This window comes from Phocoena sinus, chromosome 9 (genome assembly GCF_008692025.1).
Source record: "Phocoena sinus isolate mPhoSin1 chromosome 9, mPhoSin1.pri, whole genome shotgun sequence".
Taxonomy (NCBI): Eukaryota; Metazoa; Chordata; class Mammalia; order Artiodactyla; family Phocoenidae; genus Phocoena; species Phocoena sinus.
In genome coordinates this window covers 49,284,729-49,353,453 of record NC_045771.1, presented here as the reverse complement: position 1 = coordinate 49,353,453, position 68,725 = coordinate 49,284,729, and the positions used below count along the sequence as shown (strand labels likewise).

Sequence of the window (68,725 nt, the reverse complement as noted above, 5' to 3'; positions counted from 1 at the left end):
AGCCCAGAATTCCTACCACGCCCCTGGCGTCCGCGAAGGAGCAGCTAACCTGCCCGTACCTGCTCCGGGCCAGGTGGGGGCGGGGGGGTTGAGGCCAGCAGCCTGGCAGAGCGCTGAGGAGGCAGCGTCGAGGCTCCTGCGCGGGATAAGCCGAGGTTGCCACCGCAGGCCTGGCACGACCAGGGCCCGGATGCCCCGCCCGGCCCGGCCCCCGCGCGCACAGGTACCTGAGACGATTTCAACTGAAGTAATGAAGGCAGTGTCGTGCTGTCGAGAGAAAGGTGGATCCCAACAACAGGAAACTACCTAAATCACCGACCAGTTCTGGTGCTGCCCGCTTGGAGCTTGCCTCGCCCGCCGCCGCCGCCGTTACTGCCGCCGCCGCCGCCAAAGGAGAACCCTGTGATCGCGCCCGGCCCCTCGCCAACCTGCGCCCGCCGCTGTCACTGTGTGTTCCGGGCTGCCGCTAAGGCATCACGGAGGGAGAAGCCACCGGCCCCGGTAAGGTAAACCTGGGAGAAGAAGGGAAGGGAGGTAAAGGAGAGAGGAAAATGGAAGGAGGGGAGAAAGCGAGAAGAGAGGAGGGAACGAGCAGTGTGCGGGCTGGTTTCCCAAATCTTGCAGCTCAGCGACCCGGCGCGGCGCCGAGCGGCGGCAGCCCTGGGTGATTCGAAAGCGCAAGGGACAGCAAGGAGTCCGGCTCCCTGTCTGGCCTCGGCCTCCCGTGCTCGCTCCCTGCCACTCGCTCTCCCCCTCTCTCCCTCCCCGCCAGCCAGCCAGCCAGCCGGGGCGCGCGCTCCTGCGCCCCCTCCCCCCTGCTGTCGCCCCCCCCCCACCTCCCGCGAGCAGGAAACGCGTGGCCCCGCCGAGGGCTACCAGGTCGGGGAGGCCTGCTGGGGGAGGGAGGACCCATGCAGCCCCGCCGCGGTCTACCTAACCGCTGCTGCGGACGCTAGTGACGCGCTGTGGGCCCAGCCTGCTCCCCGGAGTCCTAGGCTGGGGGTCATTTAGCACCCGGAGACCCACGAAATAAGCAGCCTCTGCGAACCTCCCGGGGGTCTCCCGAAAGAAATCCTGTTTGGCTTCCTCTGTCTATGCAGCTCCCCTCTCAACTGAAACCACTGGTCCAAGACAGCCACAATCCAGATATACTATCAAGTCATAAAACTGAACAAAAGCCGACAAACCTTACGGCACCAGGGCTATAGGGCCCAGACAAATTACGACCGTCTAGGTAATATTTAAATAGATGCCTAAAGTAATTGCAGGGGGCGCGGGCTAGTCCTCCTGTTGTAAAAGTGGTGGACGGGATAAAGTGGAAGGTGAAGATAAGAAGTCAAAAAAAAAAAGAGGTAAAATTAAAAAGCTTCATTCCACAGCTTTTATTCTATAAGAACATAAACATCGTCTTTTTCCACGCACAGCAGCATTACAATATTAATTTATTCTGATTTAAGATTAGAAGTAAATAGAGCTAGAACTAACATTTATAATAACGATAGAATGCATTTGCATAAAACAAGATTGGCAATTTTTCATAATAATAGACATTTATACAGATTTGTATTTTATAGTTTTTTCTTTTTCTGCACCTACAGGTTTGACCCTTTTATGCATGTAACTTCACAGTATAAAGGAAACCCAACAGTGTCTCCCTTCTCTAGTCTATTCCGCTTGCCCCAGCCCTCCTTGGCTTCTGTGAATTTTAGAAAGAAAAAAAAAAGAAAAGAAAAGAAAAAAGGGAAAAACGAGGAAAAAAACCTCCACAAGATAGAAAGAATTATGGTGTGCTTGTTGTGTTACCAGTGGTAACAATTATTTAATGACCAAAAAATCCACTAAATCTGCAGGTATAAACAAAACAACATATGATTATTTATCTACAGCCAGAAGGGCATGGAAATTCAGAGTGAAGTAATTTAGTCCCACAATGCGAGACCTTACACAAACTGGAAGAGAAGTTTCCTTCTCCTGGTCATTCTTTTCTTCTTTTAAAGCTGGGATATCTTACAGAGGAAGGAAAAATTAATCTTTTTGACTTTCTCAGTTTTGCCAATCAGCCCAAGTCAAGCCCTTTTGCCAACCTGCGTGTCCATGCCTGCAAGCCCTTCTCTTTGCCAAGGAAGAAAGGAAGAAAGAAAAAAGAGACCCAGGGGCCTGTATCCCCTGATTAAACACAGCCCAGCACTCCAGGCAGGCAAGCCCGGTGGCAGCTCCTTGCACCATTGACCTCAGGCCAGACACCTCAGCTGCCTACAACGCGACCTCCGCCTTCTGGCTAGGTTTGCCGGCCCTGCAGGAAACCAGCTCGACCAGGAGGACAGAGGCCATTTCAAGCAGTGGAACCCCCAAGACAGCAAACCATCCCTGTCACCGCTTTACATTTAGGACAATATCTCTGTATATAGAATTTTAGCGCTATATGGCTTTTTCCCCCAGAAAACAACAAATAAACCAGCACCAAGCAAACAGAAAAAGAAACAAAAAGTCAGAACAAACCAGCCCTGCACAGATGTAACAGCCAGCGAGATGGTGAGTGTGGGAGGGAGGAATGTGGCTCCGGCACAGGTGCGAGTTCCTGGGCAGAGCCGAAGACAGAGGGGGCAGAATGGCCCTCTGGAAGTGAAAAGAACCGCACTGCCTGGAGCTTCATCAGGAAAAATTAAAGTTGGCTGTGAGCTCCCGGATCCGGTTTTCTCGGTTCATTTTCTTCAGTTTCATCCTGCGGTTCTGAAACCAGATTTTAACTTGTCTGTCCGTGAGGTGGACGCTGCGGCTGATCTCTAGGCGCCGCTCTCGAGTAAGGTACATGTTGAACAGAAACTCCTTTTCCAGCTCCAGCGTCTGGTGCTTGGTGTAGGGGCAGCGTTTCTTCCGGCCGCTCTTTGCAGTGAGCCAGTTGGCTGCGTTTTCGCCTTTGGAATTGCCTGGCGTTTAAGAGAATAAAGAGGGGAAGGTTAAATCGAGGCCACGCGGGCTGCACACAGGGGTGAATTCGGATCGTGCCTACCGTAAGAGGGATGCCCTGAGTCACACGGAGAGAGTTATGCCCCCCTTTAGCTTGCCCAGGGAGAGCAGCTCCTCCAAAAGTCATGTGCAAAATCGAGTGGACCTCCAATCTACACCTACTCTCCCAATTTACATTTTCCTCCGCTTTTTTTCCGAACACCTGTTTTAACACAAAACTGCCAGGTGCCTGCAGAAGGAACGGCCTGGGAGGGCAGGCTGTATATCTTGAACTTAACGCCTTTCTGTGCTTCTCGCCCCGAGGCAGACTAGCATTTCCTGCAGCCCCCAGGCTGGGGGCGCAGACTGGTTACTTGGAAGGGGGGGCGGGCCACGTGGCTGTGTCTCACTCCAGTTCCCTGGTTGCCCAAGGCCTGACGAGGAGAGGAAGAAGGACATGGATGGGACATAGGGAAGGCACGAAAAACTGATTGGGGGGTCAAGGGCCCTGCCTCACGTCTCTCCAGGAGTCAGGGACGTGCAATCTGGGCGATTTTGAGTTCCAGGGGAAGCGAAATGGCCCCTTTCTGACTCTCAGAGCAGGGCCCAGGCATCCGGGCTGCATATGCCTTTTCTTCTCCCCGCAACGAGGATTCCCATCCCTCCGGCAACTTTGAGAAAAGCAAGGGGGATCGTAAACTCGAACTTCGCCGGTTAATGGGCTTATTTATTGGTGCTGGCGGCTGCTTATTTTGGACGCCTTACAAACATCCGCGCTATCTACGGGCGAGACACTTTCCCTCCCTCCTCCTCCCCCCCCGCGTGGGCCGCGCCTGTCAGGCTGGGCCCATACCAGCGCTTAGGGTGCTCCGGGGCTCGGAGAAGGGCACGCACAAGAGGGGAGTTGCTTGCCGGTGTCCTCGCCCCCAGCCGGAGGACGTCTTGGTGTGGGGCGCTAAGCCTGACATGAATTTTTACTGCGTCCCCACGCCCAAATATTAAAAAGCAAGTTCACAAGGTCAGCCTGCCTGCAGTTCGGGCCAAGGCCGACCGGCTGCCGTGCGGACTCCTGGCTTTCTGCTCCTTCCCTTCTCTGGGTCTGCCTGTCTGCTTGCCCGCCTGACTGAGGCCCTTCAGCGCGCCCTGCTTACCCAGGGAGTCCTTCTCGGGCGAGGCTTTGCTGCTCTCGGAAGGGGCGGGGGAGAGCTCCTCCGCAGCCGAAGACGACGCGTGCGCCTCCTCGTCGCCCTGCGAGCCCCCGCCGCCGCCACCGCAGGCCAGCGTGGGGGGCGGCGGCGAATCGAGGGCTCGCTCCTTCCGGGCTGCATCCGCAGAACCGGAGGCGAGCGCGGGTGGCGGGTTGAAGCCGCGCCCCGGGGGCTGAGCAGGGAACGGGCTGGCGCCGAGCTGCTGCGCGCCGCCGCCGCTGCCGTAGCCCTTGGCGGTGCCATAGGCCTGAGAGAGGCGGAAGTAGCCAGGCACTGGCACCCCGCTGGAGGTGCCCAGGGCGCAGCCGTCAGGCGGCGGGCCCCGCGGGAAGGGGCCCATCTCGGCAGCGGCGGACGAGCCTTTGGGGCATTTGTCAGCAGAGTCGTAGAGGCAGTAGGAGCTCTCCTCTTTGATGTTCTGCGCGAAAGAGCACGAGGTGGCCTGCGGCGGGGGCTGGGGTGGTTGCGGCGGGGGCGGCGGCTGCTGCTGGGGCTGCGGCGGCGGCGGCCCTTCGGGCGGCTCCATCCGGCATGACCGGGGCGCTTCCAGCCACAGATCTATAGGCGCGGGCGCGTAGCCGTGAGCCCCGGGACCCAGGCCCCCGCTGCCACCACCGCCGCCCGGCGACGCCGCCTCATTGCGCTTGCCTCCCAGAGCCGGGAAGAGCCCGCAGCTCTGCAGCCCGTAGGGCAGGTCAGCAGCCGACGGCAGGTAGACTCCGCCGTGGGCATAGTAGCCGCCGCCGCCGCCGCCGCCGCCGCCCCCCGCGCCGCTGCCACCACCGCCAGCCTCGCTTCTGCCGGAGCTGATGAGCGAGTCGACCAAAAAAGAGTTCGCGGCGGGGCTCTCCGAGCATGACATTGTTGTGGGATAATTTGGCGAAGGAAGCAGATAGCCCTTTCTGGCTGACATTTCTTGTGCAAAACATGCTGAATACGATTAGCAATCCCCCCGCACCGCGGCGAGCGCCCGCAGCCAATCCTGAGCCAGAGTTTCCGCGCGACCACTCCCAGTTTGATTTCGTAGGCGCGGGGCCGCTCTCCGAGGGCGCCCTCCGAGCCCGCGATTGATATAAATATGTAATCTGTATTGATGGGCCGCGAGACGCACACCCAATACCTCAGCCCAAAGGCCAGGAGCTGCGGGGGCAACCCCAACGTGGCTGGTGGGGGCCCTGGCCCCTGGGCTCGCTCCGCCCATGCCCAGACGCGCGCCCTCCTTTGGGGCCTGTTTGAAGGGCCCCTGGGCCCCGCGCAGTTAACAAGTGGGGTGTTTACGGTGCGCACCCCGGCCCGCCTTGGGTGCTCCCCATTTTAATTTCGGAATCAGCCACCAGACCTCGGTGCACTCTAGACACTAAGGGGGGCCGTCAGGGCCTCAAGCTCTTCCCATTCAGCCCTGGACCTGGAGCTGTCTCCCCAAGGTGGTGGACCTATTCCTAAGGTCACCAGGATCCTCAGAGTGTCCGAAATCCAGAGCAGACTGGAAGCCGGCCGTTGCTGCTTCTTTCTTGCATCCCTCACAGAACTCTCCCCAAAATGCAACGCCCTGGCCTCTCAACCCCGTACGCGCTCCGCTCCTCCTCCGCCCGTGGGTTGATCCAGTTAGGAAGTTTACCTATGGCGTGCTCACCTGGCTTGCCGTCTCTGCAGCTCCTGTCGGTGAACCTTCGCGGGCTGCCACGAGTGGGGGGTCGAGGCGACTGACCGCTTTGACTGAGAGACTTCCCCACCCTTTTACTCCAAGGCCAGAGCGAGGTCCAGCCACCCCGCAGCCACATGGCCCTGGCAGCCTCCAAGCTCATACGCCTTTGGGGGAAGTGAAAGAAAACATTGATCTTCAGGGCTTTTGGCTTACCAGGAGGCGAAGACTTGGAGGGGGGTGGCAAACGGACACCTTTGCCACACAATCCTCCTGGAACTCTCCCTTTAGCCTTGGCATTCGCACGCTGCCGGAGGCTACGACAAGAACGAGTGTCACCACACTCCTGCCTCTCGGTCCCCTCCCCTCTTCCTCCCTCCCCTCCAAACCCACGGCTGGGGCATCCCTCACTCCCGCAGTGTGCGCATTTTAACGAGGCCCGCGGTGAGGAAATCCGTTCTCTGTGAGGCCTGGCTGGGCTCGTGGCCCAGTTATAGGCGCGTTCGGAGGCCAGGCCCTTTGCTCAACAGACACCGGGGCCTCCTTCTTCCCTGGCCGTAGGGACGGCGCTCTCAGTCAACTGGAAACGGCAGGCCCAGGGCGCTAGCCCCCAAGTGTGGGCCTCATACATGTCTCAGGAAATGCGACCTTTTCCGGCCGGATCCAGGGAGCCCAGGAGGCCGCTGCCTTGCCCCTGGCCTACGGGCTAGAGCTCTCCAGGATGCCCCAGGCCTGCCCACTCCGCCAGCTCCGGTCCCTGCAGAGGGCTTGGCTGGAGCTGCTGAACGCCGGGATCCCGCTGCGGGCGGCGGCGGGGAAAGACCCTTGCCTTCCGGGTGACTTGCCAGGCACTTGGCCTTGTTCCTCCCCATATGAACTCAGTCGGAGGAGGAAGCCGAGCCTGAGAGGACACAGAGAGCGCGTATGGGAGAGCTGGCGGCAGAGCCCTCGTGCTGGCTTCTGAGATGCAAGTAAGCAGTTGTGGTCTCTGCCGGCAGCGGCTGCTCGGCGCGCAGCACCCGGAGGCCGTGCCACCGCTTGCGCTGCGCTCCAGCCACTTACACCTCTGCGCCCTGTGGTGACCAGCTCTGCGGACTGGACGTCTGGGGTGGAGAAGAGAGGGATAGAGAGAGAAAGACAGGAACAGAAGGAAAGAAGGACAGAGGGAGAGAAAAGAGAGGGAGAAAAGGAGAGAGAGAGCATGAGAGTCAGCTCTCTCCAATCCGACAGGGTCTTGAGGCTGCAGTAGCGACGCAGCCGAATCAAGTGAGGGGTCTGTGGCGAGAGATCAGGATCTGTCCTTCACTCTCCATATCGCGCAAACGCCCAAGGCCAATGGAGATTTTAATCGGGCTAGGCCCACGAGGTCAACGAACTTGAGTACCAAAAGCTTCAGACCACGCAGCCCAGGATCCTTCCCCGGATGGGCTTGGTCCTTACCCACCTTGTAAGGAGAGTGAAACTGACTGGAACTCTTGTGCTCAGCAGTGCTACTGGGAAATGCCACAAAGCTGAGAACTGCCTGAGAAGGGGGTTTTGCCCCTCAGCACTGTCCATACCTCTCAGGAAATCTCTGCCCAGTGGGAAGTAGGTTCCAAGTACAAGAGAGGGTCCCTTGAGGAGAAGGAGCTCCAGCAGGCCAGTGAGCCAGGACTTGGTGCCTTTTCAGACAAAATGCAGAAAGCAACTTCCCAGCCCACAGGTTAGGAAAGACCAGTGGCCACAGCAGAGAATGCTTGAGATGGTGAAGGCTAAAAAAATTAAGTGAAAGACAACGCTCTAAAGGATCTAAACCTGTCTTTCTTAACCTTTTTGGAAGTTAAAGCCCCCTTTGGTAAATCTAAGGCCACGTTCTGACTCTTATCCTGTGAAAAATGCACATCTGTGCATTCCCACAATTTGACCCGTTATTTTCAGGGAGTTCACAGACCCCTCAAAGCCTTTTCCTTGGGGTCTCCAGAATGTTCCAGGACTCTCCGGGAAATCAGCAGCCCTGCCAGTTTGACTAGTAAGACAAGCTGGGTACCCGGCTGTAGGCAGCTCAGGCCCAATCTAGTTAGAGCTCTGTAGGGTGGCCAAATGGGCTTCTAGGCTGAATGGGATCCAAGAGCAGGCACGCTCCAACCAAGGTTACAAATAGTTTGGTACTGCATCTGCTACGAGAAGGCCACCTCAGCTGTGGAGTAGAGGAGGTGGAAGGCCCGCTGAGGGCTCACACACCATGGCATTGGCACTTGGGTCCTCATGGGCCTTTGGGGAAAGCTGGATGTTTCTCTCCAATGTCTTTTCCCCCCTTCTAATAAACCAAACGGGATGTTGAGTTTGTGCTGTTTCTTGCTTGGAAAAAAAAAAAAAAGAATATGTAAGCCTGTGTGGGATCCCCTCTCTGGCCCAGACTACCACTCCACCTCCACCGCTGAGCGGAGAGTGTGTGGAGAGCCCGCAGATGCGCCTGGGAAGCAGACTGGCCTGCCCGGCTGGCTGGTTCGAACAAGAAGATATCCACACAGCAGAAGCTCAAGTAAAACGCCTGCTGCCTTCTCAGTCTGTCTCAGAGCTCCCAGCATCCCCGACCGCCCCCAAGCCTCCACGTTCCCCAGACTGTAACACCGAGGTGTTAGCTTCCTCAATAAAATATTCCATTTATCGATCATCTCAGCTTTCCGGGGGTTCCCCACCCCCAAGAGATTAAGAAAAACAATTCAATTGCAGCATGGGTTGGCTTCTGGACACTCTCTCTCCCTCTTGACCATTTACCTTCTTTTTTTCTCTTTCACCCTCTTTCCCAGCTGCCGAATTTCTCTCTTGTTGGTCAGGATGCCTTTGACCTAAAACTCTCTGGTGTCTACTTGCTTCAACCAGGCCTGTGCAGCTGCCAGGGCCCACGTTTTATTTAGGAGTAAATATTGCTCATTTCTACCTGGTTAATTACATGCCCCTTCAGCTATGGAGCCGAAGTAAATGCCAGGCTGGTGAAATAAGCCCTTTGGCAAGGATTACCATGCAGTTCACCAGATAGCGGATTGCTTCTCCTGAGTAGGCCCTTGCAAACCACGAGAAACAATAAACTGTTATTACCAAAAAATATTCTTATAAAAAATACCAGGTACTGAGATTGAGATAGCCAGTAAACAATTTGTATCTGGAGGTCACTCTTGATGCTTTCTGGGCTCAGAATTATCTGATCAGCTGTGGAGTTGAGGTGCAGCCCCAGAGAGGAAAAATAAATGCTACTTCCACAAATCCAGCTTTAACAAAAATTCTGGACTTTTTTGATTCACGCATTTACTGCATATTTAAAATTTGGGGGGTGAGCAGTAAACTTCTTCTCCTGTTCATCTTTTAAGAATGTCAGCCTTTTCAGGGATACAGTATTTGTTGTGTCTGCTTAGAATCAATCAGGTGCAATGTGTCCCTAAATTTTTTTTCTATATCCAACCACTGAACTGGCCCTTCTCTCCTGATGGGGGGAGTGTTGGGGCCTTTTCATTCACCCCTCACATACACCCCTCAATTGCAATATCCTTAGTTTCGTCCATCATAAGCTGCCTCTGGCCTTGAAACTAGAGGCAGCTTTGGGATTTTAGGGAAGGCTCAGGCGGCAGAGAGCACCGTGTGGGCGCCCACTCCTTGCTTTATTCTGGCAGAGTTTGGGAGACCACGCTCAACAAAGACTAGTGACTGTGATCGGCAAAATTATACATGCACACACAGGCGGCACCTACTTTCTCTGAGACTTCCCCCCCGCCACTCACCCATGCTCAGTATATTTGTGAAAAGAAAATAGCCATTTCGAGAAACGAATGAAAACATACTGGAATAAAAAATTTTAAACTAGGAAAAAAGGAAATTTGAAGCTGGCCTCTGAAATGTAAGTGATATGATTATTTTAAACTTGTTTTATGACAACTCTGATGGAGAAATTGTTTGATCAGAGTTTATCCTCGGTGCCAGCCTTTGAAAATGTATAGGTATTTACCAAGACATTTTTTTGCTCATTTGCAAAATGTGCAAAAGATCTCATTTTTTGCGTCTAAGAAATTGCTGCAAAACTCCAGCCAGGTTTATAGCGGTACATTCCAAATAAGCAACACAGAATTCCCTGGCAGCCTCAAAAATATAATGCTACTTTTCTGAATTGACCTTTTCTGGAACAAATGTTACCCCCAATCTGCTGGGCAAACCTAGAGATCACACATAGTAGGAAACCAGCTACCTCCCAGACTTCTGCCCCAGGGAATAAGCCTGCCCCAGCGGCTACGGTCGCTGACCACATCATTGTTTCGAGTAGAAACTTTCAGTTTTCCCCAGTCCCGCCATCTCCCCCCACCCTTTTTTTTTTTTTTTAACCACCACAGTCCCGTATCCCAGCACAGCCGGGACCCTTTTGCTTGGATGCTTCCCACCCCAGGCTCATCCCATTCTGAATATTTCTACAAAATCTAAAGATCTCCTTAGGTGAAATGCTGGTGCATAGAGTTAAAATCGTCAGCTTTTCCACTGAGGCCTCCCCCTGCTTTCCAACCTTAGGGGGTGACGAGAGAAGGGGGGTCGAGTGGGCTGAGCGCCTATAGCGTCACCCCCCAGCTCACAAACCCAGCCACTTTCCCAGCCCTGCTCAGACACCGGCCCCACTCCCGCCCCAGCCAGATTGAAATTGCTAAACTTGTGGCCTCTTACCTTGACACATTTCCGAAATCACTGCCAAGGGAAAGCTGGCTTCTCCGCGCCGCGACGCCTGCAAGGCCTAGAGAAGACGCATTGCTTTAAATTACAGCACCAACCGCTACTTGACGGTGAGCCCCCCTTTTTTTGATACGAAGGAGAGCGGGACAAGTGAAATAACGTAACGTGCCGCTCTTAGTATCAGAAGCGAACAAAGGCCAAGAAATGCGCTGGGGTTCCCGGCTCCCCGGCGGCTTTGACATTGATCGGAAGTGCGCCATCTCGTGGCGGCTGAGCGCCTAGGCCGGGCCCGAACTCCAGCCCGGAGCCGGGAAAGGAGAGCAGACTCAAGGCAGAGACAGAGCGAGAGTGTGCCCAGCCCGCTGCTAAAGAGATCTCATTTTTACATCTAAGAAATTGCTGCAAAATCCCAGCCGGGTTTATAGCAGCGCATTCCAAATATGCAAATTGGCCGGCCCCGGACGGGTTTACGACCACATTGTCACAGCCATCGGAGGATAGGCTTTTATAGGGCTCAGAAATCAAACCCGCGCCCGCTTGCCGCCCGCCCTCGAACAGTCCTCCTGGCTAGACTCTCTGTAGCAACTTGTGAGACTTGGTTAATCTTTAACCGTCCCAAAGGAAGTCTCCTTAAATCCTAGGCTTCCCTGCCCACTCCTTCCCTGCCCCCAGGAGAGTCCTTGTTCACCTCTGTGTGTCTATCAACCTAGGCATTCATCTCCGGGGTCCGTCCCATTCCCCTTTGAGTTTGATTTCCCCAGTCGCGTAAGTTAGACAAACACGCAAACAAATAAACAGAGCGGGGCTATGGGGTCTGGGGCCTCTCTCCAAATTCCATCCTCTCTGCTGCTCTGATCCTGCCTGAGTGGCTAGGGAGAGAGTGGGGATGGGGGGGCGGTGGGCAACAAAAGGCTCTGGCCTTTCGCCCTGCTCCTCAAGGTTATGGGTGATGTCCAAATTTAAGGCAGAAGTTCAAAGGCAGGAAACAAAGAGGAAACCAGTATCTTTCTTTCCCCAAAGGGAAAAGGCAGCCTCAACCGGGAGCTGGGGAGAAAAGAAAGTGCTCTTAGAGACTCCTAAGACTCTGCTCTGTCTTTGTACCCAGACCAGTCTCCCTCTTGCTGCAGGGCTCCCCAGGGCACCCTAGAGTGTTTCCACTTCAGGCCTCCTAGTCTTGAGGTAAGTGAGTCCAGCCTGGGATCAGACCCACTGGCCACCTCAAGCCCCAGGGCTTTCTCCCAGGGCTGGGGTCAGTTTGAGAGGATGAAGCCCCGTATTCCAGGCCCTGAGATACCCCATTCCTGGGACCCCACTTCCCCATGTGAGGGAAGCCAAGGACCTGGCCATTCACCTTGGCTTCCTAAGTTTGGCTTCTAATGGAATTAAATCCTAAGTCACCTCCCCACCCGCTCAGGGGCCTAGTAACTTGCCCCTTTCCTAAGGGGGAGTGGTGTTGGTGTTGGGGGCGGGGGGGGGCAGACATTTGGCAGTAAAAGGCAAGCAGGGAGAGGAATGTCACACCAGGACCCAATATTCAAGTTTCCATAGTTTTTATTTTCCTTGTGCCCTGTCACCTGTATACATGCTGCGACATACGCAGTGGGTGAGAATGGAGGACAGGCCAATACTCCTGTTACAAACAGAGCCACCAGACGCTTCTTAACACAGGGGGACAGAGGAGATTTAATGGAAGGGTGCCTGCCTTTCTCAGCTGAGGTCCCCAGACCCTGGAGGGCCGAACAACCTCAGAGTATCTCCCTAACACTTTTCAAATATGCAAGAAATTAAAAAGACCATTCCCGACACACTTTCTATCCCCTCCAATACCCCAAAGGCAATCAACTAATGGCAAAAAATATATATATATTCTCAAACAAAATAGGTTATAGTTCCTTTATTTACAAGTCTTTTGAACACCATCCCTGTATGAAGCATACATTCAAATATTTTTAGCAGTGAGTGAGTTTAACCATGGAACACTGTAAACAGATAGAGCCTTTAAATATTTTCTTCATCTTTTCTCCCCCTCTACATTGCATCTTTTAAAATTCGCTTTGGTTTTTCAGGGAAATATATATATAATATAATATAATATTTATCTTTTAAAATAATTCCAAATCCCTCTCGAGCTCTTGGAAGGTCGCTGGAAGCTTCCAAGCTCAGTTCTGGGGTGACGAAGGGCAGAGCGCGGCGTGGGAACTGGGTGTTTGGGGGGGCTCAAGCCCCTCATAGCTGGGGACCGCTGGCCAGGCCTGCTGCTCTGCCGCTCCGCTGAGCAAATCCAAGCTTGATTTAAGTGTGCTGTAGACTTTGCCAAGCTGCCGCACTCCACAGGCATTTCCTGCAGGGACCTGGGGGCCAGCGGCCTGGGTGCAGCCTCTCGGCTTTTTGATGTCTTCCACCTCAGGGAATGGTCTGCTCTGTCACTAGGCTTTAGGCCAGAGTGGCAGGCCAGGACGAACACCCTAATCGTAGGAAAAACTAGGTGAGCTGCAGAAGTCGACTGCTGGAAGCTCAGGCCTGGGACAGTGTGGTGAGTGGCTAGGAGCGGGTGGAGAGCCCCTAATGCCACCTGGAATAGTAGATTATTTTTCCCTCAAGGATCAGCAGCCCTCTCCCACCTCACAGCGTCCTCTTAGTCCAGTCATCTTTCACATTGGCTTTGGAAAGGAGCCCCAATCCGGACGTCTAGGAATCCTCCCCCTTCCTTCTGCTCCTGTTCCCAAACTGAATTGGGTTTGGAGATCTTGACGCAGGGGTCCTGGAAGTGGACAGGCTCCATGTGGAGGGTCCCTGGTCGGGGTCATTCTCCAGGGGGTCTGGAGGGGGCCCAGTCCCTGATGGAGACCACACCCAACCCGAAGCTCTGCAGTCTCCAAGAGTGAACCACCAGGGGCCCCGAACCATTCATTCTCGTTGATGCACAGCTCTCCAAATCCAATGATTGTTAGAAATCTTAACCACCGATGCCCAGGAACGTCCGGAGCGGTCTCCTTCCAGGCTGTCTCCGTGTAGCCTCCCCTCTCTTGCACATCGCATTTCTTCAAAAGTCACCGCGTACCGTGACCTTGTCAAGGTCAAAATCTGCATATAATCTCATGTGTATGAAGCCCCCCACCCAGTTCCAGTTGGCTGGAGCCTTAGAGGAGCGGGTTGGCCGAGTAGTACTGTAAACGGTCTCTGTTAATTTTTTTTTCCTTCATTCTCCTGTTCTGAAACCAGATTTTGACTTGACGGTCAGTGAGGTTGAGCATTCGAGACAGCTGCAGGCGCTTCTCTTTGTTGATGTACACACTGAAGAAGAACTCCCGCTCCAGCTCCCGGATCTGGTACTTGGTGTAGGGGCAGCGCTTTTTTCGGGTTCGTTGGCCACCTGTGAAGGGAGAAAGAGGCAGGGAGAGAGCCAGGTGTGACGGCTGCAGTCCATCCCAGAGCCCCAAGTGGAGGAAAAGGGCTGGCCGCAGGGACTGGAGGCCCTGCCCAAGCCCCATCAAGGTCCCCCCAGGTCCCTGCCTCAGGCTCCTACTGCCGGCTGGGGAGAGGCTGCCGGCGGAGGCTCAGCTCCAGATAAAAGCCAGCTCCCTAGATAGGCCCCCAGGGAAGCTGCTTACTCTGCCCCAGAGCAGAAAGGAGGGCTCCTCACTGCAACAGGCGAGTTTGCGCCGCTGAAACCGCTTTCAAAGCAGCGAGCGGGGGTCGCCGGCTGTCTACAGCCTGGCCAGACTAAACAAACAGCCGCCCGCCCGCGGACATTTCACCTTCCAGCACCTGGGCGGCCGGTTCCCGAGGCAGTAAAGGCGGCCCCAGCCCCAGTCTTTCCCGGCTGCGGCGGGACTCGGCCCTCGTTAACATATGGGGCAGCTGCCGGGTCTTCGTCAGCCTGAGTCCTGGCCATCAGCTCCTGCCTCCCCGGCCAGCCTCCTGGCTTCCGCGAGGTGGGGAGGTGGCAGCGGAAGCCCCCTACCCTGGGCCTTTCCTGAACACCAAGTCCACACAGCCATCCTGGTCCCCCCCGGCAGAGCAGGGGTGCTATTCCGATAGCGTGGAGGAACGAGGGGTTTCCCAGAGCTGCGGGCAGGCTCGACTTGCTCCCCTTTCAATAAAACTCCACCAGAAGTAGAGAAAAAAACCCGCTTTTGACAGATTGAATAACAACTGTAACATGCAGTCGGACAGAAGGCGGCACGTAATTGCCACCGCGCCACAGGAAAATGGCTTCCTTTGGACAAAAAGGCCAACTTTGGGTTAGTTTGTTTCTTTTAATGTATTACTCGAGCTAAGCGGGCTATTTTATCTGTTAAACACGTTCCTAGTGCCATCGTTAAACAGCGATGTCTTTGAATCCCGGCCGGGACTGGAATCCCGGCGCAACACATGGCTTTTATAAAAATCTCCGGATTACCTCGCTATCAAAGGCTCCGGAGCCCTTGCAAGGGGGGATTTACAGGCGCCCACCTCCGGCTCCCCAGCCCCGACCTGGTCCCGAGAGGGGTCGAGCTGCTGGGCTTGGGAGCCGAGAAGGGAAAAAAGGGAAAAAGGCAGTTGTGTGGGTTTTTTTGTTTGTTTTGTTTTGTTTTGTTTTGTTTTTGCAGGCATGCCTCGGCCGGTGGGTATTTCACGGCCAATTTCAGCACTCGCCACGTGATCCCGCCTTTTATAACAAAGTTTTGTTGGGGGAAACCTAAAGGCCCTTCATAAACCTTATATGCTTATAAAACAGCATATAAAAATTTAACAGCGGTGCTGCGCTAGATTTCCAACTCCCCTTTCATAAAGCGCAGGGCGCTGCCTTTATACGTACTGGAGCCGCCGGCCTTGTCCTCAGTGTGGCCGGAAGACGACTCGGGGCTGCTGCTGCTCTCGGGGCGCCGCCGCCGCTCCTTTTCCTCCGCCGCCGCCGCCGCCGCCTCCCGGCAGCCGCCGGCGCCGCTGTCCGAACTTGAAGTTGCCGGCGTGCCCGTGGCCGCTGCCGCCGCCGCCGCCGCCGCCGCCGCCGCGGAGGTCGCCGCGGCTGCCGGGGGCCCCTTCTCGGCGCTCTTGTCCCCAGGGTAGTCGGAGGAGGCGAGGTTTTCCGGGGTGCCGTAGGCCGTCTCGAAAAACTGGTCGAAAGCCTGTGGCAGGACGCCGTTTCGGCCCACGGTGCTATAGAAATTGGACGAGACGGCGGGGGTGGGGTGGTGGTAGACGTTGGCCGAGCTCTTGGCCAGCACGTCGCCAGGCACGCCGGCCGCGCTGGGCGCCTGCAGGCAGTCTCTGTGCACGAGCTCCTCCGCGGAGTAGCAGTGGGCCAGATTGCCGCGGGGGTGCCATTTAGTGGCGGGCTCAATGGCGTATTCTCTGAAGGTCACTTCGCGCACGGGTTGGACCTGGGGCAGGTTGGAAGAGTAGGAGTATGTCATTGGGCGCGAAGACGGGGTCTGGGGCAGAAAAGAAGGGAGGCTGGAGAAATCTGGACCCGAGACGTAGTAAGTACAACTTGGCAAATACATGTTAGAGGAGCAGGGACCACGCTCATCAAAATCCATCATTGGGCTACCTTGGGCTTTCCGCAGTAGCCGAGCTTAACATGATTCTCCACTGCAGCTGCCTCTTTGAAGCGGATCCGTGAAGTAGAAATTTGGAGACGTAAGCTGACGTGGAAATCTATCCCCATCCTTAGCAGGGAGGTGCTGGTCATGTGACCCGATGTTGAAATTGACAAGCTGCTAGCTAGTCCGGACCTTTCCCCCCACCCTTTTCCTTTCCTTTCTTCCACACCCCCCCCCCCGCCCCCAGCTTCCTTTCTTTGTAGCCACCTCAGGGGAAGCAACAGATCGTCACTCGGTGTTCTCACCGAAAGCACGTAATCACCGGTGTAACTCATGTTGGCTGGGGGGGGCCTCCCGGCGCGCGGCGAGGCTGGGTGCTACCCCGTGCCAATTGCTTGTGCTCAGCTGCACGGTCCTGGCTCTCGAGTGCGCCGAGGGCGGTGAGAGAGCTCAACTCCTGCCACCCACCACTCCCCGGGTGAGGGAAGCCACAGGCTTGGGGGTGGCCGGGTGGGAGCTCGTCGCTGCGTGGCCCGTGCGTGGTCTTGGAATCTATTCGCCTGGAGGCTCGCGTTCGCACCTCCTTCTTCGCTGTCCCCCTCCCACAGGCTTGCTTTGGGAACCACCTCTGCCTCCGACTTTGGCCGGACCCCCTTCGGGACAGGGTTTGCAGCCGTGGATGTGCCTGCCTCGTGGCTCGCCCGATTTGCACGGTGACTTGATTACACGCTCGCATTCATGGTCACTTCCGAAGCGCTTTAGTGCCTTCCGTCCCTAAACCGCCAACAACCTGGGCGGCTTCCCCCGCGGTTTGTCAGGGATCCGCAGGTCCCGGAAAGCCCTTCGTCTCACCCGGGATCCACCTCCCTTTCATTCTCCCTGCCGGCCTCCTCACCCCACGCCCTGCCCTTGGAGAAACCCGCTCCTCCTCGCTGTCTGCCGGGGTTCGGAGTGACACCGCAGAGCCAGAGGCGTGGGAGCTGCGCCGCTGCGCACTGGTCCGCCCGCCCCCCTGCCTGGTCTTCTGGAGCTGAGGACTCGGGGAACCATGGAATTGAGGCGAGCCTTGGGGTGCCTTAGAGGCGCTGACATCCAAGGAGACTTCTCCTGGGTATGCTGCACCTTCCGGGAGCCCACAGCTGAGCTCCAGAGCTGTAGGGAGAGTGGGGGCAGTGAGCAGGGGGCGAGGGCCAGGGAGCCGTGGCTGAGAAAGGAGTAACACGCCACCTTTCCTCTGCAAAGCTTGAGAGCCAGGGATGTGCAGGGCAGAAACTCAGAAGCTCGGTGCCTTTCCGGCTACTCATCCCACAGAAGGGACACAATGCCAAAGAAAAGAGACGTCTTTCTGAACCTCCCAGCACCTTGGGTGAAAAGAACGCTTTAAAAAGGCTAGGTTTGAGCTAAAGAGAGAGACAGAGGCCATAGCAGCTAGTATGAGTCTAGCTTTCTTGGGAAGAGGAAAGAAAAAAAAAATGAGATGGTGAAAAATGCTTGCCATCCTGCAGGACTGAATGAACAATGTTTGGGAGAAGCAGAAGAGAAGGGCATAGAGCAGCCAGGCAGGGCCAGGCACTGGGAGGGGGTCCAGCTCTGAGGCCTCCCCACACCTATCTTTTTGGAAGGAACTGGATGTCGCTGAAGGAAAGTTGAAAAATGAAAAAGAATAACCTTTTCCTTTTCCCCATCCAGGAAATAGCCGAAGGTATTTATATATCTCGGGGAGATTTAGAGTATAACCTCTAAGATCTTTGGTATTTAAGTGTAAACATCGATTTATTTATTTATTGCTGAGCTAACTGTAACTGACACAATAACAAAATCTAATCGTGTATTGCACTGCAAAAGAAATATTCTCATTATGTATTTTCTCTAAATGATGGCCCACCATTGCATTTGAATACTCGCTGTAAATATCAATAATATCGAGTAATTACTCTGTAGTGGAGTACACTAATTTATTAGCATTTATGTTTATGTGGCTCCAACCCTTTACAGGGTTGCGTATCACAAATCAAACTACTCCGACACATTGGTTTAATGAACGCTTTATCCAGGATTTGCTGCAAGAACGTCCATGCCCCTTGAATCCCTGAGAGCTGAACTTGAAATTATTTGTGCATCTCCAGCTTGACGTATTTGGGCACTGTGGCTTGTGCAGAGGGCAGTATCGGTGTAAGTGAAAAGGTCTGGTGGGAAGGAAGGTCATTGGGAAGGGCAGCTTGAGACCTCCTAAAGCTGGGAATCACAGTTACAGGATTGCCCTGCAGCGAAAAAACTTCTATTTCCAGCGGCGACCAACAAGGCAAAATATTTATTTCTCCACAGCATCTTTCTTGAAGACTGAATATACAAGGGAGGAGAGGTTTGCGAACAGCAGTATTTAAGTCATTCCCTGGCTGATTTTGGCTCTCTCAAACTTTCTCCCAGCAGCCCACCCAGTCCACGCCACCCCGACCCTCGGACAAAAGGAATGCTTGAGGGGTTTCAGTGACTTTGCCATAACAAAGGCGCCACCATTGTGGGGCTTTCCCTGCCCCCGGGTGAAGGCAAACAAATTCTTGCCCTTGTATTAGGGCTTTTAAGACTATAATTGAACCCGGGGGCGTCTAGGAGAACCAAAAACTGTCCTAGACAGACCTGGGGTTTTATAGCAGTGTTGGCAGTCAACTTCAGCTTGTGCCTGAGCAGACCGGCTGCAGTGGCCCTCCAGCGGGGGACGCCAGGCTACCTACCCTAGCTGCACGCAACCCCTCTCCCCATTAGATCGGTTTTCCCCTTGGTGCCAGGGAGAGGGGGGTCACCACAGAAAGGTTGGTATAGGGATATGTGCCGTTCCGTAGAACTAGTGCCTCCCATGTTCTTGAGAGCCAAGCCAAGAGGGTGCTGGTCAGTCTGGATCCCATGGGTGTCTGCAGGAGACAAAGGCGAATTCCCGAGGAAAGGCTGGGGCAGGGCAAGGCGCTCTAGGAGCGGCTGGAAGGGCAATTCGGCTGAACCAAAGCGGGGTGCCGGGAGGGTCTTGCAGCCTGGAAGGGGGTGAGTGGGGGCGTTGCTGTGAAGATGGATGAGGATAAAGGCTCTTGATGCCAGAAGGGAAACCGCCTGGAGCGGCGAATGCTTTTAGTTCCCCGGCAGGGACGGGAGGGGGATGCTCTGATCCCCAGTGCTGCGCACTCTTCCCAGCTTTGCCTGCTTCTGCCCCCCTTGCCTGGAATATACTGGCGGTGTGAATGTTTTTTGGGGGGGCTATTCGGAGGTAGGTGCAGCTCTGAGGATCAGACCAAATCTTAGGGAGGCAGAGCTTCGGGTCCTTGATTTTGACTTTGCTCTGAGCCTAATTGACTCTTCCGCTTTGCAGGAGGCCCAACAGCCAAGCTGAGCCCACCCGGCTCAAGAGAACACCCGACGGCGGGGGGGGGGGGGGCGCTAAGGCTGCCCTGGAAGGCCAAGTGCAAGCTGCATTTTTGAAGAGTCCAAGATGGGCATGGCTGTGACATTGGCCCTGGAGACTGGTTTTTCCATGAGTTGTTCTTTCTCAGGAGCTCCACGGTGTGAGGCCATCTCCAGAAAAGTCTTCAGCGTGTATTTCCTTTTATCGTCAACCCGGAGCCCCATGGCAGCTAATGCAAGAGGCCAAAAATGTTTTGGAGGAAGAAAAACAAAGGCAGGAAGTGGCGGCGGCTTGACGGTGCGTGTGTGTCTGCGGAGAAGGGAGGGAGCCATTTCAATCTCTTCTTGTTTTTCCAAACTTCAGGGTCCAGGCAGCCCTCGCAGGGCCGACCCGTTGCTCCCCGCGCAGCATTTGGAGATGGCCACCCGGAGAGGAGAAGGCTGGCGCCGGAGCCAGCCTTGTCAGGCGGAAACGGCTAACGAGGCGATTTGCTCAGCAAAGCAGACCAAGCCTTTCCAAACTTCATTTGATTTGGCCCTAAGAGTGGGGGGTTGGGGGATTCGGAAACACCTCCCGGACCCTCCTTGGCGGGCGGGCTGAGTGCTCCGTGGCGGGGATTCGGGAGCCCTGCACTCCACGCGCCTTCCCAGGCGGGATATGGGAATAAAGTGTGTCCAGATGCCTCTGCCCAGCACTGCCGCCTCCCCTTCTTCTTGCAGCCGAGGGGTCTGGGCAGCAGCCGGAGGGTGCCTGCTGGCAGTGCCCAGGCTGGGTACCCTCGGCACGGTACCGGTGCCGTGCACCGGTGTTGTCGTGCTGGGGGCGTTTCCAGCAGAGTCATTCAAGGGCTGTGAGCAGAAAGGACCATCACTTGATAGGCAGCCTAACACCCGCTCACTCTGAGGGAGGATAGAGCTGGGGGGCAGGGAGTGCCTCCACGCTCCGGGGTTTCCAACCCCAACTGGCCATGCTGCTAGGCTGCCTTCTTCCCTCTTCGGGGCCGGCTTGGCCTCTGGCAGCGGCTCATTGTCCCGGAATCTGAGAACCTGAAGTCCCCGTGCCACTCGCAGCCCTGTGACTGCTCAGTGCATAACCCTTAGTGTGAATGCCAACATCAGGCTGTCCGCTCACTCTGTTTCCTCCCTAGCCATCCGTCTCCATCTCCCTGCGGCTCCTGCTTGCCGGTCTCCTGCCTCTTTCCAGCTGAGTCTCCCCTTCTGCGGCCTCCCGCCTCTTCCGATACCTCCCCTAAGCTGAGCAAGAGCTGAGGTGCCACTGGAGGGCACTCAGTTCGGAAAGCACAGAGAAAGGAGGCTGGTTAAGTTCCTGACTCTCCCCCAATTCAGGCCTCCACCAGGGGTCTGAACTGGACATCTCACTTCCTTCTTCTGAATACTCCATTCCAGGTTCTTTTTCTCTCCCTCCCTCTCTGATCAACACTCCCTCCTTCTCTTCTTAGGACTCAGCTCCTGCTTTTGTGGGCCTGGCAATCTTGCATGGCAGCCGGCCTGGGAGGGGTAAGGCCCACCTGACAAACCAAAATTCACTCCCAAAGATCAACAGTTGTGTATCTGTGGATCACATAGGGCACCAAATTTTTTGCTTTTTCTTGCTGGTCTGAGCCTCTACCTTCATCTGTCCCTAAATGCCACACCTGTTTCTAGAAAGCTATACCAAAGACCGTTTCAACCCCCGCGAGCATACTGCACACAGGTGCAAGAGCCAGCTGGAGGACGCAGGGTGGAAACGGCTATCAAGCCCTTCACGGGGCTGGAGGCCAGGCCGCCACTTGGGGGCTTTCTCTTTCCAAGTGGGACATATCCTGGAGGTACATCTGTCCTCCATGGTAAGCCTGGGAGATGGGTTGTCTGGGAAGCTCGGGAGATCTCCTAGAATTTGTTCTTAGGAAATGGTCTATTGGCAGATCATGGCCAACTAATCACGTTTCCAGGCACCGTCTAGAGGAGGCACTGAGGCTTCAATGAAGTATCAGGAGACCCCCTTCTATCACTACCAGGTGGAGGCAGGGGTTAATTTCTCTCCTTGGCTTGGAGAGGCACCTGTCCCACCCACAAGCTCCTCCTCCCTTCCCTAAAGCAGGGGAACAGGTAATGCCTTGAACTTGACCTTACGGTTGGTTCTTATCTGACTCACAGGTTCAATCTCCAAGGTCCCTAAAGATCTGAAGAAGTCCACATCCTTCCACTGGCCACTGAGCGCTGGGGCATAGGGTTTAGCAGAGGGTCTCAGACACCCAAGCAATCTGGTTATTATTTAGTTTCGTGTGTCCCAAAGTGATGGGGGAAAGAGGGTTACTTCCTTTGAGAAGAACTATTTTTATTTTTATTGTTGTGGACTCATTAAAGATTTTTTTCTCCTACTGAGTGGGAACAGATGGGGGTGGGGGTTGAAGGGCAAAGCCCTGGTTCCCAGTGTCTGCCTTCCATCCTCCCCGCAACTTCGGCCCAAACGGGGCTTGGGTTGCCCCAGCCAAGTGTATCCGTAAGAAACAGGACAAAAGACGGCAGCCCAACCAGAAGGCCATTTCTGGTCCTCGGGGTCTTGGTCCGCACGGCTGTGGCTAACAGGAAGCTCCCATACCCCAAGCTTCAGCTGCCACCTAGGGCAGTTCCCCAGGCTCCTCCGGTTCTACTCAGCCTCAATCCATGGCTCACACTCCAGGCTGGAGAAGAGCGAGCCCCTGCATAGTCAAACCCTGCCCTTAGGAGTCTCCCCTATGTGCCCTGATAGGCAGTTCTGTGATGGTACCTGTCCACCGACAATCTTTCTACGTACTGTCCCCTCAAGACTCCACCCATGCAGCCCTAGGGATAAAGCTCAGCTTTCCTGCATTCTGTTAAAAAAAAAAAAGATGATGAAATCATTTGCAGGGTCTCTTTGATTCACCTGGAGCAATAAACTCGGCGGCAGAGCAGGTTTAAGCGATTGACCACTAGGCCGGATGCGGTGACCTGCTGCAAGCAGGCTATGGGCAGAGGTAAGGGGCCCCGACCCCTCCACAGCACAGTAAGGGGGTTCTTGGGGTCTGAGAGTCAGGGATTTGTACCTTTGGCATAATGCACCTCACTTCTTGGCCCATATTTTAGGCAGGAGAAGAAGAGCATCAAAGTTCTCACCAAAGGCCTGCCATGCACTGAGGGAGCGGACCTGGACTCAGGGACCTCAAAAGAAGGTCCCAGCAGGTTCCTTGCTTCTATTCTATTCCATGTCCAGCTGGCCCGGCTGTCCCTGCCAGGTCCCTTGTTTCTACCGGAGCTCACGACTCGGATCCAGCCGCGCGTCCGCTCTCCTGAGCTTGAAGGCGTTGCCTCTCACCCCGGCTAAGCTTCCGCGGGCTCAGCTCTTCCAAGACTCGACGGGGACATAGCCTGGGCCACCCCTGGCTGCGGGAGCTCCTCTTCAATACGGCTAGGGGCGAAGGAGTTGGTAACCAAGAAAGAACTACCGTCAGTCCACGACCCCAGGGTATCAGAACCAGCTTGCAGCCGGCCAGTTGTGTGTCCTGCGCCTTCCCGCGGCGACCGGCCCTGGCCATGGAGACAGCCATGGCGCGGAGGACTTGACCTCTACGGCACGAGAGGAGGGCGCTCTCTGAGATGCCGGGAGGGGGGTTCTGCTCTTTCCAACCTCTCCCACCCAATAGCAGCCGGGACAACGCATGCCGCTCACCCCCATTCCCCCCTCCATTTTGTGCAGTGTCCGCAGACCCGCAGCCGGAACAAAGCTCCCAGCAGTGGTGTCACCGTCGCCTTTGCGAGCTCTTGTCCCTAACTCCCCTGGGCCAAAAGCCTCAGAGCTTAAGCCCCGCGATCTAAGTCCCCCCCGCCCCCCACCGCGCCCTCTTTTTTCACTTAACCCTCAGCCAGGGCCAGGGTACTACTCTGGGTGCCGGGCCCCCGTCTGTGCCAACTTCCCGTGCGCCGGGTCCTGGCCTCGGGCTGCGGGCGGCGCCGGGCCTACAGCCGAGGCTAGCGTGGCCGAGGCGCGGGATGAAGCGAGGCCGAATCTGCTTTCCGGCCCGGGCGGAGACCCGGGACTGCGCGGTGCGCCCGGATGCGGCCGCACGGGTCCGCAACGTGGCCGTGCGTGCCCCGTTCGCTCTCCGCTCCCTCGGATCTCACCCCACCCGTCAGGCCGGGGCTCAGAAAGCGGAAGTATTTGGTAGAGAAAAACACGGTTTCTTTTCAGCCCGTTTCAGAACCCCTTTTAGAGAAAATGCTCCTGTCAAGTTTTATTTCCCGTTGCAAACCACCTTCCACGCTGCCAAGAATTAAGACCGGGAGAGATTAAATACCCGATTATTCTCATGGGGGGGGGAGGGAGGGGCGGGGCGGAGAAGGGGCACCCGCACAAAACATTCGTTTGACTCGTCTTGTCCTCATCAAATAATGCCTAGAGAGACCCGCGAAGGCCCGCGCGGGCGGCGGTGACGTCAGCCTGCAGCGGCGGGGCGAGACGCGGCGCGGTGGCCGGCCCTCCGGAGTCCGCCCGGCGCGGGCCTAGGGCGTCGGGGCCTTGACCTCTGCCTAATGTCCTGCTGCACGCCCTCTCCGGCCCACAAGCCGTCCGAGCGAGGCCGGCTCTCTAAGGCTTTGAGCCTCCATTTTGAGGAGAGAGTTCATACCGACGCGCGGAGGATTTCGAGCCTCCTCGGCCCCCGAGGGGCGCGGCATCGGGTGGCTCCCCAGGTCTGCGGCGGTACTTCTCCCGCGCGTCCCCGTCCCTGCACCTGGGGGAGGCCCCGCGCCGCTGCGCGACCGCCCGGAAAGGTTCGCACATCTCCGAGGCCCCGTTGTGAAGGCTGCTGCCGGGTGGATCCAGCTCTTCGGCGGCGCGACGGAGCCAGGCAGAAATGAAATCAACTGTGGCGAGGCCTTGGCTGCTTCCACGGAGGACTTTTCTGTGCCAGCGTCTTTTCCCTTCCCTTGAAAATCAAATTAAAAATAGCAAACACCTTTCAGGCATTCGTCGGCGCTAGGCAGATGCGCTAGGATTGAAGCAGCCGATCAGAAAGTGGGTATTTTCATAAAGAATGAAGCCGGCTGTTATTGACCCGGCGGCCTGGCGGGTGAAAACTTAATTATTGTGTGCGTGTCCTAAAACTGAGGCATAAATCTCCCCAGGCCTCTTGGATAACGTTACATCTTTGCTTATGAAAAATGGGATGTGAGCAACTCGCTGCACATTTCTCTGATTCTCCAGGTCTTGGGCTGCTGACACGCATTCGGTCAACTTTAAAGGAATGAGCATAAATCAGCAAGCCCCTAGCGTCTCCTCCATAGAGGTTCGCAAATCCGGAAGGGCGCCTCTGAACCCCCTGGGTCTGGAGCTTAACAGTCCCGGGCAGGCTCCGTCTCCCCTCCGAAAGAAACTCGGGAATTCGCAGAGAGGAAACGAGTAGCCGCATCTTCACCAAACCCTCCAAACACACTCAGCAGAGTGTGATCCGCACATGTGTTAACATTCGGTGAACTGTGTCATTAGCTACCCGCACACACGTGTATCATCCTCAGCTGAATTTCGCTGCCTCGTGAATTTTAAGAAAATAACTCAATTAGGTTGAATTTTTAAAAAGAATAATTTTCTCCCCCTTTCTTTAAAAAGTTGTTTTCTGTTTTCAAAAAAACACAACAACAACTTAAATGGATGGCTTAAGCTCTGTATCAGGCATAAATAGTTGTGAAATGCAAAGTGGCGTTTTACAATCATCCACTTAAAATACCTCAATAAATCTGACAGTATTAAGAGCAGATGGAAAAATTAGATTTTTTAAAGTCCCATATTTACAATTTTTAAAAAATGGTCACATGACAGGCCATTACAGGATTAAAAATCATTGCTAATTTAATAGACGGAAACGGTGTCTAGTTGTTTCCATATTACAATTTCTTATTCTGAAAGTGTGTCCCTTTTAGGAAAAAAAAAATACTTGAATCAGCTATTCAACAACACTATCCCAGTGTTTGGTGTTATTATTCCTACATAGTGGCTGGCATCCTCCTGGATGTCTTTTTTCTAAAGGTTCAGATTAATTGCTATTTGGGTATTGGGGAGCCATCATAATCCATGCTTACTTCAGGTTATCTGGTAGATCCATGGGAACTTTAAGTAAGAGGTAAGATCAACATTATCAACATCTGTTTCAGAACAGGCAGAAGAAAGCTCTGAAATATCTTCTGTCATTAGTTTCAAAAGCTGAAGGGAGGAAAAAAAAGAAAACTACTACTTTACCCAGAGTTCCTGCAGTGGCGATGGCTTGTGAAAGGGGTGGTATTCCGACTGTAGAGCTGCTGTTGGCCTCCTTCCTAGGCCTGAAGCTCAGAATATTTCTTACATCTAAAGAAAAATATCCCCCAGTCAACAGAAGAGTCCCCTTTGGAGCTGTTCGTAAACACACAGTTTGATCCAGCTTTGAGAGGGATTTTCCACCAAACACTTTGGGAGAAAGCTGTTATTTTGGCTTGATGGCAGCTCATTTAGAAACGGAGTGCTGTGGAACAAGATGTGGGGAGGTTGATCTGAAGCATCATTTTCATTTGCTCCCACAAGTGGAGTGAAAATCCTAGGGGCAGCAAAATTTGATTGCACTTCACAAGACCATTCCATGCGTACATTTCAAGACCATGCTGTTTTTGAGACAGCTTTAGAGATTCTTTCTGTAATTCTCCATCAATAAAGGAGTTTTAAGTCTTCAGGTTGGAGAGGTTTCCGTCAGCCAGGTTTGGAACCAACCAATATTATCTTCCATAAAATGATGAATACGTTTACTCAGTTCACAATTACTTGCCTCTAACATAAAGATAAAATTAACCTCATCTTGAAATTCTGCACCCTAAGGATCCTGGTTCCACCAACATTTCAATACATATTTGCGTAGCATGTTTCTGACAAAACACATCACCTTATGTTTATATTAAACATATAAACATACATATGTGTTAGTTACGACTCTAAACACATCTGATGTATTGTTTGCGGTCAATAAGTAGTAGAGATGATTGTTATTACCAGTATAGTTTTGATGGTGGTTGTTAATATTAAATGTATATATTTCTTCCATAAATCAAATGGCAGCTTAGAAAACATCAGTATAAGATTGCACACCACCCAGACGCAGCACTCAGCTCTGAGCTATCCAGGATAACTCTCCTTCTGCATCCGTATTATGGTCATTTTGTAGATATGAGATCTTTAAGCTCTCCATACTGACCTCTTAAGAGGTGAGTTTCTTTGAATTTCTGAAATGTAACTCTAGAGCTCTAGAGTTAGAAAGGCATCTGAAACTTTTTATTTACCGTATAGATTCCCCTACAGCTCTAATTAGGATGGTAGACCACCTTAGAGGGTGAGGGCCAAGAAAGAATGGTTATTTAAGAACACCTCTTAGACTGTAACAAAAATGTACAGCTTAAAAGCAGATCTGCAGAAATCCGATGCAGAGCAAGCCACTGTGAATACAAATCAAACTTGGCCATTAAAGAAAAGGAGCAAAACTTCACCAGGTACATTTTGTACCTGAACTCTTGAAAATCACCTTAAATTATATCATCCTGGGTCATCAGTAATTAATGATACTATATCTGTACAGATTCTACAAATACATATACAAGCACACACAAGCACTGATATGCAAATGCATACACGTATACACATATGATATATATTCACATATATACAGGCACATGTATAACTTACATATATTCAAATTTGCTCCATCTGGAGCCAAAGAAATGAGTACTAAATCTCTAAAACAAGGAGTCAAGGAAGTAAGACTTTTGATTCCCTTGAAGCTGAAGAATTACAAGGAAGCTTGTCAACGCGAGGTGGCGCCCTTGATCTACTAATCCAGCCGAGGCCAATTCATGAGCTGTCAAAAGTCAAGGTCACAAATTGTCTTTTTTCATCAAGGTCAAGGTTTAAGGCCTTTCCTAGTCCTGTCATTTCAACAAATATCAAAACCTGCCCTCTCAGACACATGCAGACCCAACAGCAGACTTTAAAATACGACAGCCTGGGCATCGCTGATACTAAACAACTGGTTTTCATTTTCCACAGGGAGCCTGGGAATTTATATTATCTCTTCCTCCTTTCTTTTCTCTCCCTTTTAGAATACCTGACACTTTAACCTTCTTGAAGCACTTATCTAAATTTTTAGGATTTTAGTTGTGAGGGATTTCTCCTTTTGCTTGAAAAATTTGTAGCCAAAAACCAAAACTGAATAATAATAGAAAAGAATGGTCCTTGGTTTGTATAGGACAAACCTGCTCCTTTTCTTTCTGTGCAGTGCATGTTTAGCATAGGAAAACAACGAGTATTTCCTTCAGATTTTAATGGCAGTGACTATTTTATTAACATAATTAATACCACTATATCAACTATCTACAGGTCTAAGTTGTTTCTTTTTTACTATTATTTTTAGTAGAAATATTTGAAAAGCAGGTGCACAAATACATTTTCACAGTGTGCTGAATGTCTTTATTTACAAGATAGCATTTCATAGTGAATATGAACAAGATGAATGTGCTGGTTGAAATAACTGCTTGATTAAAGATGTGCTGTGAAGATGAATTCCTAAACTTTCTAATGCAGTCTCATAACACAATAGACAAGGAAAAAATACTAATCCCTTAATAGATCAAAATATAGAAAGTAAACATCTAACTGTCACAGGGGAATGGATTTCCATTCTGACTTTTCTAAAAAATAAAAAAGGAAAATTATTTCTCCAGCAATATGTTTATTAAGTATCGGGAAATATCAATTTAAATGAAAAATTGTGTTCAAACCAAAGGCCACCATGTTAGGGTAGGACCCCTCAGGAGATCTGACACAAAGTGAATTCTGTGAATTATCTGATGCTTTAAATATTTTTTAAAGCTATCAAATCCTTTGAAAAGTAGATTATATTGGGGCGGAAAATATTGTCCAAATGCCACAAAAAATCTTGTCGTAAGCAAGTAAAAATTATTATCAGAAGGACATTCCCAACCTGGGGTTCCCCTGTAGCCTCAAAGGCTCACTCAGCTGGTTGTATTTACTACCAAGACAAATGATCCTCGGAAGAGCTTTCTCTCCCTTTGCCCCTTCATAGTAAATAGTCCAAGATCATTATTTCAGTACCTTCTTCTCCTTTCCTTTCTAAATCTATACATGACATGTTTTGCAGAATATACAACAATGGTAGGAATTTCACTAAGATTTACCTGAGCAGTCACTTAACATGCAAAGGGGATTGTGATGGTGACCCAAGGACAAGCATACGTTTACAACAGCCTCTTGCATTTGTAACCAACTTTCGGATTATTATCATATAACATAGTGTCCTAAAATATAACGGTCACATAAATACTTACAAGATTTCAGTAAATGTGTAACTTATCTGAAATTGCGTATTTCGGGGTTGATGTTTGACTCTAGAGTTTTTCATTTAATGGTCTGGTGGGGTTGGCGGGAGAACTGGCAGTCTTTACCATTTCTTAAAGTAAAGTTTTAAAAGAGTTGTAGATTCCACAGGAGAAAAAGATCCCCCTTAGGAAAGCAAAATGCCAGTATCTCTCTTTCTCTTTCCCATTCTTCAATTATTATTAGCATTATAATCATTATCTGGACAAAGCAACGAGTTCTGAAGCATTTCTTCAAGTTGCCCTCTAGCTCCACTTTTAATCCATTAACTAGTGGTCTTCAGTTTGTTGATAACTTTTTTCTCTTTGACCCTCCTGTTCTGGAACCAGATTGTAACCTGCCGCTCGGAGAGATTCGTGGTGGCTGATATCCGCCTCCGTTTGTCCTTGGTAATGAATTTGTTTGTAGCGTATTCCCGTTCGAGTTCTTTTAATTGCACCTTGGTGTAAGGGACGCGCTTCTTTCTCCCCCTCCTGTAGGAGCTGGCGTCTGAGGGATGAGAGACCACATCTGGAAAATAGGGAAGGCAAGTTACAGAAGGGTCAGATCCAGGCCAGGACACAGGCAACAGCTCTATCTGAGACACCGCCTTGCAGTGCCCGGCTGCCCTTTGCCATGCTGTACAATCCAGCCTTTCTGCCAAAATCTGGAGGGCCAGTGGGGAGGGTGGTTAGCTCTGCACTGAAATGAAATCGCCCAGGGATCCAATGACCACCCCAGCCCAGGCCACTCTGCCCACACAGCAGCGGGCTTTGCTTGATCTCCTGGCCCAAACGTTAGCACCAGGCTCAGGGGACAACACTTCTACGCCCAGATTCCTCGCTGTATCCCCAAAGCCCCAACACTTGATGTTTCTACACTGCAGGATTTTTGAGAGAACGAATACGGGCAATTTGGTGAACCATTTCCAGGTCAATTTCCCATCCTTACTTAAGTCGATGTCAAGGGCTGGCGAGGGCGGGGCGCAGAGGGAGAAGGAAGCCAGCTAGGGTCCCCACAAGCTTCTTCTCAGCTATCCCTCACCCAGGGAGAGCCAGGACCAGCCCAACTCAAGAGCAGTGCGGGCAGGGCAGGCCAGCCGGGATCGGGCTCCCAGGGGTGCAGCACCACTAGGACAGGCCAGGGAGAGAGCAGAGGGGCACGAGGGTGACCCAGGAGCGAGCGGAGGAGAAGCTGGAGCAGAACCGGAGGACCGGGACTGAGAAAGGGGCGCCATTTACCGGGCAGAGTGGACTTCCAGAGGTGGGGAGGCTGTGCCTGCTCTTTGGGGCAGTACATTTGGCCGTTCCAGCCGTTGGGCAGCGCCCAGGGCTGGTAGCTTTCCATGGGAAGACCCAGGGGCTCGTGGCGCGACTCTCCGGGGCCCCCGAGGCCGGGTACCACCGGCATATCCAGGTAGCCAGGCACGGGCTGATGGTGGTGGTAAGGCCCGGGCGCATAGCCCTGGTGGTAGAAGGCGAACTCCTTAGCGCGTGAGCTGAACTCCTCGGCCGCGGGGCCAGCGGTGTCCATGTACTTGTCCGCGAAGGCAGCGGCGGCGGCCGAGGCTGGCTGCGCGCACGACTTGATGGCGTTGGGGTGCGGGCCCATGCGGGCGCAAGGGTAGTAGCCGCTGCCGAAATAGCCGTAGGGCAGCGCTGCGGGCCCCGACGAGCTCTGCGCCGCCGCCGAGCAGGGACTGCACTGCTTGGCGGCCTCGGCGCCCGCTGGGCCCGCGGGGCCCGGTCCTCCCGAGGACGACGCCGCCGCCGCCGCTGCTGCAGCTGCGGCGGCGGCGGCAGCGGCGGCGGCGGCCGACGGGGGCGCCTCCCCGGGCGCGCTGCTGTAGGCGGCCGCGGCGCCGGGCGCCAGGGGCGCCGGATGCGCCATCAGGTTGCGGCACTGGTTGGCTGCGGCCGCCGCGGCCGCCGCAGCCGCCGCCGCCACCGAGAAGTTGCCCCCCGCGGCCGCAGCCGCCGGGTGGGGGAAGCCCCCGCCCCCGGCCCCAGCCGCAGCCGCCGCTGCCGCCGCCGCCGCCGCCGCCGCCCCTTCCATGTTCTTGTTGAGCTCGTCGGCCACCAGGCCGCCGCCGTTGTCGTAGAGAAACATGACGGTGGGCTCGATCCAGCGGGGGTGGAGGAGCACGGAGGCTGTCATAGCACGAGCCGCATGGAGAAGACCCCAGTGGCGCTGTTTTAAAAAGCCCCCAAGAAGTGAAGAGCGCGCGGCGCGGGGCCGGGGCCAGAGCGAGGGGGGCGGATCGCGCCCCGCGGGGTCGCGCCAGGCGGCCGCCCATTGGCCCGGGCCCCCCCCTTCCCGCTCCGCCCATGGCGTATGCAAAGCGGGCGGCTCCAACCCGGGCTCTGCTCTGTACACCCGCCGTCCCTGCCGCCGCCCGCGAGGTCCCCAGCGCCAGCGCCCGCTGCGCGGCCGCGCACCATTCACCCAAGGGAGAGGCGGGGGGTGCGGAAGGGTAGGGGCGGAGGACAGGGCGGGCGAGACCGGGAGGGAAGAGCGACCTCCTCGCAGCTCCCCTTCCCTTCCCCTCTCCCAGTGAGGCTCGGAGCAGCGTAAGGCGGGGAGGGTATGGGGCGAGATGTTGGGTTGCGACCTGAGGCGGTGGGAACAGGTCAGGTAAATCTGCGGACGGCTGGGGACGGTAAAGTAGCGAGGCGTAGACCAGGCTGGGTGTTTCTTGGGGCCTCCGGCGCTGTTTTCTTTCCAGGTATCCGCGCCTCTTTCTGCAGCGAGACACCAGCACGGACACTTGCGCTTTCGGCTTCGACAGCGTCGCGATTTGGCTCTCTTTCCGGGGGAACCGTGGCGGGGCGTTTGTGGATGCGCCTGGCTTATGGGTCCCAGGACATCCCACTGGAAAACTTGGACTACATATAGAAGCTTCCTCCCCTTCTTTGTCCACAGTGTTGGTGGGCAATCTCCTACACTCGTATTTAGGCCCATATGCTCAGAACGACCCATCACACCCACACGGACACACGCACACACACACAAACCCAAGTGTGCTCTGATCACACACTCACACTTTTATATACAGACTGTTCCTCACTTTGTCCCAGTAACAACTCTTCCTCCCCCAGAGACTTTGAGATGGAGAGAGCGATCTTTGTACACCGTTATTCAGTGGTCCCACATCTCCAGCCAGGCTGGCCTGTCTTGGAAGGTTAAGAGGAACAGGCCCCAGCTGGGTGCTGAGCTGGGACTCGAGCCCCCCTTCTGGGGCTTTAATGAGGCTTCACAGAGCCTGGGCCGGAGCTGACTCTCCAGGCACCTGGGCACTCTATTGCACTCCGTTTGGGGACAGGAGAAAGGGACTCTTTGGGGCCACTTCACACCTCCCCCCCCCCCAAGTAGGACTGGGGAGAGCACTGTCTCCAGCCTGCAGCGGGTGCCCGGTCCTCCTCTGGCCATGAACCAGCTCGAGAAGCTTTTTTTCCTCTGTGCCTGGGAAATGCGACCCTTTCCTGAGAGCACAGTGGGGTGTTGGTGCTGGAAGAGGCAAGCAGCTGCCATATTTTGGAGAGGGATTCTGGGGGTCCTGTCGCTTTCGGTCACATACTTTCACCTCCGATTGTGGATGCTGTGAGCTGGTCAGATGCCCAGAAAGGGAACATGCATTCAAAGTGAACATGAGTGCATTCCACCAGAGCATCAGAGTTTGGAAGAGTGCTGGACTCCCTTCCATCCCGGGCAGACTGGTGAGCAGCCAGGCTTGGACCTGTCTTCTGTCTCAGCTTGCAGACTCAGCCCTCTGATCAGGGCACTGCGAATATCCCCACCCCTTACCCCCACCCTGGTCTGCTCTCTAAATTTCCTGGTCTTCCCAAAGTGTCCGGACCAACGAGGCTGGGCTCCGGCTTTTATCCACCCTAATCCCAGGTTTGCCCGGACAAATGTAAGTGTTGCCCAATAAATCCTTCCATGACCCGCCCCCCCCCACCACCATACACATACCCAGTGTGCCCTTTCCCTCCTGCCTTTTTAGTAGCTCCGGGTAAATATTGATTTGCCCCCAGTTTACCTCCTCCCTGACTGACCATTTGCAGACTAAAGAACCAGCCTCTGTAGGGACCTGATTTTTGTGTTACTTTCCGGCCCGTTCGCCCCCCTTCCTTCCTCCAAGTGGCATTGTAAAACTCATGATGACAAAGAGACAGGGTAGGGTTTGAGGCCCCAGTTCCTGAGGACTTAAGGGCTGTTTTACATACAGGTCAGACACGGCTGGAGGCCAAGGTCAAGTTGAAAGTTGCAGTCTAGCCATCTTGAGAACTGCCATGCAAGCCTGGAGACCCAGGCAGCTCCTAAAGGCCCACTGCCCACCTCCCCTCACTCTTGATTCCCTTTTCCTTTAGAATTCCTCCTGTTTCTGGCTCTGTTTGGTTACCCAGCAATTTTTGCTGCCTTTGTGGAGTTTTTGGGGCGGTGTTTACAGACTCTTCTTCTCTGCCTCCGCCCTGCTCTTGGCCCAGGCTTCGTTCCTCTTCTGTTTTCCAGCCAGACCCGGAAAAACGAAAACACAGCTTGGGGAGCCCCCACCAGCCAGCGCCTGTGCCAGCTCACCTCTGGCCATGGTGCAGCTGCCTCCCGGTGCACACCGCGGCCAAGGCCAGCTCCACATTCCTCCCTCACTCTCCCCATTTCACCGGAGACCGAGCCCTGCACGCAGAGGAAGGGCCCCAGCTCCACAGATTGCCAGAGCCAGCTAGGTCCCTCCTCACCAAAAATGGTGAGACAAGATTTCATCTTGTCTGCTGAGGAGCCCCAAGAAGGTTTGTCTGGGAGGGACGGCACTGGGGGGAAGGCTTTGGATTGCATCTCGAATTAAGCTTTGCTTCCTAAACTCGGTAACCCCGCAAAGGAAGGGCTTCAGGCCCGAATTATTTATTGAGCTTTGTGGTGGATCTTTCGTGATCAAGTTATTGGGATATTTTCTTAGTTCCGAATATCTCTCTATCAAATTTTAAAAACTCTCGAGATGTGATTACTTAGAGGGAGGCAGCCCTGCTTGTTCCCTTATTGTCTTGGATCTCAATATACACAAAGTGATTTTTCTACCAGGCAAGTTAGTGGTGTCCTGGTGTGCCTTCACTGTTTTTAAAAGTCTGCGGGTCCCTTTAGATATTGAGTAGTAGCCACCAGTGGGGATGGTTTATAGAATTTGAATGAACTCCATGAATAATTCTGGGTTTCTAGAATTTCTCCTTACTTTGAAGTAAACCTCTTTCTCTCCCCTTCTTGTCCATTGCTGAGAGACCCAAGAGATCCACCGTAGGTTCCCAATATTGTTTCTTAGCCTCTTAGCCCTCCAGGCAGCCACCAAACCTGCTTGCTGTGGAAAAAGAAAGGTTGGAAGGCAGTGAAGAACTGGAGAGTGCTCTGGGAAGCAAGCACAGACTCTCCCAGTGTTCTTCCTCTTTTCCCAAGGCAAGGTCAAGACTCACTTGCCTGGCAGCTGGTTGGTTCTCATCCTCTGAGCTGTCCCTCTGCTTTTTTGTCTACCAGGCTCAGGAATTCCTATGGGATTGCAGGGAGATGCCTCAACTTGAATCCCGGCAATGACAATTTTATCCTCAGACCCTTTGTAGGCTTTGCTGGGAAGCCATGGCACTCATTGGGATCTGTGGGTGGCAGTGGCCCCTTGAACAAGAGAGTGGCAGGAGTGGAGGTGGACTTTGTCCAGCGCTCCCTGATTTCCTTTAGAGGAGCCCCGAGTGGGCAGCACAGCAAGATTGGAGGGCAGCAGCTTTTGTTCCAGGAGCCGCCAGATCCTCTCTCTTGCCAGTGCCTTGGCAGGCATAGCTTCCGACCTCCTAGGGCAGGCTGGGGTGCCCTGAGGGACTTTGGTTGCTCTGGAGCTGAAGAAAGATACTGTGGCTGGGTTTTTTTGGGAGGGGGGTTGGGGACTCGCTGCCAGCCTGAGCTATGAGGCCCTGGGTTCCCAGGGTTGGAAGAGAAAAGGACAAAGGGAAACCGGGTTTTAATCGAGTTTGATTTTCACTAGCAAATGAAATTTACCTGCTCTCACTTTAACTTGGAGGAGGCTGTCAGCACTGCTCTCTGGCACTATTTCTCTGCATCCATCCAGCATTAGGATAAACATTCCTTGGTTGGTTTTAAAGACACTTTGTATTTCAGGATATTCATGTGTTTCTAATGTATCCAAGCAGCTTTACGAGCTGCATTTGCAGAACATCTTAACCCTCTCTCTCCCATTGCAGGAGGGGTAGGGGCTCAGAGATAATGGCAAAGGAAGAAAGATCCAGACGGGGAAATGGCTGAGGAGCTGAGGCTAGCTAAGAGAGAAAGAAAGAGAGAAAGGGGGCAACACCAGAACATGATAACACTTCCAAAACTGTAGTCAACCAGACTGTTTGGGACAGATGCAGTTGAGGGACAGCTTTGTCCATGGTGGGCTTTATGAGTTTCCCCACCAGGGTGGAAACTGTACTCTTTCTTAAGGAGAAAGGGTAGGTTCTGAAGAAATTTGGGCCAGCACTGGCCAGTAGGCAGAGAAATGGCACATCCTGAATCACTTGCTGAAGCTTTTGTTCTAGATTTTTCTTTTCTTTCTTTCTTTCATTTTTTTTCTTTTCTTTTTTCTTTCTCTCTTTCTTTTTTTTTTTTTTTTTTTTTTTTTTTTTTGCCATTTGAAGGCAACACAAGGCCCAAGGCTGTAGGGACAGTTTTGGACTGTGAGAAGTCACTTGGCACTGTGGTGACCGAACGCTAACATGGTGAAAATGGGAGGATGTGCAAGATGCAGGAAGATCCACGAAGACCCCCACTTTGCCTTGAAAGATGCCCTCATCCTGTGGATTTTGAGGACAGTGAATTTTTGGAGGAGCAGCTGTCCCTCTGCCTGGTGTGTTCCTCCTGGTACCAGGCCTTCAAGGCCACCAGTGCACAGAGCCCCAGAAAGGGCCCCACTTCCAGCCCTGCCCTGTGGTATTTCTCACAGAAAGTCCTTGAGCAGGAATAGGGGCGTCTCCCCTTTTAGAACAACCAGGCTCAGGTCCCAGGCTCCCTTGAGGAGCAAGCCCTTCTGCACAGTGCCAGCCAGCGGTGCCCAGACTCCGCAAGCTTGGCACAAACTTGGAGTGAAGGGTGCGTTCCCACCTCTGAGACCAGCGGCCCTCCGGCTCAGGGAGGCCTGGGTGATTCCCCCAGTGGCGGCGGAGGCAGTGATGGTGAGGGGAGTGCTGCCTGCCCCGACGGTGCTGCCGCTGCTCTGCTGTTAACAGGACCTGGAAACTCAGCCTCCACTTAAAGGACGGGAGCCTGAGTTAGAAGCAGAGGGAACTCAGAGAAGCGCTCCTCAGAGGCAGGAAGCGCCTTCTCGAAGTCCTCAGTGGGCCGGGCAGGGTACCAGTCCACAGGACTGCGGGGCCCATGCCACCCAGGGGGTGAGCTCCCCGTCACTCTGCCGGGGTGCCGGGAGAGCGCAGGAAGGCCGAGGAATTCTGGGAGGCTGCGGTGTGAAAAGGGCGAGAGATCTCTGTGTGAAAAGGGCAAGAGATCTCTGTCCCGACGCTGTCTGTTTGTCCCTGCCACAACCCAAGAGGAGTCCCAACTGCCGGCCTCCACCCCCATCCTAGCTTGATGTTCGGGCCCGCAACAAAACAGGAAACCAGCTCTGGGGGCTGTGGATTCATTATGTCAACAAATACACCGAAGACATTCGAACATTTGAAGGAAATAGGGGGCTTGGACGTAAGCCTGGCCCCGCGGGAGCCCCCAGCTTTCTTGCCGAGAAACCGGTGCAGGCGGCCACGCGGCCTGGACCTGGGCCCGCGTGAGCCCGTCTCTCCCCAAAGGCTCCCACGTCCCTGACCCGGGTGGCAGATTCTTAATGCATAGAGCAGCTAAGGGAAGAAAACTCACCAGAGCAGCCACGAGAAAGGGGAACTCGGAACAGAGCACCGAGAGGTGTGATCAGACTTTTACGTGCAGGTTATATGCCCTAATCGTAACGATGTGGGTGCACACACAGATTCACGCATCAAATGAGCGCACACACCCAGTGAACGTGGACATCCAAAGTCCTGTGGGTGAAATACAGGCATCATACCAAGTCTTGAGGAAGAATAGTTCACCCTGTCGGACCAGTCTAGTGACATGTTTCGGGGTGGCTGGCGTCTCCCTACCCTTGCTGATTTTTCCAACCACTCACCGTTCCCTCCCCCGCGGTTTTGCAAATACACCTGTCCCCAGTGGAAGGCAAGCCCCCGATTGGCATTTACCTGGTTCGGGTGTTCTCCCCAGAAACTTTGGCTGGCTCTGGGGACCCGCGCTGAGCCGATCAGAAGCGCCGACGTTACTCGTGGCGCAGCTGCCGCTCCTTTGTCCCGCTCCTCTGGCCCCGTTCGCCCCAACGCTCAGGGAAACGAAGCAGCTCAATAAAAACTTTTGATATTAGTTTTTATGGGTATTTACACTCTGGTCAGAGGAGCTGAGTACGGAAGCTCCATTAATCAGCCCCCAACCTCGGGTTTGGATGCTCAGTTTATGGGTTGGGAAAGTGAGCTTGCCGGAAAGAAAGCATGGGGATGGCTGGCTGATTCCAGAGAAATGAAAAAGGGAGCAAGGTCGTTTACCGTTTTTGGAAAACGAAGATTAAAAGGGTAACTCCAGGTGCTACCTGACGGACTACGTTTTTATTTGACCCCCTGGCAGGGATAATTTTTCCACCTTTGCCTAGCGCAACATTTTTTTAAAAATCTTTTTATTATGGAACTTTCCAAACACACACAAAAGTACAACGGACCCCTATATACCCAACTCTTAGTTTCAACCATTATTATCATTTAGTCTTTCATGTTTCATCGTCCACTTCCACTCTTTTTTCCCCTGGAGTATTTTAAAGTAAATCCCAGACATCACATCATTCCACTTCCAACATAGGATTTTGAAGATAAATTCAAGGTTATGCAAAATTGCTCAATAAAATGAATCCTTCCTATGTCTGAGGGTAAGAGGTCTGTGTGTTTGAACTTGAATTCTTCTGATTACAATCTAGAAAGGACTTGAGGGTCCACCCAAGAGAAATCTGGACAAAAAAGGAGAGTGGCGTGTTGGGCATCTCATCTGAAATTTTATGTGTCTCTTCATCAAGAATACATATGTATGAGTGAGACACATGTTACCCTTTACCATGAACGTGTCATCCTTTAATTGAAGATTTCTACTGCTGCATCAGGATTTGGGAGGAGAGATGAAAACTATGCCTCAGTCCTTTCTATGTCCAAAATTGACATCTATTTCCCTCTTATTGGACAAATAATCATTTCCCATTTCAACACACCTCCTCCCCTTGTAGAAAGCACAGAGAGACTTCTAATGATTAATCTAGGAAGGGAAAGTTTGTTCTGGGTTGATATATCATTGCAGTAACCACAGTTTTCAAGAACAAATGCAATTCTATGTATTTAAAAAAACTCCTCAGCAGTAAAATATTTTTTAAAAAGAATTACTAAAGGTGTTGTGGCTTGCTCTGTTTTAATTCAGTGGTCTAATTGACAGTGAGTATGATCCTCCTCTGAGGCATGATTTAACCAAAGCCTTGGCAATTTTAGAAAGCAAAAAGGCAAAATAGCAAACCGTTGAATCTGACAAACTCTACACCAGCCAGCTGCTTAATAAATTCGAATCCCACTTGTCTGCGTGGATATTGGCCATCCTTTCTGTGGCAGAGTATTGGGTTATTTTGCATTTGGATTGTTTATGTCTCCTTAATTAATTTTTTTGAGGAGTTGTGAAATATCTGGGACACTTTGACCCCGGGATGCTTTTATGCTAATAATATATACTAAGATATATGCTAAAATCACTGCTCATCACAGTAGAAAAGAACTATTTGGCTAAACTCATAAGAGATGTGTAAATTAAGCAAAAGGAGAAATTACGTGCACAGATTTTATATAACTTTCTGACAACTCCAACTACACCCAGCAGAAGCCCCTGGAGACGTTGGCCTCGAGTCCCTCCCCTGCAGCCTATGGAACATCCGCGAGATCAGTCCCTACCAGGGATCTGCGCAGCTCCTTCAAGGGTCCCTGGTCTCCTGATTCTAAGATGGAGTTCACCACCACGGGTATTACGGTTTGGGTCAGGGTCACCGGTCGAGACTGCAGAAGTGGGAAGATTCGGAGGAAGAGGGAGAAGGGACGAGAGATACCGCAGCAAAGCTGGGAGACAAAGAGGAAAGGGGAGACGGGAGGGTGCAAAATAAAAAGGAAACCATAACTCCCATCAAAAAGTCAAGCCATGCAGCCCAAGTCAGGCCCGTGTTTTTAAAGCTCCACAGAAATCCATTCCCTGCGGAAGCCTGTTCTCCGAGGAAGCCTGGCTGGGCCCCCCACCCCCACCCCGCTGGGGTGGAGGGGACGCTTAGGCTGTAGGTCTCCCTGCGATTTCTTTAACGGCACAAAAATAATCTGAAGCTTGAAAAACCGATTGGAGTCCAGAGTTAAATGTGAGCATGAACTTCTGCCCATAGAGAGTGGGAGCAAGGAATTCTGGCTGGTATCCGCTGCCCCGGCATAGGTCTTGAGCCATACTTGGGACAACCCCTCGAGCCTGCTAGCAATTATGTGCTCTCAGCCACTTTTAAAAAGGCCATATTTCTTTACATTTCTAGGACCTAATGTGGGGTTATGTCAGGTCATGGGACCCTTGGCTGGTGCAAAGTAATTTGATGTCACTGAGAGCAAACAGGCTCATTTGTCACCCAGAGGAATAGACATCCCCACGGGCCTGAGCTGGGAGCAGAGAAGAGCGGGGCTGGCTGGGGCTGGGGGATCCAGCCATGGGTCCAGTGCTGGCTTAGCCAGGTGGGCTGGGAGGGGGCTTTCTGGGTTGTTCATGTAGGTGCAGGGGAGTGAGGAGTCAGCTCTGTTCCAAGCACACATATCAGCCCGTTGAGCTTGTGTGGGACCCAGATTGTTTCAGGCCCTTGCATCCCAAGTTCATTTTCAACAGGACCCAAGTCTCAGTTTTTCATTCCCTGAAGTTAAAGCTGGTTAAACCAGGAGCAGTCCTTTCCCCCTCACCCCACTCCACTCACTGCTGCTCTCATGGTCTGTATCGGACTCAATAAAACCGAAGGGAGTCTCTCTACCTGAGGAACGAGATTCACCCAGCTAAGAGGTATGAAGAGGAGAGGGCACAAGGCACCATACACCTTATACTCCTTTGGGGATGACTTCAGTGTTGACAGGGCTGGCTAACATCTTGGTGAAGGGCTTCAAATTGTTTGCCTACAATTGTCTTATCCACTGTTTCCAGTTCCTTTCATTTTGGGGGGAGTAGGATAACACAAAACAGAAGAACAGGATTCCCTGAGCCCTCCTTTGAGAATCAGGGAATGTTTAAGCCCTGGAGTATGGGTAGGTGTGGAGAAGGCAACTTGATGGACAAAAGGAGGAGGGCGGAGGCCACTTCTGACAGCCCTGGACTGAGCATAAGGTGGGAGTCCTCCTATCGAGGGCAACTCTCAGCAATCATCACTGTCCCCTGCAGGCCCCACCCCAGAGGGCCTGGAGGGTCTATCAGCGGGGCCGCAGCCCCACTCTTGGGGGCCCCGGTCATGGATCCATGAAGTCCTAGGATTCACACATTGCAATGTGGCACATACATATCCCTTGGCTTCCCGTATCATCAGAAGGCATCCCGGGGCTGCTCCTCGTCCCTGATAATTCTTAGATGATGTAGTGGCACAATCAATGGAACAAGAGGGAAAAGTTAGATCCAGCCAAAGTGGTCAGCCATGAGGGCCCGAGGAGAAGACCCTGCTTTAAACAGGTGAAGCCGGCCAAGAGAGAAGCTGCAACTGGCATCTCTGAGGCAGATGGGGAGGCCTGCAACAGAATCCACCTATCTTTCTGCCCACCTCCAGGTTAGGAAGAGGTGCTGGCGCAGCTGGGAGAGCTAATGTAAGAGACGGCGTTTCATGGCGGGGCCCGTTCTCCCAGGGTTGTGAAAGGCGCCCAGTCCTCCATAGAAATGAGACAGTCTGGGCAAGAGAAAGAAGACAGGGCAAGGTCCAATGGCTCTGCAACAGAGATGCAGTGAAAACACACCTGTGCACCCTGGGAAGCTGGGCTCCTACAGCTCTGCAGTGTGCCTGGCTAACACAACCCCACAGGTGGCGAGGGCTCAAAGCAGACCACTGGGTGGGATGGCCTTCAGGGCATTTGCCTCACCTGAATTCTGCAGCGATCTTTTGGTTCCCAGAGTCACTCGGTACCCTGGAGGAGAAACCACATATGTCGCTCCAGCACTCTACTGGCTCTGGGTTCAGGATTTCCAGGAAGAGTTGAACGGATATCCGAGGATCCTGGGCCCAAATGCCCTCTGTTGGCTGACCAGGACCCCAACCTGGAGAGAGGAAAGCCAATGAGAGCTAGACCTTTCCTCTCTGAGGTGGAAATACTGCCTCGGTCCTGAGTGGGATCCCTGCCCTGGCCCGGGAACATCGAGGCAGCCGCATGCTTCGAAGGGGCGGCCGGGGAGAAAGCGTCTTCTCTTTTAGGTCCTCCCACCCGCGCACAGTTTAGCGGCAGTCACGGTCGCGGCCGGCAGAGGCCGAGGATGATCTCAAGGCGCCGCTGCAGTTGCGACCTCTTCCCACTAGATGTCTTCCCAGTTAATCGGAATTGAAGGGCGTTGTCTGTTCCCGGTGCCCGAGACTCGATTTTCCCCGTTGCTTTTTGAAGTCTGGAGTTCCGCTGGGAAAGCAAACCTTTTTCTTTCTTTCTTATGGCCCCTGCCCCGCCCCGTGCTCCAAATTCTGGCTCTGGAAATCTATCAGTATTAAGCACCGGCTCCCTATGGGCCCGCTTCGGACCCGCTCAAGGCATTGGAATCTTTTTATGACCTTTGATGTGTTTAAATAACATGGCAAGGCTGAGTACACACCTCGGATTAAACTTTAATCGGCTGCAGTCAAGGTCGCCCAGGTGGTAAACGCGTTTCCTCCGACGTCTCCTGGCAGACACTGCGGGGTCCAAGGTCTGGGGCTGAGGCCCTCCCTCACTGTGCCCTCCTGCCTCTACCCAGGCCTGGGGAGAGGGGGCGGCCAGGGCCATCCCACTGTGCCCCAAGGAGTACTGAAGAAATGGGATCGGAGGCAGACACCCAGGGTGGGCTAATGACCCGAGCACAGTTTTTATAGCTACTAGACAGAAGAGTTAAATATTCCAAGAGGCACTTCCAGTTTCCCCTGACTCCAGAGAACAGTTGTAGGTCCAAAGTCATGGTCAGTGCCTTAATTGTCTCCCCCAGCATGGTTCTGGTCGCTCAAGGAGAGAGGGGTGTTGCTGGTAATGATGGATTGTGCAGCCAAGTTACTGATTGTTTTTAAGGTTGCCAAGCCCTTGAGAGGTACTTCTGGATCTAGAACCCAGGCCCTTCCCCCATGCCAGGCTACACAAAGTTAGCTTGAATGGTCAGCTGGATTGAGTCACCAGGGCTGAATATAACTTTCTGAACCAATATTCGTGTCATGGAGAATTGTCTTGGACAGTTATTTAGGGAAAAAAATCCAAGGCTAGAGCAGAATGTATATTGAAGGCTACCAGTGTGGTTTAAAAAAAAGGGGGTGAGTAATAAGGGCTGGAAGGATAGTCAAGCCACCAATAACAGTGGCTTCCTCTGGGGTGAACTGGGGGTCAGAGGGTCAGATGGAGAATTCACTATTTTTGTATTGTTTGTAATTTGCACAAATTTCATGTGCTAGCCAGTGGGATAGCACTTGTCAGGAAATAGGGTGCCCTGTTTATCTCATGGCCAAACATCATAGGAAATTCCCTCCACATATCAAACCAGATTTGGATTCAGAGGAGACATTGAAATAAGGCACCTCCAAACTTAGATCTCAGCCCTACAGGCATCCACTCAGATTCCCATCCCCTGGGAGAAGTTCTCAGGCTTTTCTCTGCTGGGCTTGCCCTGACCTGGAAGTGAACATGCCACCCCAGGATACAGAACCCCAGCTATTCACAGCAACAGGAGAACCCCACTGTCTCAAAACGAATTAAAGCCTTATCTTCAATTTTCCCCCAACTCATGAGTGCCTGAGGGTTTGTAGAAAAAGCCCCTCTATGCTCCTTCAGTTTCCAGCGCTCACAGCCTCTAACCATGGTGTGGATAGTAAATATCCTTTCTGTGTATATTTGGTTTGTCAATTTTTGTCTCTAAGGGTCAAGAAGCTCCACATACTTGACTGGGGTGTTGACTTCTTGAGTTAGAGACAATAATATTATCACTGACTAAAGTTAGTTTTAAAAGTGCTTCTTTGTGGAGCCTTTTGGGGGTTGGTAATGCTCTATATCTTGATCTGGGTAGTAGTTACACAAGTGTATACGCATATAAAAATTCAGTGAGCTGGGTGCTTAAGATTTTTATGCTTTGCTATATATGTAAGTTATATGGCAATAAAAAAATTTTTAAGTGCTTCCTTATAACAACCTGCAAAGTAGGTCCTGAGGTTATTATAATCATCTCCATTTTACAGACACTGCAACTAAGACTCAAGGGAAGCTAGAGCGTCCCTGGCCTCCGTGGGAGAAAATAACCACTCCCAGCTTCCTCCTCCCAATCCGGCTGCTTCAATAGGGAACTCTTTCTTTCCCAGCAGATTTCTCAGGTAACAGGAACCAGCCCAGTCTAAAGACGCCCTTCTCAGGGTGATTGTGAGGCAGGAATGTGATAGCCAGCTCCCTCTTCAAAATTTTTAGGCTTTGAGTAGGGAGAGGATGTGGAGGACAGTGCCCAGAGGCTGTAAGGCCTAGAGGGCCCCACTTGCGCCCCTCTAATGAGGAAAAGCGGCCTCTGGGGCTCGGAACCTATTTTCTTCTCCTTATTCCAGTCACCCATGCCCAGGCACCCTGCACCCTGCAGCAGAGCCTGCGTCCTGGGAGAACCCTCGTCCCGGGAGACGCCTCCAGAAGGCTGCACCCTCCCGCCTGTACCCCCCCCCCGCACCTTTTCTCAAAAGCACTAGAGGGGATGGCGTGGGGTGTTCTGAAATTACGGTGGCTGCAGCGAGATGGCCGAGGATAGAGAAAGCGGTTGTTGTTTATTCCAGGCACAGTCGCAAAAGGCTTCCAAAAATATCGAGCCGAGATATTTTATTGTTCAGCCTGTCTGCAGCCTGTAATTATGCGTTCAAGATGTTTAATGTGTGCAAATGCATTAGCCGCTTTCGCTGGTGAAAACCCTAGCTGGGGGCGGGGGAGAGGCAAGTCTGGAGATAATTATGTCGTACAGTCGCAAACAGTATTCTGCTCTTACTGTAAACGGCCCCGGCCACCTTTACGAGAAGCCAGGAAAACTTGGAGAGTGACTCGTCGCGTTTACGCGGGCAAACTGGTTTCTTCCTTTCGTTTTCTCCCGTATTGTTCGAAGTGTCTATTGGGCAGCGTCTGTGCCAGGTTCAGGGGCTCGCCAGAGAGAAGGCGCCGGCCGAGGAGAGCCCGGAGCGGCCGGCACGGGCGTGCGGAGTCCGCGGCCCTCGGAGGCCGGGCCTGGCGCGCGGGCCTGGCAGCGGGAGGCGGCTGGGCTAGTGGCCCGGAGCCCTGACGGCCCCAGGCAGCCCCCGGCTTGGGCAGGAGTGAGCACTCCCGCTCTTCCCGGCCGTTCGGGTCTCTTCCCTCCGCACCTCCTCATCAGGCCGCGATCGGCACACCCGCAAGCCCAGTGCGAGGCGGCTCCGGCTGCAAATGCGAACGCTGGGCCGAGGCCCTGGGCCCGCGAGCCCTTACTGGGGAGGGGTGCGGGGTCGGCTAGCATTGGGCTGGCCCGGGGTGAACTGGCTCTTTTGGGTCCCGGGTGCTGAGGGGCCGAGAGAACAGCTGGGTTGGGGGAACCCCGCCTCCACACCACCGGGCCGGCCTGTCGGCGCACCCACTCCACCCGGCTGAGGCTTGGCGTGCGGCGCCAGGCGCTCTCCGGGAAACTTGTAAGGTCCTGTGCTGGCACCTCCCACCGCGCGACACGTACATCTCGGTCCCCATATTCAGGCAGCGGCTCCGCCAGCCCAGCGAGAGTGACCAGCGCAGGGAAAACAGCAGTCCAGGACGGGGACCAGCCCCCTGAGGGACCAAGGCGTACGTTTGCAAGACAACAACAGCTCCCGACTCCCCAGATTTCTGTTTCAGCTTAGGCTTTTAGGACAAAAACAAGGCCGCGGTGTGGAGCAGAGGCGGCTCTGGCCCGAGTGCCAGGCGGGGCGCATCTCTGGCTCCGCGATCCCCGGACGCGAAACCCCTGGAGCGCGGGCCTTGGGAGGCGGGTCTGGGGCGGCTGCGGGAGGCTCCTCTTTGCTGGAGGCCGTTAGACTCCCTACGGGAATCACTGGGTCCGGGGTCCCATTAGTGCAACCTTCCGCCGCGGACCTGTGTCCTCTCATTTCTCCTTAGGAAACGACCGGATTTTGAAACTCGTTTTTGGCCGCTGATTTCAAACAAAACAAAACGTAAACATTGGGCGTTCATTCCATGTTGTGGGACACGTAAGAAAATCGGTGTAGGATCCAGGGTGTGTTGCCCCTGCCAACCCCCTGGCCCCAGGGCATAGAGAATAGGCGGGTGTGGAAGGATCCGGGAGGATGACATAATCCCATAATCCCAGGAAGGGAAATACTCACACAGAGCAGAAAAACAAAACCCACCAGACATGATTTGTTTCTGCTTCAAATGCATCATCCATGGAGAATCCCTTTGGGCTACAGTGACTTGGGCTCCGGGGTCAGGGTCCTTAGATCTACCAGTGTTGAGGGAGGCTCCCTGAGATGTGAGCTCCCAGCCTCTCCCCTGCGGGTGCAGGCTCCAGCTAAGGGGGATGAAAGGGAGAAGGAAAGCCTAATGGGGGCCCTGCGTGGCTACAACCCCAAAGCAAACACCATGTCTTGGATGCCTCCATGAAATGAATTTGCCAGACTTGGAGGAGGCAGTAGGTTAGTTATGCAGCAGCTAGAAATCTGGGGAGAACCAGACCTGGCAGGAGGTGCAGACTGAAGCTTTCAGACTCCCTCACGTTGTTCTTCCTCCTTCCCCTTGTGTCTCCCTTTCTCTCTCCTATCTTTACCCCACTCAAGGGGGTCAGGCCTCCAGGTGCAAGTGGCTTTGTTCCCAGGCTCTGCTTGGATTGGATGGAGGGACTGGGAAGTTTGAGGAGGGGTCTCACTAGTGGTTCAGATTTCGGAGACTCCAGAAGTGGCCACCTCCTACTCCCCCACCCCCCCAAAAAACCCTTACAAATTTAACCACTTTCAGTGTCCCACAGGCTTGTGCCTGGAGGGCCTAAAAGATGCCGTCTTCTAACCCAGAAGTTCCTGGTTGCCTGAGCAGCTAAACAGAATTTTGCAAGCAGAAGGGAACGGGGGTGGGGGTGGGAAGCCACTGTTTCTGTTGATTTCCTAACTTAGTTCAAAATCAGTGCTCACAGAAGAAGGGCATGTGTCCCGTTACTGCTCTCTTAAATGTAATTTTTCTGTCTCTCTTTCTCTCTCGTACAGTTGAGGGTTTCTAAATGCCCTCACAGCAATTCAATATTTGATCCTCCCTCTGGGAAGTGAATCTGATCAGGGCCTTCCTTGCTCTCCTCCTCCTCTGTTCTCCAGCCCCTCAAAAGAGCCCACAGAAACACAGAAAGTCCCAAGGGGAGTTTCTTGCTCTTGGAAGTGACTCTGCCTGGGACCCAGAATCCAGAAATGGTGAGTGGTTTCTCTTCAAAGGCTGCCTGGGTCCTGGGGCTGGGGGAAGGCTGGGCTGGGCTGCCAGGGGGCCTCCCTTGCAGCTGCACCCAGCCAGGGAAAAGGGTGGGCTCTCAAGAAAATGGGTGAATATAGGCCACCTGGAAAACTTAGATTTCTCAGCTCTCTAGATTGCCCGGAGGAGGAATTCTGTGGCTGGGACTGATTGTTGCGAATTCCACTTTCCAGATTTGGTTTTCCGGCCCAGGAAAATTGCGGCCTTGTTTAAGTCTTTTCCTAGAAGTTGTATGCTCTTTCTTCGGCTTTCTGTTTTCTATTAGCCAAAGAGAGACTACACATAAGATAATCTCGGTTTCTCCCTGCGACCTCTGAAACATGTAATTTGGGGGAGATACTGTATTTAAAATGCCAATCCCCGTAATGAGCCCAGCTTAGCAGTGTGAGCTCCCACCCTCCCCTTAATGAACGGAGCTGTCGAGAAATAATTTCACTTTGATCTAGTTTGTGACCTGATTTTTTGGCTTAAAGAAGACTAGGCAGCTAATTGGATTCTTCAGGTGCCTTTAATCTCCACCTCAACACTTGGAACCTGACCAAGCTGAATTAAAACGAGTCTGATAAACAAGATGTAGCTCCCAGGGTAACCGCAATAAGAAAATCCCCCATCACGGTGGGGTTTAATGATCACAGCATGGCTGGCACCTCACAAAAAACATGAGGCTGTAGGCCCCCAGAACCTGCAGCACGGAAGTCTTCAGAATCCTTTCCCCTTCCCTCCCAACACCCTGGATGTGGTTTAATTAGAGCAAGAAGGCGGGGTAGAGGGAGGTGGGGAAGAAAAACTTACAGTTGGTGAAAGAGGCAGGGTTTGGGGTATCGTCTCAAAGGGAGGCAGGACGTTGAGGAGACTTTGTCTCTAGGAGAGGAAGCAGGCCGAGCCTTTGAGGGCTGGACAGTAAAGATTGCAATTTGAATTTCCAACTGTGCTCCAAGAGTGAGGGGTGCAAGAGGGAAATAGGAGATGAGGGGCAGGGTTATGCAGCCTGAGGGGCTGGGAATCATGGGTTTCATTTAATCTTTTCAGATGCCAGGATTCTGTGTTCTGGACGCAGAAGCAGGAGGAGGATGGAGTCTGCTGGGACCTCCCCATTCTTAGTGTTGGGCCTGAGAAAGGGTTCTCTTGGGCTCCCTCCCCCACCCCCAGCCCCATGCTCCAGTTTGCTCTCTGCTTAACTTGCTGGAGGAGTTCTGAGGGATTACTTCCGCCAAGGCAGGGAGAGTTTGGTTTAGGTCCGGATCTCTCAGCCTAGGCACTATTGACATTTTGGGCTGGAATATTCTTTGCTGTGGAAGGTGTCCTGTACAATGTAGGATGTTTGGCAGCATCTGTGGCCTCTATCCACTAGATGCCAGTAGCCCCTACCCCAGTTATGACCATCAAAAAATATAACAAAGCTGATTCACTTGGTTATAAAGCAGAAACTAACACACCATTGTAGAGCAATTATACTCCAATAAAGATGTTAAAAAGAAAAATGTCTCCAGACTTTGCCAAATGTCCCCTGGGGCCATAATCACCCCCTGTGGAGAACTACCGGTTTAGGCCTCGGTGAAGCAGGCATTTCTGGGAAAAAGAGTGGAGTACTTTGCTTGAAATGATCTTTGTAGGGTTCTAGAGAGCCGGGGGAGCAGGATGGGGGACTCTCTCTTCTTTTTTGGGCTTCTGGCCAGCCGGGTCATGAACACCTTCTCAAGGCTGCCTTGAACCTCCATTGCAACACCTTCATGAAGTCTTTCAATAACCATGTAGCTTCTAGAGCATATAATCCAAACCTTTAGACATACTGAATCTAGGATAAATGTGTGTGTGTGTTTAGATGCTGCAGGAAGGGGATCCAGGCCTCACCTTTTCGGGCAGATTTGAGTGAATGAAAGCTTCTTTCCTTGGCACACCTGGCCTTGAAGTGGGAAATGGCTGAGCTTTTGTGCAACCTGTGCTGTTGCTGCTATCAGGGAGTGGAGGGCCTATTGCAAGTGTGGAGGTGAGAGTCGGTCTCTGTGATGCTGGTGGGGAGATACTTATGCAGTAAGGGGCCCTATAGCTTTGCAGCCATTGCTTCCTTCCAGCTCTGAGACCCAGCTGACCTGACTCTGAGCAACGTCTTCTGACCTAGGTTTTCTAGAAACTGTAAGGTCCAGGAAATTATGTTGGGCATAATTTATTGAACATTGGGCATTATTATTCTAATGCTGATGGAAAGTAATTTAAAAAATAAGAATTGGGCTTCCCTGGTGGTGCAGTGGTTGAGCGTCCGCCTGCCGATGCAGGGGATACAGGTTCGTGCCCCGGTCCGGGAAGATACCACATGCCGCGGAGCGGCTGAGCCCATGAGCCATGGCCGCTGAGCCTGCGCGTCCGGAGCCTGTGCTCCGCAACGGGAGAGGCCACAACAGTGAGAGGCCCGCGTACCGCAAGAAAAAAGAAAAAAAAAGAAAAAAGAATTTTACCACAATCCAGCCATCTCAACCTGATCCTTCCTCCCTTCTTCCCCTCTACCTCCCCTTTCTTCCTTCCTTCATTTCCTTCTTCCCTTCCTTCCTTCCCCCCTGTTTTCCTTCCAGAATATGTCCACGTATAACACAAATGAAGGAATGTAAAGATTGAGAGAAATTAGTTTATTCTCAAGGACAGTTCTTTCAGGGTTAAATATCAATAATAAGACCAGGGTTAGACTGGGTAGTCCTTATGTATATTTTTACTACAGTCATCCTCAGTCTCTCCTCCAGAGCAGGTTATAACCATTTCGGGCTAGCTAGACACCTTTAGTAGTCAGGGTCTCTAGGTGCATTAAGCTTTAGGTATTTGACAAAAATCGCTGACCAAGTGCTTACAGAGTGCTAATCGATGTACAAAGATGAACTCATTTAATCTGTTGAACTCTAGGAACTATTACTGTCATCATCCTCATCTCACAGATGGAGAGACAGAGACACAGCCAGGTTCAGTAACTTGCCCAAGGTCATCCAGCTAGTAAGAAGCAATGCTAGGATTGAACCCAGGCCCTGGGTCCAGGGGCCATGTTTTCAACCACTCATGTGCTGCCTCCAGACAGTGGCCCAGAGGACAGAAGCTGGGGAGGTGGGCATCTCTGTGCTAAGCAGGTAGCCACTGCTCTAGGACCCTTACTCTGAGCTTCAAAGCCAGATTCCTGGTCAACAGCAGGTCTAGTAACTGAAGCTTTTCTGATCATTGAAAGTAAGTTATGGGAAATGTAATGCATATCCCTGGTATTTACTACCTCAGGAACACAGGAGACGTAATGAAGGAGGGAAGGTTGTAATTGTAGAAAAACATCAATTCTAGTAACAGAAATCAGTGGCAGCCAGAGACATTCTCCCCAGGTTTCTGGCCCTGCTGGTGGCCCCTCCACCAGGCTCCATGCCCGGCAGGAACCCCCCAGAGGTGGAAAGGGGCCTGTTATAGGAGTCATCAACCTGTCACCATGGCTAGGGTGAATATGGCTTCTGAGTTGGGGGGAGGGGGTGGAGACTTAGTCTTTAGCACCACCAGCTGCAGGGAAGGGGGCAGGGGGCTGGGGGATGAGGTTTGGGAGGGGGAGGCTGGAGGTGGAGCAGGCCTTCTCTACCTACAGCCCCCAAACAGACATTTATTGAGTCAGCAAGGCTCTGTGCTAGGCACCACTTCGCATTTAACACTAGCAAGGTGGGACATCCTCAAGCAGCCTTAATAGTCCATAAGTGTGTGCACGTGTGGGTTTCTGAGAGCAAGATGGGGTGACCCAGCTACATAAATGATTGCACTGAAGGCTGAGATAAGTATCTCAGCCAGGGACAGAGCAGTATGAATAGTGCGCTGAGAAGGGCGAGGGAGTGGGGGGTCCGGTTGGGGCAGGCAGCCAGGTGGCCAGGGTGCTTGTTCTGGGCCTAGAGGGTGTCTCTGACCTGGGGCAGGCAGAGAGGGGGGTTGTTGGGAACAAGCACAGACGGCAGTTTGGCTAAGGGTCGGGGAGGGTAAAGGAAGTACTGTCCGGTGCCCACTGTGTTCTAAATGATGTGCTTTGCAGGATTATCTCATTTAACTCTCAACACAACCCTATGAGTTGGGCAGGGTTATTATTCCAGTTTTACAGATGAGGAAACTGAGGCAGAGGGTCAGGGACTCGTGCCTGGTCCCAGGGCTGGGTGGCCAAGGCCAGGATCTGTGTGACTGGGGAGCCCCCTCTCTCAGCCACTCTGAGCCAGGTCCATAGGTGGCCTTGTGTAGCTAAGTCCAGGTCAAGGGGCGCCCACGTGGGAGGTTTTCGTTTGCGGTTCGCATAGGAAAAAGCTGTGTTGTTCTTACAGTTCTGTATTTCCCTCCTGCCCCGTCACATCCTACGTTTGATATCCAATAGTGCTGAGAAATTGGGTCTTTTTTTTTTCTGGGGCGGGTCAGACGGCCCCGTCGCTCGGGTAAGGGGACCAGGGAACGGAGGCCGCGAAGGCTTGGACGGACGGACCGGAGCGGCCGGGAGGACGGCAGGCCCGGCGAGCGACCGCGAGAATGCGAAGCCCGGGGGAGCGCGGGCCGCGGGGCCGGCGGAGACCCCGCGGGCGGAGACCCCGCGGGCGGAGACCGCGCCGGCCTGACCGAGCGCGCTGATGCCTCCTCACGCCCGCCTCCGCCGCGTCCTCGGAGCTCGCTCGGGGCTTCGGGCTGGAGAGTCGCCTCCGGCCGCCCGGCTTCTTCCGGCCGCCTCGCCCGGGGCTGCAGCAGGACGGGCCGGCGCGGCGGCGAAATCGAAATGGGGCAGTGATCCACCTTCTTCCGGCTGGGGGGCAGGAACCGAGGCTCCCGGCTCTGCGGCTTAGCCAACTGCGTGGTGGGGCAAAGTCCTGGAACGTCTTCTAACCTGTGAAGAAAGGTTAGTAATGACAACAGTATCAACAGCACTCTACGCGTCTGCTTATCCTACGTGATAGGATCAAATGCGGTCCTTCACTCCATGAATACATATGAGATGTCCACCTACTATATGACAGGCATTACGCTCGGCTCTTTTCATTCCAAACTATTTTTCATTTGTGCCTTTTCGGATAAATTTTATTGAAATACTATGTACCCAAAAGTGCGTAAGATCAACAAAATATCCCAAAGTACCTGTGTAACCAGCAAGAGATCAAGAAACAGAACATAGCACCTTACTACTCCCCAACGGGAGCCACTATCCTGACCTCTAACACCAACAAATAGTTATTTTCATTCGATGAATAAATGATGTGAAAGGGCACTGCACACAGGCAAGAAAATGCTATCATTATCAAAGTTAAGTGCTGTTGAGCCAGGGTGGCATTTATCTGAGCACCTGCTTCTCCTGGATCTTTCCAAGGGACTGGACGATTTGGTTTCTCATCCCCAGAAGACCTAGGCACCTCCTGTGATCTCAGGGCTTCTTCCGTGGAATGAGGGGCTCGTCTTCCATTCTGAGGACCCTTCCTTCTGCAACGAATGAGGGTGGCTTGGGTGTATCTCAGAAATAATAGGACAGATTTGGAGCATGGCTTGTTGTTGTGTTTATTATTAATAAAACAAATATTATTAATACATTCATAATACTGACACGTTTGAAGGTGAATGTTGCCAGCCTGAGGCTCATCATGAAACCTCAAAGAGGTTTTACTATTGTACTTTAAACAACAACTGGAGTTTTCTTTAGAAATCTTTAGACAAGAGTGTTTCTGCCTGTGCCAGCAGAATCTTCCTACTAAACAGTTTTCTCAAGTACCACTGGGTGGTAGATGGATCTGAATGTTCTCAGAACAGGGCAGCATCAGGTATGGAGAATATGATGGAGTGAAAACTCCTTACATATGAGTGGGGATTTACAATTGACAAAGCCCTGGCCATTTCTCCATCTCTTTCGTGGGGTTAATGTGAATGTTTCCTTGGATTTTGTTTTTGTGATGCTGGAAGGGTATAAAATTTCAAGATTTGTTAATTTTGAGGGTGACTCTGGCTTTAGTTCCTGTGTGAGACAGATTTAGATTTAAGTCCCCACTCTGCCACCTACTTGATTTGTGACCTCGGGTAAGTCTGCTCACAATTCTAAACTTGTTTCCTCAACTCAAAAATGGATATGATATCACCTAGATAAACCCATAAGACGGTTGTGAAGTTTAAGCTTCATGACGCAAACAAAGCAGTTAGCCCAGTGCCTACAGTAATGTAGGTGTAATAATAGCTTTAACTATATAATATCAATATTGTTATATAATGTAATTCTCATAGACATGGTAGAAATCATTCTAATATTACAGGCAATAAAACAGGAAGTACTGAACCACTAACATATGCTACATTATGGATGAACCTTAAAAAATTATGCTAAGTGAAAGAAGACACAAAAGACTAGTTATTGATACCATCCATCTAAAATTATCCAGAAAAGGTAAATTTTTAGAGACCGAAAGCAGATCAGTGGTTGCCTCAAGCTGGAGGTGGGAAGAAAGATTAACTGTAGGTCATGAGGGATCTTGGGAGGGAGGGAGGGAGGGGAATGAAAATGTTCTAAAACTGATTTATTGTGATGGTTGCACCACTTGGTAAAGTTACTAAAAATCATGGAATCATACATCTGGAATGGGTGGTTTAATAATATATAAAATATATGTCAGCAAAGTTGTTTTTAAAACTCAGAGGTTATCAAAGAAGAAGAGGTAGAACAGAATCCAGGTTTCTAATTAGATGTTCTTTAGACTGTGGTATAGTCATTTGCCTCCCACTGGGTAGGAGAGAGAAGGCAGAGCACAGGGGAGAAGCTATTGTTAGAATCTCCGTTAAATCAGGGATGGAGCTAAAACAATTAGGAGAATATGGCGTGGACAGTGTCTTAAGGAGGCGAGAATGGAGGAAAGCATAAGCTTTTTTAGGGGCTGTAAAAGAGTAAGTAATAGCTGTGGCTAACTTTTATTAAACTCAGTATTCTAGCAAGCTTTATATTCTAAAGCTATGTTCTTAGTATTCTAAAGAGCTTAGTATTCTGAAAGCTTTATGCACATCACCTTGTTTAAACTGCATATAGCACATTGTAAAACTTACAGGAAAAATGTCAAGAACTGAGATTGTGAGGACAAACGGAATAATAACTAAATTCATAACTATCAAAATTGCCTCCAAAGAGGTTTTAAAGGTTTGTATGTTTGTTTTACCTTTAACCGACAGCGTGAGGGTGAGTGTCCTTGTACGCCGTCGTCCTTCTTCAAAGTTCTTTTGCACAAACTGAACCATGTGGAAAATCGGCTTCCGTATTTGAACTGGCCAGAGAGCTCCACCTCCGTGGAGGGCTGACCGGAATAGGTGGGGGGCCTGGAAAGGAACACCACGTCGGGGAGCCCTGGGGTGTGTCCAGGAGAGGGGCGGGTCGGAGCAAGGGCCCCCGGGGGTCGGGGTGTCTGCAGGGCTCCTCACAGTGGGACCCCGCCGCCTGGAGCCCAAGGCTTTCTCGCAGGTGGAGAATCCATGTTGAAGCCGGCAGGAATGGTCTCGCCCAGCCCACTGTTCCTCCAGGGTCGAATTTCCTCCCGACAAATACGTGGCGTCGGTTTGGAGATTCCCCGGCTACGCTCCCCCCTTTCACCCCGCACCCCCCAGCCCGCCCACCGCCGACAGTGCCCGCGGCCTCCAACGCCCGAGTCGCCGAGTCGCCCCGCACCTGCCCGCGGCATTGTTGGCAACGAGCCCGCCCGTCTCCGCTTTGGCTGGACTCTGGAGGTCAGGTACCCGCAGGCGAGGGGTCGGTTCCTGCCTGCTACATCCTCCTTTTTCCACCCCGGGGTAGAGGTAAACAGGCCAGGCTGACCTACACCACTGCAGGGGGGCCAGGGAAACTGAGGCTGGGGTAGGCTGGGGTAGGGGCTCAGACGAGCCAGCCCAGCTTTGGCCAGCACAACCGTGTCCTCCACGTGGGGGACCCTGCATCCACCACCCCTCCCCGCCAGGTCCCCACCTAGTCGGTCTCTTCTTTGGGTCAGTGGAATGCAGAAGTCCCCAACTGACCTATTAGGGCGCTTCTGACCTAGAGTCATTGGCCAATACAGAATTTTATAACAATTCAAATTAGTTGCCAACATGTAAAAACACTTGAAAATGAAACATCTGGCAACTCTATTGGCTGGTGCTGAGAATCTGCCATCCCAGTCTTCTCAATTTCCTAATATAACCAAGACATCTCTCTCATTGCTACTACAGGGCTACTCCTGTAGGCATCGGTGTGCGTCCCCTGCTGGGGTCACAGAATGCCGTGGTGGGGACACCCTGAAAAACAAATCCCTTTAGCTTCCTCTGATACTTGATGCTGTGAATTGGTCAAGGTCACCAGTGTGTGACAGAGTTGGGACTGGCACTCTGTTTATTGACAAGGGTCCAGAGGAGTGAAGTGACTTGTCCAAGGTCACCCAGCCAGGCAATGGCAGGGGCAGTACTAGAATCCATTTCCCTGACCATTGGCCCATTCTCTTGGTTGCCCAGGGGCCTCAGTAAAATGCAGTCATTGGCCAAAGATGTTGCACATGACCCTGACCTGGGCTTTTGGGCTTTTGACCTAGTCACTGGTTAGACCAACCACGTTTCCCTTGCTTCCATCTACACCTATAGAATGGAGAAATCCGTAATGGCTGGCGTGTGTCTAACTTTCAGCTTTCAGGGGATGGATTCTCGTCTAAGAAACATCACAGGCCTGTGTCAGCTATTCCTCATCCTCATGCAGTCTGAAAATAGACCTGGTTGGTACTATAGCAATTCTACTTGAATGTGCTAATCTGATCCCATTGGAAATCCACCTAGCCATCAGGGGAATTTTCCAGAACCTTCAAACTTGCCACCTACAGGGTGGATGAAGACAGCAAAAGTAAAAGCCGTGTCATGTGAGCAGCCCTGTCACAGTTCTGCATTCTGTCTCCTGTTTTTCACTGGGGAGCTAGGAAGAATTGGCTAGACTAGCAGAGGGCCCACAGTGGTGGAGACTCCCTATCATAAAACCAAAACAGGGAAACACAGTGGGTGAAAAGGGAGTTGTTAGAGATAATAACTGATGTAGAAAAGGAGGCAGACTTCTGAAATGGCTTCTTATTTTACTTTGGAGCTTTTCCCACCCAAGACTAAAGCGCATAAAGCAGGCCAGAGACCCTCATGTTTCTCCATCAAGGAAATAAAAACCGGAGGCATTTATGTTAGATTAGCATATGGAATATCTATCTGTAACTGCACGAGCTCTTCAAACAGATCCCCTTACCTCCTTAGCAGAAAGTGAACAGCTTTTTCCAAAAGCTACATTTCTGTGTGTGAGAGAGGCTCAATTTGGATTTGAAATCAAGAAGGTTTAACAATACTCACTCTACATGACATTACCACCCATTTTAATAAGGTCCAAGATGTTTAATAGCTCACTTAAGGTCTTACAGCAAATTGAGAACAGAAATAGAAATACAAGAGTTGGCTGTTTTTCTCAGTTGGTCTCCTGAGAAAGGCTTGTTCATTTTCATTCTGTCTCCAGAGGAGCTTCTCGTATGCCCTCTTCACAATCCCTCTACAGTATCTCACTTAGGTGTTATCACTGTGCAGGTAAAATGATTTTTTAAAGTGGCATATTGTACATGTAAACATAATTAGATGACTGCTTGTACTCTAGCAACTTTTTCTTCGGTTCAGCTGCCTGCCTGGAAAAAGGCTTAGTGTAGCCTTAAGTTCTGTTAAGATGTTGTATAATTTGTCAGTGGAAAATATCACACACACACACACACACACACACACACACACACACACACACGTGCGCACGCACACCCCTTTATCACCACCCAGAAACCTTGGGAAATTTACATTTTCTTATAATTCTCTCTCTCTCTCTCTCCACCTCCCCCCTCCCCTTTCTTGTTCTCTCTTTTTATTTTTTTATTATTATTTTAAATAAATTTATTTATTTATTTTTGGCTGCGTTGGGTCTTCGTTGCTGCATGTGGGCTTTCTCTAGTTGCGGCGAGCAGAGGATACTCTTCGTTGCCGTGCTTGGGCTTCTCATTGCGGTGGCTTCTCTTGTTGCAGAGCATGGACTCTAGGCGCGCGGGCTTCAGTAGTTGTGGCTTGCAGGCTCAGTGGTTGTGGCGCATGGGCTTAGTTGCTCCGCGGCACGTGGGATCTTCCCGGACCAGGGCTCAAACCCGTGTCCCCTGCATTGGCAGGAGGATTCTTAACCACTGTGCCACCAGAGAAGTCCTGTTCTCTCTTTTTAATTTGGAAAACAGAACTCCTTCACTTCCCATTCTCTTGTGGGCCTGTGCTCTATGATGTCAGAGACCCAGACTTCTTCCGCCTCGTTGCTCCGCCATATCTAGGTCCAGGATGTCAGTAGACAAGCTCCAGGCAGCAGGACAGAGGAACAGTAAAGATGACAGTGCAAGGGCTTATATACTTCTGTTTTCAGTGAAATGTTGGGAGGTGGAAGGAATACATTACAAAGATTTCTCCTTTCTCCAGAGAGCTGGCTTAAAAGTACAGCCAATTCAGAAAGGAAAACTACTTGATTCCCCTTCACCAGCTTCCACTTCCAGCCTCTTGCCCCCATGCCCACTGAAAACAGTGCCCAACATGGCAGCCTCTTTGCATTTCTTATACTATCCACCTCCCACAGATACCAAAGAAAGTCCCACGCCACCAAAACTTAGTCTCTTCCCTCAAAATAGAAAAGAGACTGACAGGAATAGTTCTCATTTAGCAATTTACTATATTTGTGGCGTTAAACCAGTGACATTACTGTAAGGCACTGGGCGGGACGCTCCTCAGTTGACAATGTGAAGGAAGTGAGAGGTCTTGGAGGTCCACTCATATCCTGCTCTCCTCGCTTCCTCAGTCCTGCCTCCGTGCCTCCCTCCTGCCCTGCCCCGGCCTTCCTCTCACCCACTCCCATAACACTGGTAAAGTGTTGTTGGGTCGCTAAGGACTGAGCAGGTGATGGCGTAAAATGTCCTTCCTCCCAGAGGGCGTACTCCTTAATAAGCAGAAGAAAACGTCATGGTTCCAAAGATTAAAAGCTAAAATGCAGGCAGTAGGGATCTATCCGGGCCAATAACTGCATGAAGACGGCCAGGCAGCTGTTGTTCACCCCCATTTTATGGGGAAGCTCCTGAAGGTTAAGGGACTTGTCCAAGCCAACTAGTGGTGGAGTCAGAATTGAACCCCAGGTCTCTCTGGCTCTGAAGAGAAGTGGCTCCCCACTGGTATGTTTGCCCCAGGCATGGAGTGCTTCCTTCACTCATCTTCCTTTCATTCCACAAACTCACAGAAATCCCTTGGGCTCACAGGGAAGTAACACACCACAGTAGTAATAACTAGCATTAACTGAGACTTACTACAAGCTAGATACTCTTCTAAGTGCTATATATGTACTAACTCATTTTATCTTCATGTGGCCCCATTTTACAGATGAAGAAAAGAAGTTTAAAGAAGGTAAGCAATTTGCCTAACATTACACTGCTAGTACAGTGAGTGTCAGAACTGGAATTAGAACCCAAACAGTCTAACTTGAGTTTGGGCACTTAACCATTATGCTAAATTCCCACTACAGTTAAGAAAGCAACAGTGGGGCTTCCCTGGTGGCGCAGTGGTTGAGAGTCCGCCTGCCGATGCAGGGGACGCGGGTTCGTGCCCCGGTCTGGGAAGATCCCACATGCCGCGGAGCGGCTGGGCCCGTGAGCCGTGGCCGCTGAGCCTGCGCGTCCGGAGCCTGTGCTCCGCAAGGGGAGAGGCCACAACAGTGAGAGGCCCGCGTATGGCAAAAAACTAAAAAAAAAAAAAAAAAAAAAAAAAGAAAGCAACAGTGGTTCCCTATTATTATTTATGTATCATCTGTCTATGCCTTTGATCTACCATAAAGGGGAAATTCCATTATCACACTAGACATATCTAGATTTTCTTCTCACTACCCAGTTCCCAGTGAATGGAGTTACAGGGAGGACACAGGAACCTGGACACCATCTATGATGGTACTGCAAAGATGCCAGCCAGATAATTTCTTTACTTCAGTTATACAGTTACCATCTCCATATTTGTTTGAACTCCAGCAAGTGCGTGAATGCACGCTAGTTTTGCTATGTAGCTATTTCTGGGAAGTGTTAGCCACCATGTAGGGAGAGGGGCATAAACATATTACTGGTTCCCTGGGCACCATTCCACTTCACATTCACTGCTGGTTCTCACTCACCAAGAGTATAGTGTTAAGAAAAGAGGATCGGGGGCTTCCCTGGTGGCGCAGTGGTTGAGAGTCCGCCTGCCGATGCAGGGGACACGGGTTCGTGCTCCGGTCCGGGAGGATCCCACATGCCGCGGAGCGGCTGGGCCCGTGAGCCATGGCCGCTGAGCCTGCACGTCCGGAGCCTGTGCTTCGCAACGGGAGAGGCCACAACAGTGAGAGGCCCGCGTACCGCAAAAAAAAAAAAAAAAAAAAAAAAAAAGAAAAGAGGATCGGAAACATAGGGTGAAGTAGGGGCACTGAAGTGAGTACCCACTGTAGGCCAGACACTGTGCTAGGCCCTTTCCACTTGGCATCTCATTCAATCTTCAGAACAGCTCTGAGAGGCAGGCCTCACATCATCCCTTAGATCTGACATCCTGCAGCTTCGATTTGCTCAAGGTCACTGAAGTAAGTTCCAGAATTGGAGTTCAAGCTCTGGCCTCCAACTGCATGCTCTCATCTTGTTACCAACTGTCTTTGAGGCACCAGAAGTCTTGGCTGAGTGAGTTTGAGAGCACTCTCCGACCATCGATTCCGTTCTCATAGAAGTTGCAGATCATCTTCTATCTTCTCTCTGGGATCTGTCTTTCTTCCTCCTGGACTCAAAATTCAGGCCTCACTACCCTTCAGAACAGCTCCTTTTTGTTCCTTTCCTGCTGGATCAGACCTCAAAATCTACATCCATAGGGAAAGTGGATTTACAGCAATTGGAAATAAAATTTTGTATTTACAAGCCTGGATTTTCCCCTGACTCTCCCATTTACTATCTGTGTGACTTCAGGCAAGTTGGTTAACTTCTTTGTGCCTCAGTTTCCTCATCTGTAAAATGGGGAGACCCATACTTTCCTCTGAGGATTGTTGTGAGGTTTAGATGAGAACACATATCATGTCCTTAGCTTAGAGCCTGAGCACACGGGCTTTTGCTTTTTCCCATTAACTGTACTGAGAAAAGATAAGGGTTGTAGTGAAAGGCAGATTCTAATAAAAGGAAAATTCATCAATTTTTGGAGGTAGTCTGGCTCTTCACTTGCCGATGGGCCATATTCAGGATTAAATGTATGGCCTGAGTGTGGCCACTTGTGCAAGTGCAGACCCCTTCCTCAGGGCCTAAGACCAGGGCAGAGTTACATCCTGGATCTGGGTTTCTTTGGTCCTTTCCATGCCTATTTTTAAAAGTGACCTTTCTCTCCTCTTCTAATTCTTTCCAAGAACAGTAAGGCTGACTCCAGAATAATTAGGAAAACATTCCAAAGTTGACATATTGCCAATAATGGAAGTTATGAAAGAACTTTAAGTCCATTATAATAAAAACTTGCATTAACATTATGTTTTATAAACTTGTAAATTGTCAGTAGTACTTCACAACTGTCTGCCTTTCTTTTGAGCGTCTGTCCGTATTGCCAGGCTTTAAGGATGGACAGGGACTAAGAATAATTTATTCTATAGAGTTCTCTGCAAAATTCATACTCTTGTTTGTGAAATGCCCAAGACTTCGATCCTTATTGCGGCTCTGAGACCTTGGTCAAGTCCTCTGAACTCTCTGAATCTTGGCTTCTTCAACTGGAAACTGGAAAGAACAACTCTGACCTCTTCGACCCCATTAGAGACTTGGGGAGGAGTGAACAAAATGCTGGCCAGACAAGTCTTTCGAAGCAGCCTAAACTAGTAGAGAAGTGTCAAGGCTTAATATGACATACATGAATGTGTGTCTAAAGTGAGAATGAAAGAAAAAAATAAGAAACAAAGCCAAAGAAGTCAAAAGGAATAACAGTGTTCCTTGCTTTGCCATTCATTAGCTGAGTGATTTGGGGGGAGGCACTTACCTTCTCTGGGCCTCAGTTTCCTCATCTGTCAAATGGGGCTTATGTTAATAGCTGCTCTTCCTGTTACACAGAATTATTGTATCAAATGGGACAGCGGGTGTAAAAATGTTACCTAAGTAAGAAAAGACCACCCAATGGTTAATTGGTCTTAATATTAGTAGTAGTAATGCCTGGTGAAGTTGCATTATTCACAGGCGTCAAACTACTTTAGTCTTCTTTGGAAATGAAATCAATCCACTGAGATTCCCAGGGCATGACCTGTTGGCTTCCACAGGCACAGGTTGAATCCAGTGAGTAGGAGAGTGGCCTCTAGCATCATAAGTGTTGGGATTCAAATCTCACCTCTAACAGGATATGTGACTTTGAGTCAGCATTTTACCCTTCTTTGACTTGATTTCTCCATCTTGCCTCATGGAGTTGTGAGTATTAAATGATATAATACATGTAAAGCATTTAAAGTAGTACCCAGTACACAAAGTTATTTAGGCTCTCTCTTTTTTTTTGCGGTACGCGGGCCTCTCACTATTGTGGCCTCTCCCGTTGCGGAGCACAGGCTCCGGACGCTCGGGCTCAGCGGCCATGGCTCACGGGCCCAGCCGCTCCACGGCATGTGGGATCTTCCCGGACCAGGGCACGAATCTGTGTCCCCTGCATCGGCAGGTGGACTCTCAACCACTGTGCCACCCGGGAAGCCCCTATGGCTCTCTTTATTCTTGGTGGCACCTTGGCCTCTTGCTGCCTAATTTATAACATTAGTTGTAAATTTAATTTATTAAATAACATTCCAGAGTATGTCTGATACTAGATAAATATGACTGAATGAAAAAGCATTTACATATATAATTAGATGGTTAGGCCTTTTTGATTCCTACTAAAGCTGCTTGCTTTTAACCAACCACAGCAGATGCCTAAATCACCATCTTGAGATATCTGAAAAGAAAAATACTTGTATATTTCAAGCCTAAGAGGCTGCAGGCAGGAGGTACTGAGAGAACCCCTTGAGTCCCTGCCCATAGTCCTTGGGGGGCCCTTAGAAAACCCATTTCTATGCCTCACCTTTCCTTGTACCCAGTTACTCCCATGGCCTTTCTTTCCATTCCATCTGTCCTCTAGCAGGATAGGGGTACACAGACATGGAAGATCTACTCTTCCCCACTCTAGAGCCAGCAAACCAATCACATCTCAAGGCCTCTGATTTCTTTTGTGAAGGAAATGTCTGGGTAGGGCAAGTTTTCAACTCTGCTCCAGCTGCTGCAGTCGCAGAGCAGTTTCTAATCTGCCACTGAGTAAGGTATGTCCTTAGGCAGTGGATGAATGAGAAGATGAGTGAGGAGCTAAGTTAGATGATGACATCATTAGGTGGTAAGTTAGTGTGCAAAGAGATACCTAGAGTTGCTAAAGCGTAAAGAACATGGGTGAATAAACATGGGTGAAAGAGGCATAAAGTTCTGCACCAGAAATTTGAAATAAATAAATAAATAAACAAAACAAAACAAAAACACTTATAAGAAGCCATTCCAGGCAGAGTGGAAAATCATGGGAACTTAGAAACCAGGGTGATGGAATCCACAGGGCAGCAGTTCTTAAACTAGAGTGTGCACCAAATCACTTGGAGGGCTTGTTAAAGTGCCAGTCGCTGGCCCCCCTCCAGAGTTTCTAATTCAATAAGTCTGGAGTGGGGCCAGAGAATTTACATTTCTAACAAGTTCCCAGGTGATGCAGGGACCACACTTCAAGAAACACTGTCGGAGGGAATCTGAGAATTGCTACGAGCAAAGCTGTTGCTCAGAACTAAGTGAGGCTCAAAGAATCGCTGGAGGACTGTGGAGACAGGGGTGTCCAAGGGGCTCCCCAATGTCTGGGGAGCACTACAACAAATAGGGTCGATCCGTGTGTTGGGGGCATGATTTGATCATACTGGCTGATCAGGGGAATAGATAAGGCACCCTCGCCTATGCGACCCTCCTTTAGGCAAGCCTCGACTGGTTGTGGGGGGGTGCGGTGTCAGAGGAGAGGGGAGGGTAGCGTCCCAGAGCTGTTTTGCTCCCTCCAGCCCCTCACGGGTAATTACCCTTTCCTAGAAGCCAAGGCTAAGGGACCGCGACCTGCCTTCCATCCCTTCTAGGGTCCAGCTCAGAAGTCGGGCGCGCAAGGGCGAGGTGAGACTCCCTACCGAGCGAAGGTGGGCTTCCCGGATAGGGGATTTGGGCTGCCGCCCCCTGCAGAGTCGCGGGATCAGAGCCAGCGAAGATGCTAAGACAAGCCGCGACTTCCTCCTCTGGCGGTCGGCAGTGGGGGGCGCACCAAGACAGCAGTTCGGGAGCTGCGCTTTGTCACTGCGGCGGCAAGGGGCGGGAGCGGAGGAGGGCGCAGAAAAGGGCCGCGGGGACAGGACGGGGCGGTTGACCGGCTCTCAGGCCGGACAGGGACGTTCAGGGGGCTCCCGGCCGCACCTCGCACGGCCCTGTGGGGGACAGGAAGGGACTGAGGTTCCAGATCCGGGCCCAGACTGTGCGCGCACTCCAGTGCTGGGCCGCTGACACCCTGTCCTCTGCGCCGACATTCCTCCTGCTCTCCCTCCACTACAACAACCCCCTGATAACTGGTACCCCACCTACGAAACTCACAACTGCAGGCTCGTGCGCACCCTCACTGGCTCGCCGAAAGGCTTCTGAACCAGGAACTCACAGTCCCTCCACGTCGCGGCGCCCTACGGCCCTCCCTGTTCTTAGCCACCCTTCCCGCTGTGCCCCCGCTCCTCTGAGACTTACGGTAACAGCTAAAGCTGACTCCCGCTCACCCTTCACCCTCTGCTGGGGCCGCAGCAGCATCCACCCAACCAACCCGAGAAAGGTGGCCTCTGTCCAGGTCTTTCAGTCATACCCAAGGCACCGCAGTGGTCTATCTGCGGTCTCAGGGAACGTAGTCCTCGGTCCTGGGGGCGCAGCATTAACCTCACAAAGAGAATCTGGCTTTTGGAGGCTGGACTACTTGGGTTAAAATCCCAGCTCGGCCACTTCCCAGCTGTGTGACCCTGGGCAAGTCCATCAACCTCTCTGAGAGTCAGTTTTCCCTCTGCATAATCGGAGGAGTTGTACCCCATCGGGACTCCGTGAAGCTCAATAGGAGGAAGGGACTAGCCCGGGTCAGGAGGGGCTCTATAAAAATCAGTCCCCAGAACTCCTCACACAAAGGTTTTTCCATTTCGTAGAGAGAGGCTTAGCCGGCCCAACTGGTTGGACTTCCTCGCGTGTGGGCGGTTCCCCTACCCCTCACCCGGGAAACCAACTCCTCCGTTCGCAGTCGGGCGCCACCGCGTCTCCTGACCCGGCGAGGCCGAGTGGGGAGAGAGGAGGGGGCTGCGGCCTCCTCCTTGGCCCGGGAACCGGGAGAGACAGACACGCGGTCAGCGAGCACACAGAAACAGAGACTCACACAGAGACCCGCACCGAGAGGGAGCGGTTAGGGCATTTAAGGCTAGTTAAATCTTAGAAGAGAGATCCTACTGGGTAACGACTCCACTAAGTAGGGGTCCCGGATCTCTCCCCCCCACACCCCGCGCTGGACCACCCAGACGGGCGCCTCAGTAGGTGGGTTCCCTCTACCAGCACCAGGGTGAGAGTGGGGGGCGGCGCCCCACTGGAGGGGGGAGGGGAGCTGTCAGGCTCTTTTGGCCTTTGGGCAGTCCACAAAGCTTGGAAAGGGTTTGTGCCCGGTCAAAATCTATTAAAAATGAAACCGAAGGACTACTACCGCCACCCCCCACCACACCCAGGAGGGAAAGCAACCCATGGCGTGTGGGACTCCATAATAACCACCAGCTCCTTGCACTCTGGATTGCCCTTATCCCAAGGGAAGGTCAGCCCCAACTAGGTCCTGCCTGTTACAGCAGAATCACCAGCGCCGCCATTCTCTCCACCCAGATGCACTCCAGGGTCTGGTTTTAAATGGAGGCACGTGCAGAGCCTTGAGGATGTGTGGGGAGGCCTAGCCAGTCCCTCAGGTTTTGTCCCTTGGGCCAATCAATCCTGGAAGACAGGTGGAGAGAGGTAGGTGCCATCTAAGGGAAAACATCTGGTAAAGCCATACCCCCATCAAAGGGATCAGGCAATTGTGTCTGAAGTTTGGTGGCTCTGTAGGGGCTGTAGAGGGTAGGGGAATTTTGGAAACTGAAGGCTAACTTCAATGTCTCTGTGCACTTTTCTGGAGAGAGATTTGCCAGATATGTGAATGGCCACGACTCCCAAGTTGTTAAAACTGGTTAGGTAAGCCTGATGAGTTTGCCCCTTTCCAGATAGGTGCTCAGGGCCTCAGTGGATTGTAATGGTCAAAGACGGACCAGACTTTGTGTCTTAGGGTCTCCAGAACCAGCTGCTGCAGTGACATTCCTATTTTGGAATTCAGGCCCTGAGGACTCTTCCCACCTGCTTGAGTAGATCAGTTAGTCTCTCTTACCCCACATCCCTAAGGGTGACTCCAGCCACTCTGCAGATCATGCATTATCCCCACCCAGCCTCTGATCCCTTTCTTAAAAGAGGGTAAGGCCTGGAGGACTTCTCTGGGACAAGTTTCCAAATGGCTTTGGGCCATTTTATTCTTTACTCTCCTTCATGCCCAAAGTGAGTGGCTAGAGGTTAGTTGCCTACACCACTTCCCACACCCCCCCACCCTCCAATGCCCGCAACACACACTTCTCCTAGCCCCTGTGAATTTCTCCGGGAGTACGGAGGAGAAAAGGCCTTGGCAAAAAAAAACACAAGTGGAGTTTTGGGAAGGAAAGGTTCAGAATGCGATGCCTGACACTTTCTAATGGCTCCAGTTTTGAGTGTGGACCTGAAGTTAGAGGGATGGGAGTTGAGTCGTTTATATATGAGCCTCCTCTCTGTGCTTCGGAAAATAGGGATGATTCATAATATCTTCCTTAGGGCCTGTTGTGACAATGAAAAGAGCTAATACAGATGAAATGCTTAGAACAGTGACTGCTCTTTATCATGTGGGGCTTCCAGATTTCCACATGGGGTTCCTCTTTGCCCTCCTGTGAAATCATGGAGGAGCAGGGTGAGGACAGCCCAGGTATGTGGGTCTTGAGCCTTCTGATTCTGGGGGCGGGTGGACACCCTCTCTGTGAGGCCCCTGGACCCAGCTTGATCCCAGAAAAGCCTGAGGGTTTGTGGAGGACGCCTTATGGAGAGTTAAGGCACTGTTGGGTGTTTGGGCATACGTGCTCGCCAGGGAGGAACAGGGACTTGGAAGGAGCATTAGTCCAGGGCCCAACATTCAGCCAGGCCCTGGCCATGAGTCAAGACCACCGGTCACCCTATCTGTGTGGGAGAAAAGGCGCTGCTGCTTGTTGAGGTCTTTTAAAGGAAGTGCTATGTAGATTAAAGGAGAAATGGGCATCAATGCACTTTGTAATGAAAGCAAATTTCAGGACACTAATGGTGAAAAAAACCCATACCATCTCTGCTAAGATAGGGGAGGGGGATGTCTGGGTCTTTGGATGCTTGCGTGTTGGGGAATTACTTGACCAGAACTTGGGCCCTTCCAGCTGGTGGCTTGAGGAAGGAGCAAGCCTTGAGCCTGGGGAGGTCCTCGGGACTCCAGTCCTGCCCTTGGTCCTCCAGCTCCCGGATGGGCAGGTGGTAGGTGTAAGGATGTGGGCTGTCCAGTCCATAGGCCCAAGCTCAGGGTTCGGATGTCCCCGGGCTCAGGCCTACAGGAGCCTAGAGTTGACAGGTGTAGAAGCAAGAGTGGCTGCAGGACTGGCTGTCTGTGAGTACCTGAGGAGCAGGAGTGGTGGGGTGGTGAAATCCACCAGTTTCCTGTCCCTGGTGCCTTCACTCCAGGAGGTACAGAGAGAAGGGGGAGCTTGTTTGGAGTTCCAGAAGGCGCAGGTTCTGCCCGCCCCAAGGAGAAACTGTTCTGTGGAGCCCACTGCCACCAACTCCCTCTGCACGGTGGGCGAGGGGCGGGGGGGCGGAGTGGTCAGGGATGATCCGCACCGCCGCCCCCCCATCCTGGAAAAACCCTACCTCTGGGCATCTGAGATCCAGTGGACCTTGCTCCAAGTGGGGCACACCCTGCGGTACCTCTGGGCTCTGGGTTCCCAGATGGGCGTCGGCAGCTGCCAGGGATGAGACGGGGACCGACCGCCAGAAGTCCCCTCACTTCCCACTATTACAGCAGCGGCGACCCAGCCGCGTGGGAACTTCGACGGCCACAGCTCGCGCGCCACAGCTTGGAAGATGACCGAGGGCCCCAAATCAATGCCCCGGCAGCCCGGCGACGCTTATTGTTCAAAGGGAAGCTCCCTTTGTTCTTACGTTTTACTAAAGTGAGAAGCGAAAACAACTTTTCCCTGATCAATATTTTGCTGGCACTGAAGCAGCCAAATAAGCTCCCGAACCCTATTCCCCTGTCCCAGGTCTCCTCGCCCCTTCATTTCGGCGGGGACCCGTGCTTGCTGCCGGGAGGCCCCGCAGCTGGCTGGAGAGGGTGCTCAGGGCCTCAGACTATGGCCCCGAGAGGGTCCGCAGGCCACTGAGGCGTTCCCTACCCCCTGCTGCCGCTCTCTGGAGCCGGGGTTTTCTCGGGAAGCGAAGAGGCTCCAGCGGATCAGCGCGTCTTGTGCCCAGGCCCGGCTTCCGATTCCATTTAACACAACCCGCGCATCTTATCTCCGCGTCGCCTCCCCGGGGTTCCCACCCACCCCCTGCCCAGCCCAGCCGGGCGGAAGCGGAGCCGCGAGCTTTTGAAGTCCGGAGAATTTCAATCCCTGAGGAGCCGGCTGGACCTAAAACCGCCGCCCCAGCGGGGGAGGGGACAGCAGGCCCGTGGAGGGAGGGGGTTGTCCTCCCCGCCGAAGGAGGTGAGAAGCCGTGGGGGCCCGGACCGGACCCCAGTTAGGCTGCTATCACCCCCTCTCTGTTTTTATGAGGTTGCCCAGACCTCGGCGACGCGGGCTGCATCCCCTCTGCGAATTTACCTTTTTTCTCCTGCCGCGTAGGGAATAACCTTCATGACACAGTGATAACCACGCTATTAAAACGCCTCCCCCTAAACCAAAAAACCAACCAAACAGAAACAAACACCCCCCCCCAAAGAAACACACACAAAACCCCAACCAGAAACAGTGCTCTTATCGAGTCCCTCCTGTTTTCTTCTTTCTCTTGTTAAAAATTCGACCTCTTCATCTGATGTTGATGAAAGATGCTTTTGGAAGAAGTGACATTTGGTTAAAAAAAATTTTTTTTTTTTCCTCTTGCGCTCGGGGGCACCTTAGGCCCCTAAAGACAGGGAAAATTGAGGCGTTTTGAAAGGGCGGAGGCAGGAATCGGGAGAGGGATGGGGCATCCCTGAAGCTTCAGCTCCGAAGCCACGAGGAGGCAGCCCCCCTACCGGAGAGGCTGAACCCGGGCTCGAGCCTCCTTCCTCCTGGGACGCAAGGGGAAGCCCCGCTCGGATGGGCCGGACCCAGGAAGGAGACGCAAGTGCCACCTCTTGATCTTTCAATCCTACTCCGCTTTCATCTCGCAGGGAAAACCCCAGAGGAAAAGAGGATCAAACGCAGAGCACTCCCATTGAATGCAAAGTGGGGGCGGGGCGGGGCGGGGTGGGGAACCGAGAGTCCCTCTGAGGAACTGGCCTCTAGGAGGTGAGCACAGCGGGGCCGGCTGTAAGTTGGTGGAGGGCTGCGGGGGATGAAGGGGGGGAGGGAAGGCGCGCCCCAGGCCCAGTGCTGGAAGGGCCCTGCCGAGGGTGGAGGACAGTGGCAGATCTAACACAAACGCTTGTGGCTCGACTTTGACAGGAAGGAAAGAGCAAGCCAACTGCTCCCTCAGCCTCTGGCTACCAGCTGGAGAGCACAGGGCACCACAGCATCCTAGGACAACTCTGCACCAGGGCAAAAGCCTCTGGGATCTGATCCCAATTGCTCCTCTCACCTGTAAAATATTCTCCAGGATTTGGGGGCTAGCAGTGCTCAGCCCCTGGTGGCTTTGGGAGTTCCAGGGAGTGGAGACGTTTGTGCAAACATTACCGTCCAGATCCTTCTGCACACCCCACCCCAGGGGAGGTTAATGAGCATC

The 68,725-nt window shown here is 52.4% G+C and overlaps 3 protein-coding genes and 2 long non-coding RNA genes across 8 annotated transcripts; 2 read left to right on the top strand and 3 right to left on the bottom strand.

Annotated features, from left to right (window-relative positions):
* Positions 1-79: 79 nt before the first annotated feature.
* Positions 80-2,687, top strand: LOC116759329. The gene is made up of 2 exons (XR_004351416.1): positions 80-501; positions 1,599-2,687. It is a non-coding gene; the product is annotated as an uncharacterized LOC116759329 (long non-coding RNA).
* Positions 1,359-10,963, bottom strand: HOXA10 (homeobox A10). 3 transcript variants are annotated; one of them, XM_032642968.1, is made up of 4 exons: positions 10,477-10,963; positions 5,788-5,963; positions 4,098-4,712; positions 1,359-2,927 (listed from the first exon to the last, which is right to left on the bottom strand). In XM_032642968.1, exons 2-4 carry the CDS (start codon positions 5,957-5,959, stop codon positions 2,653-2,655), a joined length of 1,062 nt encoding a protein of 353 aa, XP_032498859.1. In that variant the 5' UTR covers positions 5,960-5,963; positions 10,477-10,963; the 3' UTR covers positions 1,359-2,652. The 3 variants fall into 3 exon arrangements, with proteins under 3 accessions (XP_032498859.1, XP_032498858.1, XP_032498857.1); XM_032642967.1 differs by having other exon boundaries at positions 5,788-6,899; positions 10,477-10,491; XM_032642966.1 differs by lacking the exon at positions 10,477-10,963 and having other exon boundaries at positions 4,098-5,880.
* Positions 10,964-12,015: 1,052 nt separating this feature from the next.
* Positions 12,016-16,095, bottom strand: HOXA11 (homeobox A11). Its single transcript, XM_032642969.1, has 2 exons — positions 15,284-16,095; positions 12,016-13,855 (listed from the first exon to the last, which is right to left on the bottom strand). The coding sequence occupies exons 1-2, from the start codon at positions 16,008-16,010 to the stop codon at positions 13,623-13,625; spliced, it is 960 nt and encodes a 319-aa protein (XP_032498860.1). The 5' UTR covers positions 16,011-16,095; the 3' UTR covers positions 12,016-13,622.
* A 225-nt stretch (positions 16,096-16,320) lies between these two features.
* LOC116759330 lies at positions 16,321-20,095 on the top strand. 2 transcript variants are annotated; one of them, XR_004351417.1, is made up of 2 exons: positions 16,321-16,488; positions 19,369-20,095. It is a non-coding gene; the product is annotated as an uncharacterized LOC116759330 (long non-coding RNA). The 2 variants fall into 2 exon arrangements; XR_004351418.1 differs by lacking the exon at positions 16,321-16,488 and adding an exon at positions 16,734-17,121.
* A 5,212-nt stretch (positions 20,096-25,307) lies between these two features.
* On the bottom strand, positions 25,308-30,968 carry HOXA13 (homeobox A13). The gene is made up of 2 exons (XM_032643500.1): positions 30,045-30,968; positions 25,308-29,334 (listed from the first exon to the last, which is right to left on the bottom strand). The coding sequence occupies exons 1-2, from the start codon at positions 30,958-30,960 to the stop codon at positions 29,090-29,092; spliced, it is 1,161 nt and encodes a 386-aa protein (XP_032499391.1). The 5' UTR covers positions 30,961-30,968; the 3' UTR covers positions 25,308-29,089.
* Between the last annotated feature and the right edge of the window lie 37,757 nt (positions 30,969-68,725).

Bases quoted from the DNA above. Each gene is read 5' to 3' on its own strand.
- HOXA11 (XM_032642969.1), bottom strand. From the start codon at position 16,010: ATGATGGATTTTGATGAGCGTGGTCCCTGCTCCTCTAACATGTATTTG. The intron at 13,856-15,283 runs GTACGTATAAAG...CTCCCTTCACAG, and splicing joins GGACAAGGCCGGCGGCTCCA to GTGGCCAACGAACCCGAAAA.
- HOXA10 (XM_032642966.1), bottom strand. From the start codon at position 5,067: ATGTCAGCCAGAAAGGGCTATCTGCTTCCTTCGCCAAATTATCCCACA. The intron at 2,928-4,097 runs GTAAGCAGGGCG...CTTAAACGCCAG, and splicing joins GCCCGAGAAGGACTCCCTGG to GCAATTCCAAAGGCGAAAAC.
- HOXA13 (XM_032643500.1), bottom strand. From the start codon at position 30,960: ATGACAGCCTCCGTGCTCCTCCACCCCCGCTGGATCGAGCCCACCGTC. The intron at 29,335-30,044 runs GTAAATGGCGCC...CCTATTTTCCAG, and splicing joins CTGGAAGTCCACTCTGCCCG to ATGTGGTCTCTCATCCCTCA.